This window comes from Neophocaena asiaeorientalis, unplaced genomic scaffold, assembly GCF_003031525.2.
Source record: "Neophocaena asiaeorientalis asiaeorientalis breed wild unplaced genomic scaffold, Neophocaena_asiaeorientalis_V1.1 scaffold150, whole genome shotgun sequence".
Lineage (NCBI taxonomy): Eukaryota > Metazoa > Chordata > Mammalia > Artiodactyla > Phocoenidae > Neophocaena > Neophocaena asiaeorientalis.
The window spans coordinates 7755551-7827639 of NW_020176571.1; the positions used below are offsets into that span (position 1 = coordinate 7755551).

General features: G+C 34.2%; 3 protein-coding genes across 4 annotated transcripts in view; 1 reads left to right on the top strand and 2 right to left on the bottom strand.

The window, feature by feature from the left end:
• KLRD1 (killer cell lectin like receptor D1) overlaps positions 1-3851 on the top strand; it is a 17209-nt gene extending 13358 nt beyond the window's left edge. The window contains exon 7 of the mRNA XM_024733252.1: positions 3520-3851. Within this exon, the coding sequence (XP_024589020.1) occupies positions 3520-3575 (56 nt within the window). The 3' untranslated portion in view covers positions 3576-3851. The remainder of the gene's footprint in view (positions 1-3519) is intronic.
• Positions 3852-21484: 17633 nt separating this feature from the next.
• LOC112391906 (NKG2-A/NKG2-B type II integral membrane protein) lies at positions 21485-37494 on the bottom strand. 2 transcript variants are annotated; one of them, XM_024733463.1, is made up of 7 exons: positions 37290-37494; positions 36802-36900; positions 36265-36318; positions 35587-35738; positions 33582-33682; positions 33144-33260; positions 21485-22129 (listed from the first exon to the last, which is right to left on the bottom strand). In XM_024733463.1, exons 1-7 carry the CDS (start codon positions 37474-37476, stop codon positions 22054-22056), a joined length of 786 nt encoding a protein of 261 aa, XP_024589231.1. In that variant the 5' UTR covers positions 37477-37494; the 3' UTR covers positions 21485-22053. The 2 variants fall into 2 exon arrangements, with proteins under 2 accessions (XP_024589231.1, XP_024589230.1); XM_024733462.1 differs by having other exon boundaries at positions 21485-22140.
• Positions 37495-67087: 29593 nt separating this feature from the next.
• The window catches only part of LOC112391815 (C-type lectin domain family 12 member B-like), a 22577-nt gene continuing 17575 nt past the window's right edge, over positions 67088-72089 (bottom strand). Inside the window, exons 5-10 of the mRNA XM_024733300.1 lie at positions 71852-71895; positions 71716-71755; positions 71420-71571; positions 69793-69899; positions 67285-67441; positions 67088-67189 (exon numbers count right to left, since the gene is read on the bottom strand). Coding sequence (XP_024589068.1) covers positions 67300-67441; positions 69793-69899; positions 71420-71571; positions 71716-71755; positions 71852-71895 — 485 coding nt within the window. The 3' untranslated portion in view covers positions 67088-67189; positions 67285-67299. The remainder of the gene's footprint in view (positions 67190-67284; positions 67442-69792; positions 69900-71419; positions 71572-71715; positions 71756-71851; positions 71896-72089) is intronic.

The window sequence follows — 72089 nt, forward strand, 5'->3', positions numbered from 1 at the left end:
TCTTACAGCATTTTCTAAACACATTTTCCAGGCAATATCCTCTCCAGGAACCACCATCACCATGTAGGTTTCAATATTTGTAAACCAACCCCAGTGGTTGGTTTAAATCTGAAAATAGAGGTTTTCCTGTACTCCACCACTCAGGAGCATGAGGGAATATAACAGTAATAAACCTTCTCTTTCTTCATTGTAGGAGGCTCTAGAGTGCAGGCTCAGTAGTTGTGGCTCGTGGGCTCTAGAGCGCAGGCTCAGTAGTTGTGGTGCACGAGCTTAGTTGCTCCACAGCATGTGGGATCTTCCCAAACCAGGGCTCGAACCTGTGTCCTCTGCATTGGCAGGCAGATTCTTAACCACTGCACCACCAGGGAAGCCCTCATTTTAATATTGAGGAGATTTCTGTGCCACTTGAAATTATAAAGTACATTATTTTATGAATATTCTGATCTTAATTTTCTATGTTAAATACATAGTATTTTTTTTCACCATACTTCTTTTCTTAGCAATTATCTCAACACAGATTTAAATGAAGATTGACACCAAATAATACACAACTTTATTTCAGTGCTTCATGTGATCTACTAACTTGGGAAGTTCTACGTCACTTTTCTGAAAAGAAAAATGATGTCAATGATTTATTCGTCTCACTCTTTCTGAACGAAAATGTGGATTTTTTAAAAAAAAATTTAGAGCTGAAAATGTATACAACAGTTTGCTAATATATTTTATCTGTGATACTGTGATATTATAAGAAATGTATGTTTGGTCTCCCTCCCTGGTACCTGATTCAGAGTTTCTAAAACCCTCATAATTTCCTGAGTGAAGTGTGAAGGGAGCATCTTTTGTGGTTCATGGTAAGCCCCTTTCAACCATTTCTAAATTTATGCTAATGAAGTGACTCTTGGATAACCAGGGCTGGTTGTCTGAGGAACCAACCATATGGATTAGAAAGTTGGAACTTTCAGCCCCACCCTCAAACCTACAGGAAGGGGAAGAAGGGCTGGACATGAATTCAATCACCAATAACCAGTGATTTAATCAACCATGCCTACATGACGAAGCCTCCACAAAAACCCTCAACAAAGAGATTCATAGAGGTTCTGGGTTGGTAAACACATCCGTATGCTGGAAGGGTGGTGCACCTGTCTAGAGCGGGCGTGGAAGCTCCCTGGCCTTTACACATACTTTGTCCTATGCATTTCTTCCATTTGGCTGTTAGTGAGTGAAATCAAGTCTCCCTAAAACCAAGTTCCCTTACTGAGTTTATGATTAATCTTTGATTAATCATATGATTAATATGTATATCTATATATTTATATGTCTCTCTCTATATATATATCATTTGAGAGAAAAGGGAATAAAAGTATGAGTGACTGAGTGGGGAAAGGGGACAGAGAGGAAAGGAAGGGAGAAAGAATTGAAGAAAAAAGAGATGCTAGGGGGGAAATAAAATGAGCTCGAGTAGTCTTAAAGAAACTATTCTAATTATTATTTATTTTTAGTAATTTCATTATTATTATCACTGTTATTATTAGATATGACATTTTATGATAACATCGTTAAGTGGTATAGAGGTTTAAAGAAAATAAATGAAATACAAAATTTCACCAGGGTAAAGCATAATCAACCTTTTCATAGATGTGTTTTGTGACTATGAATAACTTGGGTATATTATCCTTTAGTATGAGAGTAAAAACATTTCACATAGATTCCTATCAAATTTTCTAAAATGTTTTAATCAGGAAAAATATTTTTCAATTTTTTCTCGAATTAGAGTTTATTTAGTACACAATACGTTAGTTTTGAAGATAAATTTAACTTTTTTATACTTTGTGTAGAAATCTAATAAACAATTGCAGCAGTAACAAAGAATCATAAGATGTATCAAGAAATTCATAATACAGTGGGGAGACCTTAATGAAAAAAGATAAGAGAAGATAACTAATGGAATGGTGACAAATGAAGAATAATGAGAATAATTGAAAGAAGAGGTGAATTGTTATTGAAGGATCTGGAAGTTTTATTAAAGGTGGTGGAATCTGATTTACAGATTGAACAAACTAAAATTATAATCAGCAAATACAGGAGGAAAATGTACTAGAGAAGGAAGAATTTGAGCAAAACATTGAGATTGGAGAAGTGCTTATGGTATGCTGAAAAAGAACAAGTGTGTCAGTGGAATTGTGGGGAAAATGGAAATAGGTCGAAGTGAAAGATGAGACTGAAAAGAAAGCAGGAACAAGTGAAACTGTGGAAAAATGTGAATGCCAGGCTGTAAAGATAAATTTCAGTTGACAGACTCCAGGTCCATCCACCTGACTACAAATAGCTCAATTTCATTTCTTTTTATGGCTGAGTAATATTCCATTGTAGATATGTGCCACATCTTCTTTATCCATTCATCTGTTGATGGACACTTAGGTTGATTCCATGTCCTGGCTATTGTAAATACAGCTGCAATTAACATTTTGGTACATGACTCTTTTTGAATTATGGTTTTCTCAGGGTATATGCCCAGTAGTGGGATTGCTGGGTCATATGGTAGTTCTATTTGTAGTTTTTTAAGGAACCTCCATACTGTTCTCCATAGTGGCTGTATCAATTTACATTCCCACCAACAGTGCAAGAGTGTTCCCTTTTCTCCACACCCTCTCCAGCATTTACTGTTTCTAGATTTTTTGATGATGGCCATTCTGACCAGTGTAAGATGATATCTCATTGTAGCTTTGATTTGCATTTCTCTAATGATTAATGATGTTGAGCATTCTTTCATGTGTTTGTTGGCAATCTGTATATACTGTATGCTAACACATATATATGGAATCTAAGAAAAAAAAATGTCATGGGGTAGGACAGGAATAAAGACACAGACCTACTAGAGCATGGACTTGAGGATATGGGGAGGGGGAAGGGTAAGCTGTGACGAAGTAGGAAAGTGGCATGGACATATATATACTACTGAACGTAGGGTGGATAGCTAGTGGGAAGCAGCTGCATGGCACAGGGAGATCAGCTAGGTGGTTTGTGACCACCTAGAGGGGTGCGATAGGGAGGGTGGGAGGGAGGGAGATGCAAGAGGGAAGAGATATGGGAACATATGTATATGTATAACTGATTCACTTTGTTGTAAAGCAGAAACTAACACACCCATTGTAAAGCAATTATACTCCAATAAAGATGTTTTAAAAAAATTTTCAGTTGAGAGAGTTCAGTAAAGCCATCAGATCATCTTTTGCATTTTTTCTTATTAGTAAATGACATTTATAGATTTGCAATTGTGAATAGACAATATTAAGAAGACTAAAAGTGATATACCATACCAACGCATTAAGTAACATTTAGAAAATAATATTTTTTCATTCTTGATATATTTTCATATTTGTAATTATATTCTAATCACTAGTTATTCAAGTTCATTCCCAACACTATTTTATTCAACACCAATTTTACTTATGGATTTCATAATTTACATGAATTTAAAATGTATTTTTCTGTTTATTTTCTTGTATCTCTTCCCTACAGTAATGAGTGATGAAGGTGTAACTTACTCCGATTTGCAACTTCAGCCATCATCTTAGCCACAGAGAAGGCAAAGACTTGAAATTCCTAAGAGAAAAGGTCTCTTGTGTTTCAGACATCAATGCATTTTGTGTTTTCTACACTTTATCTTAAATTGCACTTAAAAATATGCAAAATTATGCATTATCATGCTCATATGCACACACACGTAATTTAAATATTTTTCTTTTATTTTAAAAGATTTTTTTTTGATGTGGACCATTTTTTTAAAAGTCTTTACTGAATTTGTTACAATACTGCTTCTGTTTTATGTTTTGGTTTTTTGGCCACAAGGCATGCGGGATCTTAGCTCCCCGCCCAGGGATCTAACCCGCACCCCCTGCATTGGAAAGCGAAGTCTTAACCACTGTACCATCAGGGAAGTCCCTAAATGTTTTTCTTTTACTAAACAAGGAAAATAAGCACGTTTGAAGGAAAATTGACTTTTTCCCTATGAGAGCCCATAATTTTAACTATGTTGTAAACATTACATCAATATTTTTAGAATGAGTAAAATATTTGGGGATTGAAATATGTTATTTATCATTTTCTGTCATTTGAGATATCAATGCTATATAATAGGATATTTGTGAAATAGAGAAGTGATAAAATGTAGAGGTAATTTCACTATTCTAACACAGTTGCTGTGACTTAGGGATTAATTTTCTTGTTTTCCTGATTTATATATTTGCTAACTTAGTGTGTTCAAAGTGTATCTTTTTCAAGTGTCATGCTTCTCACACACACTGCAGTGCTATTACTTTACTGGTATGTATGCCTATATGGACTTTGACTATCTTCCTATCATTTGAAATTTGCTTTAATTTGTATTTTCCCTGTTGCTAATTTGCATTCCTTGGATGTTTTAAATTAATAAGTGGAATGATTAGAAGTGTGCTGTGTATTAATGTGCTAGTTCTGTTTTGTCTTACATGAAATGGATATTCATGACTTTGGCTACGATGTATTATTTTTAACTAGGGCCTCAATTGGTTGCCTTCCAATTTTTTAGATTGTTAATTATTACAATGTTATTTATGATATACACATATACCATGTGGCTAATGATGAATTCATTAATTCAATTTTGCTTAATATATTGTTAACAATTTTTAAAAAGCCCTTTTACACCTTATACACTCTGCCTGTTATGGATTCAGAAATTTCCTTTTTTTATTTCTCATGAACTATTCATCTTACTAGTGTATGTACTTCTTACCAATGTAGTTACCATTAGATTTGTATGGGAAGTCTAATGGTCTGGGAACACTTTATTGATGATATTATTAATTGTGTGTATATGCATAAGTATGTGTTAAATGACATACTTCACCATTGTTCTTGTTTTTCCATATGTCAAAACAGAATGAGTTAGAGTCATTATCCTGTCTTTTAACTTTACCTAACAATATTTCTTAGTTTTTCCCTGCTTATAAAGTGCTTTTACATATGGAAATCAATTACAAATGAACTCCACAAGGTAAGTTTCTTTTTTACACCCAATATACAAACATAAGCAGAGACATGGTGGTTAAATGGCATGTTACAGACACTGGAGTCTGTAATTGTTGGAAGTCAGTCTTTACCTGCGAAGTTCAAGGCCTTTTCTTCCTCTGATGACTCTCAACTAACTCTTCAACAAGGAGCTGGATGTTTTTCTTTTTCTAGTTTTAACTAAATTTCTTAAAATACAACCTTTGCTATGTACCTCACTCAGGAAACTACAGCTAAGGATTGATGTATGTGATGGTAAATGTTTCACTTCACATTGTGAACACAAGAACCTATCAGTATTTCTTGAAATGTTAGTTGAAGATAATTTTGACCCTCGGGTTTCACTGTTTATAAAGCAAAGGTCAAATTCTTTTCCAGATATTGGTGATGGGTTCATGGCCATAAAGAAAAAATATGAGGGAAGAGTATAGTCGTTTCTTACAGGTATTATTATTCTCAAAGTGCTACATAATTAATACGCAAAATTATAATTTACCAAAAAGAAAGAAAAAGGAGGTAACATGGGACATTAATTATATCACCAAAAATAACATAAGTAAAATTTGTACATATGCCTTTTAAATTATTTTTACATATATATAATTATATGAGTGCATACATAAAAACATTAAAATAATACCATATATTACTTAAATAAACTTATTTTTTCTTTTAACAAAATACAAGTTTATAACTTTTGTTTTCACATGATATAAAATGCTTACTTTCACTATTCTTTAAATATTGGACTGTCTGTAGTTGCAGCTTACCCTCTTGTCTTTCATATTTACATATACTCCCTACTGATTCACCTAGTCTTCTGGCTGTAAATATCATCTAACTGCTAATGACTCAAAATTTATATCAATCTTGGATTTCTATGCTCGCTGTCATGATTACATAAATGTTTTGCACAAATTTGACATTTGAAGTGAAAGATATGGGATTCAGCCAGATGAATACAGGTTGGCCACAGGTCCACTGTTTTTCATTGATTCCACCTTGACAAGTAGGTTTGATAATATTAAAGACTCGGAAGAATGCAAAGTCAAGAAATTCAAGTTTAAGGAGTTTAAGAAGACATACATGTATTATCAAAGTTTGGAGCAAAGGCCTAGAGGATCTGAAGGGTAAAATCTGCTGTGTCACCTCTACTGAGAAGTCCATGGAGCAAGTTATTCATCTCAGATTCCATGTTTTCTATTCAGATTATGTTCTTATTTTCATTATGTACTTAGAAGTTTCAAATCTCTACTGAAATGTCCCATATGTTTATGTCAGTTTCCATCTTTCCTACTAGGTGCTTTAACCTGTCAATCACTGTTATTTCAAATTCCCTGCCTAGAAATTACAATGGATCCATCTCCAGATCTGGTTTTTAATGTTTTATCTTTAAAAAATGTTCTACTCAGTGCAGAATTCATTGCTCAGACAGGTGGATTTTCTGTCTCTTTCATTGTGGCATCTGTCCCGTATTGGTAGATTTTGTGTGTGAGGCAATTTCCTTTCTCTCCCCCAGAGGAGGTCCTCTGCTCTGTACAATTTCAGGATCCTGGGCAGAAGATGGTTTTCTGTCCCTTCTCTAGAAGCAGGTGGTTCCTGCCTATTGTCAGTGCAGGGTACAGGGTGGGCTAGATTTCTACTTTTTCCTCCAGTAGCAGGTGAACTCTTCCTAGAATGGGTGAGGTGGCGGGTGGTGGAACATTTATTAATCCTTCCCCAGGGGCAGCTTGTTTTTATTGGGGTCCTGGAGTCTGGACACCCACGGCACCAGGTGGGTTTTATGTTTGTCCCTCAAGGACAGACATTAACCACCTTGTACATAGGCAGGGCTGAGAGCAGAGATGGTCCTCTCCAGATTTACCCACTACACCCACAAATTTTGGCAGATCCTGTAGACCTGCATCAGAGAGAGGGGGTTCTCTCAGCTTCCCAGTGGAAGCCAACAGAGAATAATTGGCAGTTGGGTGTGAATTCCCATTAGTCTATGGCTACAAGAGATTCTAAAGTCTCATGATAGCCTGCTCTTAGCCTTGAAGATTTGTTGAAATTCTTCACTGTTTTATGACAGCCACTATTCCTCCTATGCTTTGCCAAAGGTGAAATAGAGTTTGTGTCCTGTCTTTCCAAGGAAGCGGGGCTTCACCTCTTTAGAATTCAAATCACCTGATCACTTTTTAAATTCAGCTGCTTCATTCCCTCAAAATGAGTCATGATTTTGTACATTACCTTCCTTTCCTGTATGTTTAGGATGTGAGCTATATTGTTGTATAGTTTACTACACCTAAAACAGAAGAACTCTAAATAAACATTTAGAAGCTGATGTCACAAGGTTTATTCATCTCTTTCTACAGATCATCTTAATCCATCTTCTTCATGGAAATTTGTTGCAGTGATTCTGTGGATCGTTTGCCTGGGGCTTCTTTCATCTGTTGTATACTTAGCCATTGAGTGTAAGTCACAATGTGAAATAGAAGTTTGCTTTTCCATTACTCACACAGTGAAATCTTTTGAAGAAGTTTGCTTTTCCATTACTCACACAGTGAAATCTTTTGAAGAAGTTTGCTTTTCCATTACTCACACAGTGAAATCTTTTGAAGAAGTTTGCTTTTCCATTACTCACACAGTGAAATCTTTTGAAGAAACAACACAGTGAAATCTTTTGAAGATAGTACAGTGTTTTGATCATTTCTTTTCCTTTACAAAGTATAATATTGTCTGTACCGAACTTAAGATAATTTCTTAGAGACACATCAAAATATTGTCCATTTTTAAGCATATCGTGAACATTACTTAATGCCTTACTATTTGTTCTCATGTTTCCTTTACCAGAAATGCCTTTTAAAAATTTTTTACTCTATGAAAAACTTGCTTACACTGTTATCAGACCAATTTTTCTTTCTTCTGTGATCGATTGCTGTGTGAAGTTGCTGTACATATATTGTAATTTGATTTTTATGATTTTGACTCTGCTAATCTGACTCTGCAAATTTGAGTTATTTGAAGCAAGTGATGTTTCATTAATCATTTTTGTATTTCCAAATTCAGTACAATGTCTTACACATAAGAATGTGTCCAGTTATTTTTCTTTTCGAGTTTAAAACTGACCTTTCTGAATTCTCTCCAATGAATAAGAAATCATTTCAATTAGAAGGATGTCCAGGAAATATCTCCTCTAACAAGGAAGTAAATAAAACAGGTAATTTTGGAAGAGTCCCTGAGTCATAATTTTATTGCAGGAGAGAAGTGATAATTAACTATTTTGCTTGATACATGTAAATGTATATGAGTCAAATCTACTTGTATGTCAAAGAGTATTTCTCTTGTAGTCCTCTGTATACACTCAAAATGATGACACTATCAAATGATGACCTAAAGTTAAATAAAATACTTTGACAAGGTATCTGTTTTGGGATATCTATATATAATTTCAATTATGTATCTCTTATTTTCTAATTTTTGAAACTTACAGCTTTTAAAAAATAACTATATACATGTTTTATTTTCATTGTGAAGAAAAAGAACATTATGTTGACAATTTTAACAGTTATATATACTGGATATATTTCCTGATACATTTCTAATTTTGTCATTAAAAAATTGTTTCCCAATATGCATCTTATGAGTCTTGAAGACCAAAATGTTTTCAAAGAAGTGAGTTATTAATTTAAGATAAATTTACTTAATTTAAATTAAGTAAATTAAATTTACTTAATTTAAGATAAATTTACTAAATTTAAGTGCACACAGTCTATAATGTAAAAATCAGAAGACTTTTTATTTGTAGACAGTAGATTTGCTCTGTCCATTTACTGGATGTGATTTGCACTGATGGAAGTCATTCAGTTATATTCTAATTTTTTAATAGTTTGGAAATATCCTACTTGTTCAAACAACTGGCATCAGTATGGAGAAAACTGCTACTTTTATTAAAGAAACACACTTCCTTGGAAAGAATGTCACCATTATTGCACTGATTTAGATTCAAGATTTCTTAAGTTGAATATTGAAGAAGAGATGGTAAAGACAAGATTTTTGTTTCATAAATTTCAGTATCAGAAAATTTTAGAATGACAGCAGTCACTCGAGTTTTATATTCTTCTGAACTACCTTCCATATCATAGTCGCAGAAATCTTTGCAATTTGTAATTTTGAATGTGTACTTCAATAACACCTGAGTGGTTTTCCCCAGCACTTGGGGTAAAGTACAAATAACATGTAGATAAGGTCACTTGTGATCTGATTTCTACCTATTTCTCTGGCTTCCTCTGCTGTTAAGGACTCTCCATAACACAGCTCTAAGGGAAGTGTGCCATGGTCTCCAGCTGTATTAAAGTTATTTAAATTCATCTTGGTCCCCCTATGCTCTTTTATGCCCCTTTTCCATTTACCTGTGACAAATTTTATCTCCTTCACCTCCCATCCCAATCTGCTGTCTCTCGGTTAATACATCCTCATTTTTAAGATTTTAGCTTATTAGACGATCCCCTTGGAAAATATTTTTGGTTCACTAAAACCTGTTAAAATCCCCTGTTAATTCTTCTCCCTTGATCTTGTATTTCTGTTCTTGTAGCATATGTCACTTCTCATTATATAAGTTCATTGAATATTGTTCAATTTTTCAGTGCCTAATTTAAGCAACTACAGTTTTAAGACTTTTTGCTCACTTTTACAACCCATAACTTAAGAAAATGCCTAGAATATAATGTGTACTAAAAAAATTGCTCAGTGAATAAATGAGTCATTAGCTCTGGACATGCAGCCTATGGCCGAAGAATTTATGGTTAATCCTTCCAGATTCTCTTGATATAAAGAACAGAGAATCCAAAAGGAAGTTTACATGAAATATGAGCATTTGAACTATTATATTCCTCCTTTTCAAGGAAAGCTCTACTTTCTGATTTATTTTCCTCTTCTTCTCTGCAGAATTTTATAATAAAATTGTCAAAAATGCAATGTGGTATGCAAAAAGAAAAGTTTTCAATCAGTTTATACTACAACAACCAACAACTGAAATGTGTTTGGCTAGATGGCACACAACTTACCCTGAACAAGAAAGTCTCTTGCTGTTTTAAAATTTCAGTAAAGAATAATATTATTTTCTTCTAAATCTAAATAGTTAGTGTGGATATGGACAGATGTTAGATTTCATAACAGGTGTAGCCATAATAAATCAACAAGGAAACGACAGGAAAGATGGAAAGAAGGGAGTAAAATACTAAATTTTATACTAAGCTAAATATTTTACTTTCAAAACTCATTTAGGTTGCTGATTGAGTTATTACCATTCTGCATTTTACTAAAAGGTAATTGAATAAGTAAACTTGCATGAGATTACAAAGTGAGTACGTATCAGATTTGTCATTTTAACTTCAATATAGTTTGACTCCAAGACATGTGCACATAATGAAATTTTCTGAAAGTGTGCTCTCTGCTTCTCTAGGACTCTCTCAGTGTAGTTTGTATTAGTTTGTTGTCGTAACAAATCACCAGAAACTGGGTGGCTTAAAACAACAGAAGTTAATCCTCTCATGGTTCAGGAGAGCAGAAGTTTGAAATGGATCTTGGTAGAGTTGGTTCCTCTGGAAGATCCTTTGTCTTGAAGGAGCTAGCTGAACTTTTCCAGGGAGAAAACTGTTATTGATGGTTAAAAACAATTTTTTGTACTGTATATACTGTAGAACTTGTGTATCAAAATGCTAATGTATAAAGGAAATCTAGTAAACCTCTGTGAAAAGACAAGGTATTCTGGCAATCCTTGGCTTCATTCAGACAGTCAGCCTTGCGTGTCTGCGCCTACCGAATCCTCGGGTCCAACCAACCATGCAGATACAGAGGGATGACTGTACTATTCCACTTTATATGAGGGATTTGAGCATCTGTGGATTTTGATATCCTCAGGGGTCCTGGAACCAATCCCACTCCCCCACACATACCCTGGAGACAAAGGGATGATTGTCTATACCTCCAACTTCCATTGCTCCTTCTCTGCATCTCTGTGTGTCTATTGCTCTCTTATGAGGATATTCTCATGGATTTAGAGCACAATCCAATATGGTTTCATTGTCATCCTAAACGTAATTACATCTACAAAGAACCTATTTCCAAATAAGGTCACAATTTGAGGTTCTGGGGGGACATGAATTTTAGGGGGACCCTATTCAACCTACTATGTACGTACAAAAAAGAAGATTTCTAGGCCTCAATTCAGATGATTTTATTAGGCCATCTGGAAGTGGGAGGTATAACATTGCATTCTAGTGTACACACACAATGTGTGTGAAAGCCAGTTTAGCAAGACCATGGGAAATACTGCATTACTGATACCCTGCTTCCCCAGTTTTAAATTCCACAGTTAAATCCAGTAAGTAATTGATAGTACAGGCTCTGAAGCTAAAGCACTTGGATTTATGTCTTGGTTCTGCCACTTGGATCATCTTAGTCTTGTTATTCAAACATTCTGTGTTTAAGTTTCTATTCCATCATCTATAAAATGTGATGAATAATAGAACCCACTTCATGGGGTGATTGTGAAAATACACTAATTGATCAATTTAAACATGTGAAAAGTTTCTGGCACATAAGTACTCAACAAAGTTATTATCTGACCTTCTTCCTCTTCTTTCCCTTCCTTCCTCAGATCTTAATAGTAAATTAGTGTCAAATAAAATTTTAAATAGATGAAGATAATTTAAAAATATGATTTCTACCATGAAATGTTATGAATAAAATATGCAAGATTTCTCCCAACATATCCACACTTAACAGACATGACTTTCTAACATAATTTGTGTTCAAATTAAGACTTTGGATTTGCTTCAAATTCTGCGTGATTAAATATTCATTTCTAATTGTTGCACTTAATATATTAAATGTATCCCTTTTTCAGGAATTATAGCACATATTTCATTAAACCTTTACAAATTGCTCTGATTCTCATTTACATATTCAAATATTTGATCTTTTCAAACTATTTCCTAGACTTATTAGTATAGAGGAGTCTGATCTTTACTCTGGAGCAAGGTAAACTTTTCCCGGAAAGAATGAATTATGATTAACAACAATTTTTTGTACTGTATATACAGTAGAATGTGTTTATCAAAACACTAATGTATAAAAGAAATATAGCAAACTCCACTGAAAATGGAAGATACTCTGAAATTGCCTGAGGTCACAGAGATGAAAGCCAGAATTAAAGGCATTGTTAGCATCCCAATTCTAGATTTAATATTAAATTTTGGATGACAATGTATTCATTATTTGTATTGTTAGAGAACTGGGAAATGACATATCTGCTTTTTTGTAAGTATGTCAAAATATTATGAATTTTAAAAGTATAATTGATATATAAAGCAAGTTCAGCATTTAATGGAAAGTATTTTCTCTTCTAGGCTTCAAGTTTCAGGACACGAGAATACTAATAATAAATGTGTACACATAAAATATGGCCAGATAGTTGCTGAAGATTGCCATAGTAATGGCTATTGTATCTGTAAGAAGAAAATATATTCAGATTAGATAAAATACATTAGAAAGAATAAAAGAAAATGGACACCTGAGATTTCCCAGTGTGATGACTTCAACTGTGTGAAATATTTACTTAGCTAAAAGTAGATGTCATTAAACATTGAAGTTATATATTATTCTTTAACTTTAATTCATTAATTTGTAACAGAATAAATACAATAAACAATATTTTAATAACATTGGGTAATTCAAAGGAAATAAAGAATGTGAAGGAACATTATTGAGATAGAAGTATTTAGGAAACCCCTCCATTACTGGGACAGAGGTATTAAATCAGTCAAGTTTTAAGATGTTCAGGCCTTCTAGTACTTTCAAAATAGATTTTGTCACTTTAGTTTCATACTTTTGTTTAGTTTTATAAAAGACACCAGTCTTTCTTTGCCTCATTATGGTCATCTGTGAGAAGAATGAATGGTCAGGGTAAGACAAAATTGTCTGATAATGGTCAGGGTAAGACAAAATTGTCTGATAAAGTGAATCTTAAAGAAAAATTTACATTTTTGATAAGCTAGAAAATAATGCTTTAAAAGTAGTTATAGAGAGCCAGGAGATGTTAAAACTTTGTTAGCCACAAAAAGTACACAGAGTGAAAATGGATAGTCTCCACTGGAGTGGAATAAATAGAGTTTGCTTCATTCAAAAACAAGAATTTTTTTCCTGCCATTGGTCAGGCACTGAGCTTCAAGTGCTGGAGATCCACTGTTGTACAAATTAGAGAATTATGTCTACTTTCGTGGAGCTTTCAAACTAAAGGAGAGGACAGACAGTAAAGTAATCACATTGATAAATACAAAATATAAATAAAATCAGTTCTTGTAAAAGGGGGAAAAGATAGTTATCAGAGTAGAGTAAAGAATTTGATCTAGACTGAGAATTTAGTGAAGACCTTCCTGATATGGAGAGAGCTCAGGAATGAATAATTTTATTAACAAAAGAGGAAAGGGATCCAGGAGATAAGAGTACTGCAGAGAGAAAAACAAACAACCAAACAGCAGGTGGAATGAAGAGCAGGGTGGCTGGGTGCCAGAGTTGGAAAGGGAAAATGGTCTGATATAATCCTAGAGGAGGAAAAAAAACAGAAAACACAGAGCTTTGAAAACTGTGAGAAGGACTTGACGTCTTCAGGGTATTTTCAATCATTAAACTCATCCAAGTTTTCTATCTATTATAAGATATAATAGAACAGAGAATCCAAATCGATACACAATCACAAACAGGGTTGCTAAAACTACTAGATAACATGGGGCCACAGACAAAAATGAGACACCTAAGGAGCACAACTCCTCTAAAAGAAATACAGCAAAATAAAATTTCTAGTTCATACAAAAAACAATGGCACAGATTTAACAAAAACTTAACCATAAGAAATCTTCAGTGAAATGAAGGAGAATATTGGTAATATACAGCAGGGACTCAAAAGGCACATTTCTGTTTCCAGATATAATGTAGTAGATTTAAAAAGTCAAAACAGGAAAAGAAGGATTCTTTAAAAAGTTTTTAAATGCATTTTTTGTTGTTGTTTTGTTTTGTTTTTGCGGTATGCGGGCCTCTCACTGTTGTGGCCTCTCCCATTGCGGAGCACAGGCTCCGGACGCGCAGGCTCAGCGGCCATGGCTCACGGGCCCAGCCGCTCCGCAGCATGTGGGATCTTCCCGGACCGGGGCACGAACCCGTGTCCCCTGCATCGGCAGGCAGACTCTCAACCACTGCGCCACCAGGGAAGCCCTAAAATAAGTTAATTCTTAATGTGTAATGACATATAACATTAAAATAAAGACACTATCATGAAAAAGACAGGGATCTAGGGCATTAGACATGTTTAATTCACAGAGCCGCGTTTACTAAGTTAATAATTTCACAAATTGCAAGAAGAAGAAAAGAAACAAAGAAAGAAACGGAGAAAGAGAGACCGAAAGAAAGGGGGAGAGGGAGGGAGGGAGGAAGACAAAGAATATTAACAAAACCTGGTGTGGGTATTTTAAAAAGTAAAAGAAAATGAAATGCATCTTGTATCAATAATGTAAATCATGTAGTAAAGTTCTTTATAGTGAAGGACTTACAAAGAATAAAATAGTAGGTTCTAAAATTTTAGGAAAAAGACAAGTAAAGAATCTCGCCTCTGAACAACACGAGTGAAAAATAATTTTTTTTCTTTTTGAAATAATCACTACTGAATATGTAAAAGCCTTTTATAAATGAAATGTGAATATGAATTACCTTTTACACCTAAAATTAAACTAAAACATTTTTTTAGTTTATACATACAATATGTAATTTAATTTAAACTTCATTATTAAGTATGTGGAAAATGTGGGTATTATTTTATTTATTATTTATGTATTATTTAGGTAAATATTTATTATTATTTTATGGGTGAAGAAATTAAATCTTAGAGGCGGCCAAAATCATACTGCTTATTCAGTATAAACCTATCACCTATGAGTAATTTATAATACTTTTGGTTAAAAAAGCACTTTCAAATTTATGTCACTTGAGTTGAATATCATAGAAATCCACCAAGGTAAATATGGCATGTCTTATATCTCTATTTAATAGAAAAGGAAACGTAAGTCCATAGAGGCTGTTATTGTCCCAGATCTCAAAGCTAGAGACTGGTAAAATTTTGATTAAAACCCAGTTCTAACTCCAAATACTAAGGCTGTTATCTCAAATTGTGAGATACATTCCTTTAGGTAGTTATTGAAATGAAGGAGGAAAAAACCTTTCAAGATTTTGAAGCCAGGATTTAAAATATAACATGACCATAATATAAAATGAACATAAGTGAATCATAGTGAATTACTTTTCTATGACTTATATGCTTGTATCAAATTCTGGGTATCTTAAAATTGTACAGAAAGACCAAACTACATTTATGTGGAAAGTACGTACCCATGCTGTGATGGGCGCATGGATCTCGGACCAACCCCATCATAGAATTATGACTGCCCATCTATCCCACAGATGAATCCAAATTCTTCATTTTTTACAAAGGATTACTGAATAAAATAAAAATGTGAATTTTTTTTCCTGTTTCCTCTCCTTGGGGTGAGTTGATATATTTAGATTAGAAAAGTGAGAATACAGAAAAATTTCACCCATGCAGACATGAAAAAGGAAAGAATGGAAATGAGAATTCATATAGAGCCAGGTAAAATTACTTTTAAATTTTCTCTTGCTATAAAATAAAAAACAAAATGTTAAAAAATGTAATAGCTGTTTTTAGTTCACCTACACTAAGATACTTAAAGATGTTTTTCATCACTGATAGTGAATGATAACACACACAGTTTTTTATTTACAGTCGTCTTATTTTATTTGGTGGTAACTTTATTGGTGGTAATTGCTTTCTTTGCAAGGTAAGTCTGGGTAGGATATATGAATTTTTGTTGAATGAGTTTTTCTAGTATACTTTAATTAAAGTTCTGTCCATATCGTTGTCATCATTTACAAGTTATCGTTATCATTAGCAAAACTAATCTCACATTTGTTAATATAGTAACATCTTAACATTGCCTAGCAGAGCTCTCAGGAAAAAATAAAAGGTGTTTAATAAATGTGCATAGCGCTTAGATTTTTAAAAATATAAACTGGTTTACATTTGATCATGATAGTTGGAAACAATGAAAATAATTTGTTTCATTTCGAAAGTAAGGTTGTGTGTCACATCTTATAGTAATATCATAACTTCTGATTCTTCAATAAGTATATCCTACTTACCTATCATTAAATAAAGTGGAGCAGAATATACCTCAGAAGTAACAAGTATTCATTGCCTTCAGTAAGTCAATTCAAATACTTAAGAAACAATTAGAATTACCTTATAGCGCATATATTTTTAGAAATTTTCTTGAGGTTAGAACCTCAAGAGTTTCTTATTTATTGAACAATAGTTGTTAGAAACACACACACAAACACACACAGACACACACCTGATTAGAGAAGGAAGGTCCTGATTCTTGTGGATAAGAGCCTCCTGAAAAAATTAGACATGTCCTGAGTTCGTGATTTAGATTTGATACTAGCAATATCCAGTCAATTCTGATCCCTGAAAAGGATATGACAAGTGTTATTCTAATCTCATCTTTCTGTTGAAAAAGCATAGCACAAACCACAGTGCTTTGGCCTCTCACTACACAGAAAATTTCCCTTTTTGGTGGAATAAATGTTAGGCCCTAACATCACTTTATGACTTAAAAATGGTGAATTCAGTGATAAGAAGTCACCAGAGTTTTAAGAAACAAATGGTGGGATCACATAATCTCTTTCTGAATTTTTTTCAGAAGTGAAAAATTTGTCATATTTTATTTGTAATAAAATATGGTTATAAGTACTTTGTGGAAAAAATAGAGAAAAAATTAAACTTCTTAATCATTTTGTGCATAGGCTTTTATAAGTTTGAGTGGAATTAAGTATGCTGTATCATATAAGCTGAAACAACAGAGAGATAGCTTTCATATATATACTACATAGGTACATGTATATGCATACATACCTACATGTATATGCATACATATGTATATATGCATATGTGTGTATTTATACGACCTTTTAATAATGAAAATATAAGTGTATACAAGATAAAAATTCCATGATGAATCATCATATGCCTAATTTAAATAATTATCAACTTATGGCCAATATTATTTCATTTATGATGTATGTGAGTGTCTCAGATCTACCTCTGCTCCGAAATAGGGCTCTTTTCTCCTTCTTCCTTGTGTACACCACTCATTATATTAGCCTCTCTTTATTGCCCAGAATAGCACCAAATCCCTTACCAGAATAGTAACATAATCAACTAATGTCTTAATGCTCTCATTTTTAGCTATTTATAATTTTTGTTATATTAAGAAATGATGACAGCCAAAAGGAGTTTAAATAGACTGAATGACTAAAAGTAGCATGGTATCCTGGATGGCATAATGGAAGAGAAAATGGATATTAGGTAAAAACTAAAGAAATACGAGTAAAGTATGTTCATTAATAATAATATATCAATATCAGTTCATTCATTGTGAAAAATGCACCATGCTAATGTAAGCTGTTAATAATAAGAGAAACTGGACACTGGGTGTATGGGAACACTCTGTACTACTTTTGCACTTCTTCTGTAAATTTAAAACTATTCTAAGATAAAAAGTTTATTTAAAAATAAGTATTGGTGCTTCTTTATAATGTTATATTCTACAGAATAGTAATAATCATTATCTTTATTATTATTATAAATTAGATGGGGCAATTTGAAAAAGAAAACCAAAAAATGACTCTAAAGGGAAACAGCTTAAGAAGGAGTCATTCAAATGAACTTTCACTGAACATGCACTTCTGAAAACAGAACCTCAACCAGTAAATCCACAACCTATTCAGTCAATAAGAGAATTATCAAGCAATAATTTTTAGTCAATAGAACAATTACATAGACACTGTAACTACTTACTATGTACAATATGTGTGAGATAATTTAACATAGGTAAAAGTCAATTCTGCAAAGTTTGATAAAGCTATAATAATTTTTATGAAATCAATACATTATTCAAAATCTTCCTATAGGGATAACACAAAAGCCAAATTTTTTTTTTTTGGTGGTACGCGGGCCCCTCACTGCCGTGGCCTCACCCATTGCGGAGCACAGGCTCTGGTCGCGCACACTCACGGACCCAGCCGCTCCGCGGCACGTGGGATCCTCCCGGACCGGGGCACGAACCCGCGTCCCCTGCATCGGCAGGCGGACTCTCAACCACCGCGCCACCAGGGAAACCCAAGCCAAATATTTTTACAGGAGAGAAATAATAAACTTTCAAGGAAGAAATAATTAAAACATATAAACTTTCCTAAACTATAGGGGAGAAAGGAATTGTTGCTATTTTTTTTCACTACGACTAGAGTTGTGTTGATGTCCAAATTAGATGAGAATGTGTTAACAGGAAAAGGAAAAGTCAATCTTACTGTGAAAATTGTCACAAAATCCTAAAACAGTACCAAACCAAATCAAACAGTACATAAAACTGTCTAGTCTATAGATGACCAAATTGAGTTTATTTCAGTGTTGTAATAGTAATTTTATTTTGGAAGAAAAATTGTTAAATGAAATTTGCTCCAAACAGTAGATTAAAGAAATAGAAGATGAATATATCCAGATGGAATGCATATTTATTATAATTCAATAGCTTTTCATGATAAAAACAATCTTTAGCATACATATCAGAGTCTGTATAAACACCATTCTTAACCTTGAGGTATTCGTAGCTTTTTAGAAAATCATTAAGACAACATGATAATAATACCACTTCTTTTCAATATCATTGAGGAGATTCTCCAGCACATTTAAGACCACCATAGGAAATAAAAAGAAAAGGACTTAAAAAAATTTTTTTGCTGATGATATATTTATCCACATAGAACATAAAAAAATAATTTAATGACCAGTTAATAGAAATAATATTAGTATAACTGAATGTAACATTAATTTGCAAATACTATTAAAGTTCAATAATAAACAGAAATAATTAATTAACTTAACAACCACAACAGAAACACTGTAAGGTACTTATAAGTAAATCTAACAGGAATAGACAAGATCTATATTGAACTTATTGTATAATTTTATAGAAATATTTTCAAAAACAACTAAATTTTGATAGGACCACTGAATCTAATAAAGATGTCAATTAATCCTAAAATATTTTAGAGATTCAATTCAATTCCAATTAATATCCCAGGTTATCCTATGTTCATTAATGCAAAATCCAAGAGTAGACGTATCACTATTGAAGAAGAAAAAATGGTGAGGGACTTGTCCTACTAATTTTTAAGACCTTTGCTAAAGCTATGTTCATTACAACAAAGTGACATGAGAACATAGACAAATCCGATAAATTGAAAGAGAAAAGATACAGACAGTGAAAAGCCATGTGAATAGATGAAAAAACAGATGAGGTAGCATTGCAGATAAAGTAGGAAATGAGATACTATTAAATAATTACTGCTGTGAAATTTTTTATGCCAATATAAAAACACACACTTGAATCTCTACTGTATATACATCATATGCAGAAGAATTAGGAGCTTAAATCACAACCCTCGTGTGCATTAAAAAAATAAGTAAATATATGAGAGTTGATATCAATTTATAAGATTGATTCAGTATATATTTTATTTATTTTCATTTACTCAAAACATTGAGATACAGTATAAAGTAAGCTAACAAAACATCATAAAATTCTAAGGAAAAGTAAGATATCAAAGTCAAAATTCTTAAAAATATACTAAGGAAATAAGGAAAGCAAATTTGTTGATATGTTTCAACTTGGACAATAAACAATTTTATTCAACATAGGTTTTTTAGTGACAACTATTTGCTAGGTGCTTTTCTAAGCCTTGAAAATGTTAAACAATCTAGGCAAAACTTCTTGCCATCATGGAGTTTACATTTTAGTGTAGGTGATAGAAAAATGGACAAGAAAGTGTGAAACAAGTTCAAGAATAAACAAGATAAGTGAATATGAAACAAGTTGAAGGAAAAAACAATAATGTTATCTTCTGACAGTCTTTGACCAATATTCTTTTCAGCTAATCCACATTTTCCATTGACTATTTTAGAGAAAAATTAGATCTCTATGTATGAAATGTAGGCTGACATTTACAACCACATTTAAAAAAAATATTTGGTTTATAAAAGGAAATGAATGTGGGCTTTTTATGGGGAAATCTAAATCACACTTAGTTGAAGAGGTATTTTTTATGTTAGTGGCTTTTTTTTTTTTTGCGGTATGCGGGCCTCTCACTGTTGTGGCCTCTCCCGTTGCGAAGCACAGGCTCCAGACGCGCAGGCTCGGCGGCCATGGCTCACGGGCCCAGCCGCTCCGTGGCATGTGGGATCTTCCCGGACCGGGGCACGAACCCATGTCCCCTGCATCGGCAGGCGGACTCTCAACCACTGCGCCACCAGGGAAGCCCTAGTGGCTTTATATTTAACTGATATTATGTGTCTCTTAAATAAAAGACCGAGAAAAAGAGATAGCAATAGGGAAGAAACAGAACATCTGAATATTCTATTTCATTTAGTTCAAATAAGAACTTAGAGTCCTGTGGGAAAGTCACAAAACATACCTACAAGTACAGTTTCTGGAAATAGATAAAGCTGAGCACAGAGAGCTATGGTGTCATATGTAAAGCCCTGCTACATAAATTGATGGAGTGAGGAAAGGATTCTTTTTCTTTGAAGTGTGGGGGGAGCAAAGTGTTTTTAATTAATTAATTGAGGTGTGATTGGCATATAACATTATATTAGTTTTAAATATATGACATAATGATTCGATATTTGTATATATTGAAAAATGATCACCACAACATCTAGCTAACATCCTTCTTTAAGGATTCTTAAAGAGGTATATTCTGCATTAGGATGGTGAGTTAAAAAACTTAAAAGGCAGGGGAGAAGTTAAAAAACTTACTTGTATAAAGAGACAATATGTACAAAGAAATTCCAAAATCTTTCTCAATGCTAAGCATATATTCACCTTGCATCTGTCATCATGGAACATTTATTGAGGATGTGCTGAATAGTAGTGATGTTTCAGTGACGTGTGAAATTGCAGAAAGACATGACATTGCTTTCAGAAAACATACCTTCTAATAAATGGAATAAAACCAACAAAATGAATTTATGCAGAAAGAGTAATTTGAGTACAAAAGTACATGTATAGGTTGCATAAGGACATATTTATCTGACCTTTTAAAACTACTGGATCTAGAAATTTACAATGCTTTGCAAACAGCCTGGGTTCAAGTCATCTAACTGCCACCACTTCCACAAACTATGCAGAAACTAAATTTGTTAAGTGAGAAAAACCACCACGGCCTAATCCACAGGCCTTCTTGGCCAGTAAGTAACAGTCTGGTTAACATGACTGAGCCTGTACTAAGCTCTTCCTGTGTACCATAAGGGGAGAAGGTAGTGAGGCACAATGCAATTTTGTGGTGAGAAACAGTCCTCTGGGCAGGATACTGACTTCAAGCTGCGACTCTAAAAGTAGATGTGGTCAGGGATGTTTACTGGACAGTTGCCTAGAAACACAAGCATATGATGTATGGCCAAGGGAAACTTTTGTAGTCTTGACTTTTCTGTAAATGTGTTTGGATTAATAAGAGACATGACAAAAAGATTCCAAAATTCACATGAGCAATGAAGTGAATAAATGGGACAGGGAGAAACAGAGCTGAGTCTGGATATGCATGGGCATATTGAAGCAGAATTGAAATGCTGAGTGATAAAAAAGTGAAAAATCTGCAAACACACTTGAAAAAATATTTATTCAGAACCTAAATATTTATTCAGAACACTTAGTGGGTATTACGTACTGTGCGAGGAATAATGCCAACTAGTACATTGTAGTAGAATGAACACAAGGCAGATAATTCATAAATCTTGAACTTCAGCAGGGAGGGAAAGAGAATAGATCACCATCTTGGCAACTAACTGATACTGCTTGACACAGTTTCCTGGGATTGTAATGGATAAATAATTTCTTGGCCCCATCTCGGCTGAAACCTTCTGTAATTCTAAAAATAAACAATTCTGCTGAGATGTCATTTCTTTCACAAAGAAATATTTTCATTATATTCACTTAGTCCATGCTAGAAAACTTCATTTTTTGTTTAATATCCATCTATATGATATAATGAAACTGAAAATTTTTCTCCTCCTGTGGTATTAACTTAGAATTTGAGAATAAACCGCCTGTAAATAGTAACTCTTTTCAAAATTGCTCTCAAGTAAATCACATGCATGACTTACAAATTAGAGGACTTCAAATCTCTATTAGCATCCTAGTTATTTTTCTTTGTTTGATTGCTTGTTTATTTGCCATTTGACCTTACATTTCCTGCCACAGCAGTAATCTCCACATTCATGGAAAAAAAGAAAGATGCTATTTACAACTTCTGCATCTTGCATCCAAGTGGATTTTGTGTTTACTTCAGTACTTTAAATATCAAAGAATAGAATTTTGTAAATATCATGAAATTTGGACAGTACTTATCCCAGGTGCCCAAAGACATAGAGTTAGGAATAAGACAGCACTTTTCCCAAAGAAAAAGGCTCATTAGTTGAAGATCTAGGTAGAACCAAGGTCTCCCAAGTCACAACCTTTTTTTTTTAATGCACCTACTAGCAGTTGGTCAAATTCTAATTTATTTATTGCTTCTTCATTTGTTCCCAGTAGATTCATTTGTGTACACAAGAATAAAAATGCATTCAGTGTAAGCTCTACAGTTCTCACATTATCCTCTTGGAGAGTTTGAAAATAACTACTAAAAGCTTACAATGTTCCTTCTGTGGTGTTAGCCCATCTCCTGGAGCCTTTTTATACTGCATTAATTTTTTTCTCCATCTTTTTACACAGAATTAACAACGTCAAAGCACAACAGAATATATAAATAAACATAAGAAACTGCTGTATTTTCATGAAGGCTGTTTCCTGTTTATTGTTTGAGCTAGTATCTGTTAAGGATTTCTGTGTGTCAAACATATGGTTTGGCAATGGATATACATAGTTTATCATCGAATTGTCCACAATCTATTAAAGGTATAAACATACACATGTGGTTTTAAATTAATATGTAATTTGCAATGGTAGACACAATTACTGGGTAGTAGACAAGATAGGATTATACATAACAATTTTGCAATGGATTACCAGTATCAACTATGAGGAAATGGTGTTAGGGAAGATGTCCTGGATTAGGTGATTTAGAGGGAGGGTTTTTTAAAAAAATATGTTAGATATCAAGTTGAACGGGGTTAACACATACCAAGAATTGAAAATGGAAATGACAAAGACTCAGAAGAAAGAGACAGTAAAATGAATAAAAAGAGCTATACACACTCCAGTACTGTTGGTTTATTAGGTGGGGTTATGAATATCTGGAGATGGATGGAACCTGGAACAGTCTGGAAGGACAAGAAGTGGGTGTGTGTGAGTGAGAAGAAAGATTCATAATCTAACCTTGAATAGTACCATATAGTCAGTAAAAGCCCTTTGAGGAGTTTTAAGAAAGGATTGACAAGGTCAGATTTCCATACTGTGGGTAGACAATTTGACCTCTTCAGAGGACAATAGATTTGATACAGATGGGGATAAAGAACAAATAAGAAAAATAGTTAGGGACAGTAGAAGTAAATAGTGTTTTTATCCAAAACTGTGATGTTAGGAATTGTGAAGACGATAATAATTGGGAGGTTACTGACATAGTTGATGACATTAGATCTGACAGTAGGTGAAGACAAGAGTGGGGAGAGGGGTCTCCCCTGGTGGCGCAGTGGTTGAGAGTCCGCCTGCCGATGCAGGGGACACGGGTTCGTGCCCAGGCCCGGGAAGATCCCACATGCTGCGGAGCGGCTGGGCCCGTGGGCCATGGCCGCTGAGCCTGTGCGTCCGGAGCCTGTGCTCCACAACTGGAGAGGCCATGGCAGTGAGAGGCCCACGTCCCGAAAAAAAAAAAAAAAAAGAGTGGGGAGAGGGAAAGGATAAGAAAGATGCATACATTTTTATTTTTTACTGAATGAAATAATGATGGTACCATTAATATAGAGGATACTAGAATAAGCAGTTTAAGGAAGGGGATGATGACCTAATATATAGACATAATAAGGTGTAAAGCCAGTTGGGATTTTTAACCCATTTCTATTTTAAAATACAAGTGGACCTCATGGGCCTTAGTCGTATGATTCAAAACACAAAATTTTACTTTCTAAATATCTTTAATGTTAGGCAGTTTGTTTAAAAAATACTCGGTGGTTTACAGAATTTTCTCTTAATAAGAAATGTCAAGAAGACAAGTTAAAAAAGAAATTTTCAAAAGTGATGTGTTCTCAAGGTTAATATGAATAATCATTATTACACTAAAACAGGGTTTGAGTGGTGGTTCCCGATGTGATTACAAACCAGAAAGCCGAATACTTCCTTGTAATTAGATGTTGTTTTAGATGATTAAAGACATATATGCTTGTATCTTTAAGAGCAATGACTCACATTTTCAGTCTCAGTGGAGTGATGCAGTCAAAAGAATGAAAACCATCTAAAAAGTACTTGCAAAAATGTGTACCTCATTTCTGTTTTTTTAATACTCAGAAGTGGTCAAGCACTAGGTCCATATCAACTTTTCTTCTCTCTTGACCTATTCTTCATCTTCTTTCTCTCTCTTTAGACTCATTGTTCTTTTTATTGTTCCTCACCAACACCATTTATTTCTTTGGCCTTTCTGCTCCGACAGATAAGAATTTTATTTGCCCAGATAAGTTCATTATTTCGTTTAAATTCTGTCAAATATTATCTTCTAGAGTTTTTTTTCCTGAACACACTATTAATATGTTTTATTTCTTAATGTAACTTATTTTTACTTGTATCATTTATTCTAACCTGTTTATTTTGCTTTTTATATTTCTTCCTCACCAGAATATAAACTATGAAAGGACAGGAAGTTTGTCTTCTTCACTGATGTATCTTTAGCACATAAAATAATGTATGGTACATAATAAGTGCTCATCAAACATTAGTTACGAGTTTAATATATTTTCCATTATTTATTTGACATAATTGTTATGTTATGTAGATAAATATTTCTAGTCTTTTATTTATTGGTTAGGGGGTGTACTGGGTTGCCTACAAAGTCTTCTGTTGCTCTAAGTTTATACAAATATTCTGAAACATTTCTAAATTGCCTTATTGATAATAATTTTTGCTTAAAGAATAATATGACAAACACTAATGTACCCACTATCAAGCTTAGGAAATAAATTATGAACAGATGTAAAATTTTTACCTGCTCATTCATAATTTAATTCCCTCTTTTCCCTTTAGAGGATCCCTATTACCTATTTATTTATATCTAATACATACGGCTATGTCTTGCATGTATTTTTAAAAAGGACAAAAACAATGTATAATGTGTATTTTTAGAATTATTTATATTGGCTCAAATTTATATTTTTGACGTCCCTTAATATTGATATACTCAATATTGTGCTATTTTATTCACTTTCTTCATAGTCTATTCTATGAATATAGGACAATATTTTCACCTATTTTCTTTTCTAAGGATATTCAGATTCTTCCTTTTTTTCCTTTTTATTATCTCTCAAACTTCTGTCTTGAATGTTCTTCAATATCTTTCCTTAACCATATTTACAGGAGTGTTTCTTCTAGACTATGTACTTATCAGTTTTGGGGTACTAGTATAAGTATATTCAAAACTTCACAAATACTGACAAATTGCTTTTCAAAACTTGTTATTACTTTCACCCCAAGCAGAAGTACATGAAAACTTCCATTTTTTTACACCATATCCATGATTTGGAATCTACAATCTTTTCATATTTCTAATATCGTGATTACAAAATTTTGTTAGGATGTCTTGGTTTGCCTTTCCATGATAATTACTTATATTTAACTTTTATAATAGTATCGTTAAGGAATATTCAGGTCTAATTCTCTGTGAATTGTCTTTTCACATATTTTATGTTGAATTGGTTGCCTTTTTATGGACTTACATAAGTTCTTTGTATATTCTAGATAGAAATCTATTGTTAAGTGCACCCAGTGTAAATTAGTAAATGTTTAATAACCCACTCTATGGTGGTGGGGAAGATCTCGTTGGTAGAGTTTGCCAATTTTATTTGTGTAAGTACTCTGACCATAATCAAATTTAAAGCTACTAACCTGATACCACTGAATGCAGGATTGAGAAGGGAAGAGACTTATAGTAGCACAACATTGTACAGTATTTCAACAACCAGATGTCATAGATGCAAATAACTTCATAAGTATAGTAAATTTAGCAAAATAACTAAAAATGAGTTTTGAGTATTTATTACTTTTATTGTTAGTATGATTTACAATATTTATATTTATATAATTGAATTTTAGTAATGATTGTGTTCAATAGCTTGTTTTCAAAATTCCTGAAATTTTAACAATAATCTCTTTTGATTAGCTATGAGCCCGATCCAGCAAACCACTCACTGATTGTATAATTTGTGCTAGTCTGGGTGTATCTTTCCAATCTTAATAATATATTTTACTGTCCAGATAATAAATTTACTTATTTAATTATTACTTTATAGCATCATTTGCATTTATGATTTGGATTTTTGGAAATTTGATTGAGAAGTGTATGCTTCACCAAAGGTTTTGAAGTTTGCAACTATATTTTCTGTTAAACTTGTGAGGACTTCTTTCATAATTAGATCTCTGATATTCAATACTTCTCCACAGGGAAATGATTTTTTCCATTGCCTTTATTGAATAATCTATTCTTTTCTCAGGATCTGTAATATTACCTCTGCAACCACATATTTATTGTTCAATATATTCATAGACTTTTTTTTTTTTTCCAGAATTTGGTTTGGTTCCTCAGACTGATGACAAAATATATTCTTCATGCTCTTCACCCACATTGTCTTGACTATTCTTGGTGTTTTCCACTTTATATGATTTGAAATTGAGTGATACAGAACTCAGTCCCATCTGTGGACCCTGCAGTTGCCTGTGAACCAGCTCCATCCAGTTCCTCCCTCTTTCAGGGAACCTCTGGAAAACAATGTCTTAGACAATCACTCACAGACAAAAGAAACCTTGTGGAGGTCCAGGCTTCCAGAGAAGAAGTTCCACCACACCACCGGAGCAAAGAATATGAGATTGGATGCATTAGAGAAGATAAGAGGAGCAACCTGACTTTACCTACATTACCCTTCCTCCATGGAAACACAGTTTTAGGGCCAAGAGAGACCTTCTTGGCCCATGATTTTTTCCACTAGGAAAAGTAAAAGAGAGTGTGAGTGAGCACCCAGCCTTCTCAGCTATATGGGATGCTGCCAAAGAGGCTGATTTCTCTCATGCCTCACCCAGGGTACTGAATCATGTGTATAACTGGGGGCTGAGAAGAGTCTAAGATAGCAGCAAATAGGACTCTAAAAGGGCATTAAAAGGATGCAGATCCTACTGTGTCACTGACTCCATCAGGAAACCTGCCTATGAGCCACTTGGATCCTCCCAACTGGCCCACAGCCACCCTCAGTAATAAGCTCACCTCACCTCAAAACACCCACACCCTGTAGCTGCCTCCCTGTGGGCACTCCCTACTGTAGCATAGAGAGTGAGCTTTGGCAGATGGCTAGTGAGCATGTGCAGAAACCTAGTCTGAATCCGAAGGCCAACAAGAGACCACAAACACGAACTTTAACATCATTTTGTGAAAACAAAAGAAAGGCTTTCAGCACCCAGCCTGGTTCACTGCAAAATTAAGATAAGGTATACAAACTTAAAACTTTTGCCACAAGAGGGAGCACAAAGTGTGGAGCAGGTGCATCCATAAAAGGTCCTAGAAAGCCTCAGAATCACTAGCAGTTTTGATTGAAGGTAATTCTCTCCTGAGGTCAGCGAGTAAATGGGAGAAGGTGGCTACTACTTCAAATACAAAGACAGCAATACAAAACTTCAAGAAGCATGAAAAATGCCACTACCAAAGGATCACAGTAATTTTCCAGCAACCAACCCCAAAGACATAGAAATCTATGAATTAACCAATACAGAATTCAAAATAGCTGTTTCAGGGAAGCTCAACGAGCTACAAGAAAAAAAGAAAAATAATTCAACACTGTAAGGAAAACAATATATGAAAAATGATAAGGTTAGCAAAGTGATACAAATCGTAAAAAGAACTAAACAGAATTGAAGAATACAATAGAGGAAACGAAAATATAATGGAAGCATCAACACCAAATGGATCAAGCAGAAGAAAGAATCTGTAAACTAGAAGACAAGACCTTTGACATTATCCAGTCAGAGGAGAACAAAGAAAGACCAACTAAAAAAGTGAATAAAGCCTATATGATATATGGCATATCATCAAAAGAACCAACTTGCAGACTACTGGAGTTCCAGGAGGAGAGAGGGACAAGGGGGTGGAAAGTTATTTTGAAAAAATAATGGTTCAGAACTTCCCAAGTCTGCTGAGAGATTTTGATATCCACATTTATGAAGCTCCTGAGTCACCAATCAAAATCAACTTAAAGAGATTCTCTCCAAGACACATTATAATAAAACTGTAAAAAAAAATCAAGGACAAAGAGATAGTCTTAAAACCAGCCAGAGAAAAAGGAGATAGTAACTTACAGGGGAACTCCTAGAGGGCTATGAGATTTCCAAGCAAAACCTTACAAACCAAGAAAGAGTGGGATAGTGCCGGGGAAAAAAACTGCCAAGCAAGAATATTCAACCTGGCAAATTTGTCCTTCAGAATTGAGAGATAAAGATCTTCTCAAAAAAACAAACAAAAGCTGAGGGAATTCATCATCACTAGACCTGTCTTATGAGAAATGCTGAAAGGGGTTCTTTAACCTGAAATGAAAGGATGCTAATTAGTAACATGAGAACATAGAAAATATACAGGACATTGGTCAAGGTCAAATCCAGAATACTCTAATACTGAAATAGTATAAAGGTTAAAGGAAAAGAATATTAGAAATAACTATAGCAAAAATAATTTGTTTTTAAACACACAATATAAAAAAGGTAAACTGTGATATGAAAAACATAAAAAGACTGAGTAAAAAGGTAAGGTTTGGTTTGCAACTGAAGTTGTTATCAGCATAAAATAGATTGTTATATCTATAGCATGTATTATTTAAGTCTGATGGTAATCACAAAGTGAAAACCTATGATAGATTCACAAAAAATAAAGAGAAGAGAATCAACACATACCACTATGGGAAATTATCAATTCACAAACAAATGCAGCAAGAGAAAGAGAAAAGAACAAGGAAACTACAAAACATCCAGAAAACAATAAAATGGCTTAAGTGCCTGCCTGTTAATAATTACCTTAAATGTAAATGGATTGAATTCTCCAACCAAAAGGCATACGGTGACTGGATGGATAAGAAAACTGAGACCCAACTACATATATACGTATAGGGACTCACTTCAGCTTTGAGGATTCACTTAGGCTAAAAGTGGAGGGATGAAAAACGATATTCCACAGAACTGGAAACCAAAATAAAGAAGGGGTAGTGATACTTATAACAAACAAAATAGAATTTAAACAAAAATGGTAACAAGAGCTAAAGAAAGTCATTGCATATAATGATAAAAGAGTTATTCATCAAGAAGATATAACAATGCAAATATACATTGTTCATACAATGTTCATTGCAGCACTATTTACAATAGCCAGGACATGGAAGCAACCTACGTGTCCATTGACAGATGAATGGATAAAGAAGATGTTGCATACATATACAATGGAATATTACTCAGCCCTAAAAAGAAACGAAATTGAGTTATTTGTATGTGGTGGATGGACCTAGAGTCTGTCATACAGAATGAACTGTCAGAAAGAGAAAAACAAATACCATATGCTAACACATATGTATGGAATTAAAAAAAAAATGGTACTGATGAACCTAGCAGCAGGCCAGGAATAAAGACACAGACATAGAGAATGGACTTGAGGACACAGGGTTGGGAGGGGAAGCTGGGGCAAACTGAAAGAAGTATTGACATATATACACTACCAAATGTAAAATAGCTAGTGGGAAATAGCTGCATAACACAGGAACATCAGCTCCGTGTTTTGCGACCACCTAGAGGGGTGGGATAGGGAGGGTGGGAGGGAGGCTCTAGAGGGAGGGGATATGGAGATATATGTATGCATATGGCTGATTTGTTTTGTTGTACAACAAAACTAACACAGCATTGTGAAGCAATTATACTCCAATAAAGATGTATATATAAGAAAAGAAACGCTTATTCTAGGTGAAAACCTGGATATGCAGAAGGGAAAGAAGAGTTGTAAGAATTATGTGGATATATTTAATGGATATCGAGTCAACAAAATATTAACAATAAAGTTTCAAATTTTAAAATATATATTTGTATTCGAATTCAAGGGAGCAAATATGGCATAAGCAGTAAATAAAGGTAGAAGGTAGTTATGTCTTTTCACTTTTCGAGAAAGGGTAAAGGTACTAATTTGTTAGACTTTAATGAGTTAAGAATTTATGCTGTAAAATGTGGGGCACTAATAACATAATATTTAAAACATTAAACTGACAACAGAGGAGAGTTAAAATAGCTATTGTGAAGATAAAAAGAAAACAACAAAAGAAGTGGAGTTCAAAGAAATGGTAGCATTCATCTCTGATTAAGGATAACTATATTATACTTAATTAATTATATATACATATTATACATACTTATATATAAATAATATATGTAAATATATCTTATAATAATTTTACAATTATGTTAAATATAGAGTAACTTCCAATTTAAATTCTAAGAATATTTATATTTAAAATAACTGTTCACTATCTTAATGAGAAACTCCTTTAACAAAAGCCTAAAGAAAGAGGAAAGTAAAAAGATGAAAAATATACCATGCAACACAAGCCAGTAGAAAATTGCTATAGTTAGTACACTGTTATAATAGAAGGCAAGAGCCGTATTGGAAATGATGAAGCATGTTTCATAATGATAGATAGAGTATCTAAACTATTAGCAATGTTTTTTAAAAAATCTTTATGTACTTAACAATACAAGTTCAACATAAGTTTGAAAAAAGTGAACTATTACAAACAGAGATTTAAACAGTTCTCTCTCACTGCTTATAAACAAGCAGGTATCAGTAAGGCTAAAGAAAGATTTAAACTAGATAACTAATCAATTAGTTCTACATATATGTAGAACACATACTCTATATACTAGTATGGACTATTCATATTTTTTTTACATAGAAATTTTCAAAAAATACACTATAAATCATATTTCCAAGCATATTCATATAAAAATATAGAAGTGGTGTCACTGCAGTAGCTGCTAGCCAAGTTTGGCAAGTGGGCACTTGAAATGTGGGTATTCAAATTTAATTTTAATTAGTTAAAAAAATAATATTTTAGTATTGGTTCCTCTTTCACACCAGCCACTTTTAACAAAGATGTGGAATATTTCTAGCTTCATAGAAAGTTCTCTAACCAAATAGAATGCTCTTTACTATATGCAGAAGTCAATAACCAAAAATTTGAAAATCCTTATATGGTGTTAAATTCAGTAATAAATGTCTAAGTAACAGATGGCCCATAGAAATGACCACAAGGAACGTTCAAAATTTTTATAAGAATTACAAGGAAAATATAAAACCAAATGTCTGTCTTCTGAAGTATTAATTGCCTTAAATGCTTACCTTACAAACTAAATAAAACAAAACAAAGCAGAAATCCAAGCATGCATCACAAGAAACTAAAAATGGAAAAGCTAAATTCAGGTGAAATTAAAACCAAATGAAGTAGAAGGAAGAAAACAATAAATAGTACAAAATCAAGACAAAGAACAAAATTACAATAGAGAGGAACAAGGCCAAATGTATTCTCATTGAAAACATTTAATAAAATTGATAAAAGACTGCTGAAAGAAAGGCGAGGAGAGGGAATCCCTGATGGTTCAGTGGTTAAGACACTGTGCTCTCACTGCCGAGGCCCCGGGTTCATTCCTTGGTCAGGGAACTAAGAGCCCACAAGCCATGCGGCGTGGCCAAAAAAAAAAAAAATTTGAGAAGAAAGAAGTCTTTTATGTCTATAATAAATATGGGGATACCATGTGGTTTTTACAGATAAAAAAGCAATATTATGAAAACATTTTAGTATCTATAAAAAATAGAAAAATCCTAAACTGAAAATTACCAAAATGCATCACAAAAAATAGAAACCTGAGTAAACCTAACACATATTGTAAAGAAATTGAGTTCTTTATATAAACCTTCCCACAAAAAAGCTCTAGAAGCTCAGATGGCATTGGTAGTGAATAATAACACTTGAAAACGTAGCAGTACTCTTTCACAAAGGTCCAGGTAAAAGAAAAGGAAATACTTCCTAATAATAGCCTTGGTAACAACTTGTCAAGTACATAACGTAAATGAAAACTCAATCAAATTTCTTTGGGAACACAGATAAAGGAAAACTTTAGCTTGACCTAGATATAATATATGCATTGATTTTTTAAAAAAGGACAACACATGATCATTGTGATTTTACTTCGAAATGCAAGACTGGTTTAACATATGAAAGAAATAAAGGTAATTTACTTCATAATCATTATACAAAGAAAACGTTTATCATTCCAACTGATGGAAAAATAATACAAATGTAACGTCAATTGATTATAAAATTTGTTTGAAAAATGAGAATATTATGGAATTGTTTTCATATGAGAAACTTATGATGAAAAAAACCTTAAGATGATGGTAACCAACAATCCACTCTCTGCCTCTAGAATAGGTTTCCCTCTTCTTGATATTTCATATAAATGGACTCACACAACATGCGATCTTTTACAAAGGTTGAAGGCCATGAAAATAATGCAGAGTAAAAAAAGCCAGACACAAAAGTAACGGTATCTATACTTTTTGGTGTGCATATTATATTTCAATATAATTCATTTTAAAATTTATACAATCATAATATTATTTCCATTTCATAAAAGTTAAAGTTACTCAACAGCATCCAAACTCACGTTTTCTCAAGCTGATTCTTGCAATTATATGTATGTGGAAGCTCACAACTGTCTGATTTAATGCCCTCTGAATATAACAGAGCACAGTTACGTTTATCAGGTGATGAGTCTGTTATACTGTAATGGAAAAAAATGCACAATTCTGTTATAGCATATGAGGACAACTCATGAAACAATAGCATCTTCCATGTCACTGTAATAAAAGATATTTTGAAAATGGGTAATGATATTTTAATATAATTTTAGTAAGAGCTTGTTATTAGGGAAATGGACTACTGAGTAGCCCATTCTTTAATAATTATATCAACATTTTATTAACTTTCAACATCTTCCTTCATATTTCTATAATTCAACTGAAACAAATGTTTTAATATTATTCTTAAAATTTTTATTTTTAATCTTTTCCTCCTCTATACAGTATTATTTTTAAAAACTTACTGTAGTTTGTAACTTGAACCATTTAGCCACTTCCATGGATGATCACGGCCTTCACGAAAGACTGCAATCCATGACATAATTGATAGGGACATCAGGAATTTCTAGCCAAAAATAAAGAATTTTCACTTAAATAGTTGTTATGAAAGATTTTTATTAATTTTTCAAAGGCAAGTAGTGTGTTCTTTCATAGGATCCTTAGTTTTCTGAACAAAATGAGAGTGTTAAGAGTCTCATCTAACACTAAAAATATATTAAAGTTGAAAGTTTTAATATTGCCAAATACATTAACCAAGGTCTGTACTTTTGATGTAAAATTAACTCAAACAGTTATGCTTAGCAGTTTCACTGTTTTTCTTAGGTTAATAAGGAAAATTCTGATTCACGTAATTCAATTGTTACCCATGTTGTCAAAACTAACATAGCAAGGCTTTAAATAAGATTTTAGATTCTGTGACATCCATTTCTCAGGATACTGTGACTATATCAATGGATTTCTCCTCTATGTTTCTCAGAGTTTCGGTTTTAGAAGGAAATTAAGGGAATGAAATTGAGAAAATAAGTGACACGAAAGCCCAAGATTTGGTTTCCTGGGGCTCACACTGTTCTTTGACTAGATCAACCCTCAATCATTCTGTTTCTGTGTTGCTGGAATCCAAGGGACCAGACAAGGAGTCAGAGACTCATTTCTCTCAGCTGTGCCCTGCCAAGTACAACTGTAAACGATGGAACTAATGAAAGACACAAGTCAAGGAGAACTCTGAAAGGTGGAAAGAGAAAGGTGAAATGGTTTGCGACCCTGGGGTTAAGGAACAACTATTAGGGGCATCCTATATCCGCCACCCAACCGAAGAAAGTGACCTAGACCTGCTGCTTCCCAACACCCAGCCTAGCCATTCCTCCTTGGTGTTGAGGGGAATCCTGTGGGCAACACAAGGTGAGTCTTACAAGGTGATCCAGCAGGACACCTGCTAACAAGAAGCAGCCAGAGTAAGTGCTTCTCCTCCCCCTCACCGAGAGATACCAGAGTTGGGGGGTAGGGGTGGAGGTGGGACCAGCAAAGGGGATCCCATGACTAAAAGTACTGAACCCAGGAAGCCTCTTTATATCTGAGGGCATAAGACTCCATCTGTACCCAGAGACACTGGATAGATTGGATTTTAAATGTTATATTTACATAATGAGCAGTGGAAATTTACAAACTACACATAAATGCAATAATATGGATGAATTGCAAAAATAGCATATGGGGGTGAGAGGAGACAGGAAGAAAAATGCATACTCTATGATTCCATGTATATGAAGTTCAAAAACAAGCAAAGAGGGGCTTCCCTGGTGGCGCAGTGGTTGAGAGTCCGCCTGCCGATGCAGGGGACACGGGTTCGTGCCCCGGTCCGGGAAGATCCCACATGCCGCGGAGCGGCTGGGCCCGTAAGCCATGGCCGCTGAGCCTGAGCGTCCGGAGCCTGTGCTCCGCAACGGGAGAGGCCACAACAGTGAGAGGCCCGCGTACCACAAAAAAAACCCCAAAAAACCAAGCAAAGAGATTCTATAATATCAAAAGTCAGGACAGTGGGTATACAAGGAGGGTGGAGACGTGATGAGAGAATACAGAGGAGTGGGGCTGCTGTGAAGTGGAAGCTTCTATTCCATGATCTGATATGCAATTACATGGTTCTATATATTTTGTGATCAATATGCAAAATCATGATATGTTTATTTTCCTTTATATACTGTAAAATTAAATAGCACAGCTTATTTTAGAAAATAATAGCATTTGTAGAAACATGTTTTTTTATGAAAAGCAAGAACTGGAAATTATCAAACGTGTATTAATGGTATAAAAATATAAATAGAATATCATAAAGTTGTATTCTGTTGTTTAATGGAACATTAATAGGCCTTAAACAAACTGCAAATATGTACAAAACCACAAGTGAATCCTAGCAAATATAATATTGACTGAATCAAGCGTTTAACAAAGTGTTTGCAACATTTAGTATCTTACCCTTTCTTCTTCATTATCTATATAAAGCAGAGTAGAATTCTTAGTAGCACAGGCCGTCACACTCTCACTCCATGTTTTTTTTTCAGAATGAATATAATAGCAATTGTTGGAATATGTAAACCACTCTTTTGGACAATGACCAGAATGACATTCTGAAGAAAGATTGTGAATTATTATCCAGAAACAATTTGAATTTAAAAAAATGAAAACTAACTTACATATATGCATAGGTATAAATATATATGTGTGTATATATATAAAACACATCTATGCACCCTCAAGACTGGTGCATATAAAACAAACCACACTCATACAATCACAGAAGTGTCAATCTCTCACCCCGCAATTTATGTCTCCATATAAAGCAAACACACAGAAATAGCCACTCTTTACATGTCCTGAAAATCAAAAAATGAAACCTCTGTTTTAGAATAGCAAAATTATTTGTCTCTTATCATATTACAGAGGGAGGAAATTTGAGCCAGTGGCAACAGTGGGTATGGTGATCGTATTGTTGCATAGGGAGAAACACTCTCCTATAATCATTATTTATGAATATTTGTTGCCCGATTTTGTAATTTATGTTCAACCCCAAAATCTCTTCTCATTTTCACTAGCCTAAGATAGAGACAAAATACAAACTGTATTTATATCAGAACTTTGAAAATCATTATGTACCTTTCTGGAGCCTTTTTATCGGAGAGGAGTTATTCTGCTCCTGTATTGCAGTAGCTACAAAATTAATCATTATAAAAGTTAACATTGATCTAAATAAATCATAATGACTGTAGTTTCTGAGTTGAAATTTGGTTTATTGCCTAGGATTAGAATAATCTGGAATAAAATTGATTTTACCAAGAAAAATTAAGTAATGAAGATTTGGTTGAAAAAATATTTCAAAAGCCTAAAGGAACAGATCACCATCTCTTATAGTATTTGTTTTAACCAATCTCAAGAATTAATTTGTATTTCTCAATAAGATCTTTCAATCTCCTAGAGCATGCTTTTGAGTTATGAAATCAGAATATACATATACATACTCTCTGTAATTATTGTGTTGTATACTTTTGACAAATTCAGAATCACCATTCCACATTTAGTCTAAATGCATACATTTTAATGAGATGCCCATTCCATAATATTATGAAGTGTTTAGAGGCACTGACCATCATTAAAGTGTAAAGTTCCCTTACAATTTTTCAAAAATCTACTTACAGGGAGTAAAAACTACCATTGTTACCACACTGGACATCAGAACAAGGCAGATGATTCCTAGAACCCCAGCAATGAGTTTCTCTGGAGGTGATGGTAAATCTGCAGGGAAAGAAAAGGAAACACTGAGAAGAGTGATGGTGACAGTTGTTTAGAAAGTTTACAAACAAGAGAACCCACATAAACAGGGAGTTATATATATAAACTTGGACCCCAAGCCCATTTCTACCACTATAATCTTTCTCTCAGAATATACCATTGCATTTTCAGCATATATAACGTTTCATGAGTTGTTGATCAAAGACTACAAATTACAGCAATGCCAGAATAAAAGTAGTCCTCCAATTTCACATTAGAAAACCATATCCAACTTTAAGTTCTGTTCCTCAAAATGAAAAATATGTGAACGTATCCCCTACTCTTTCTCCAACCTCTGTACTCCAACTGCATATCCTAGAACAGTTCCATCATGTGACTATTAAATGTTTTACCTTTGCAGTGGTAGTTCTTGTCATTCCCTCGAAGATTCTGAGAAGCATTTTGAAGATTTAATTCTGCATAGGTTATTTCCTGCTCAGTTATTGAAATGGAACTTTTAGTGCCCTTAGGTTTTATTTGCTGCCTCTTTGAGTTCTTGGCTACCTTCAGTTCTGCATAGGTTACTCCTTGGTTATTCATCTCTGCAGCTGAATTATGTCAGACAGTGCTCTAAGTGTACTTAGGAATGAATGGTATATGTAAGATGAGGTCCCTAGTACAGTAAAATGGGCGGGGTAGAGTCTAGTACTCACTTCGCAGTAGAACAATCTTAAGGTCTGGTTCTAAATTCCTTAGAGCTTTAAACAAGTGTCTCATGGTAGAATACTTTTTTTTAAGTAATTCTACATTTGACAATATATTTTTGGTTGAAACAATGAAAAGCAATAAATTAGGGAGGAATAAAGAAGTTCATGACGAATAATATCCTAGTCAGATTCCACAGAAATATTTTAACACCATTATAATGCTTGTATTAAAATTAAAATGTTTTATTAGAAAAGAGAGATTCACCTATATTTATGATAATTTTGAAATCCAGTAATGGTTAAAGATAGAGTATTTTAAAGATGGGGAAAGAGTAATGTTGGCATGTACAACAATCTCCTACACTAAATTACATTATTTGGTGACTTACATTTACTTATTAAAAGTGTTACCAAATGGTCGTTATTTTGAATGGTTGAGGAGTTCTGAGAAGACATTAAAAATTGAGGAAATACTTCATGTATTGGAAAATGTTACATGATACACTAAACGTATATATAACCTAGACAATATTGAAAATAAAACAACAGAAAAAGACTAAATAATACTTAAGTTTGTAAAAGTAATCGATAATTGACTTAATGGCTAAGATATGAACCCACAAAATAATAAACAAATATAATAAACAAACAAATAAACAAATAAATAAACAAATTTATGGAAGAACACTGTTAATTCAAACTTCCAGAAAGATCCTATAGGTGTCGAAGTTAGTAAAGGTCATTTTAGTTGTATAAGTGATGGTAATTACTTATAAAAATTACATATAAAAAATCCAGATAACATAACTTAATAATTCAGTCAACGGATGCTGTAGTCAGAAAGACCTGGAAATAAATTATGGCTTTGAAACTTACAAGAGTGTGACTGTTAAAAAATTACTTAGTATCTAGTAACCTATCTTACTAATCTAAAATGGAAATAAGAATAGGTAATATACAATGCATGTAACACTGAGCACTCAACCTGACACATAAGTTCTCAACAAGTATCACTTTTAATTATTATTTTAGTCACAATTTCTATGTTACTATTTCTAATTCATATCAGCTAGACCCTGTTAAGTAATTTATTAAGCAGGAGTGTCTTTAATTAGCATGGTACATTTTTTTGCAGTGTTTGTTCAGTTTTTTAAAAAATTCTTTCATTACTTACAATTAAGTTTAAATTAGCATTTAGGAAGCTACCTCATCCTGATTTTTGTTATAAAATCAGGCTGCTTTTATTGAGTCTAAGTACACGTATGAGGAATTATGTTTGGCTTTTGTTATGCAATGAATTCCTTTCCAAGAATCTATTTATAACAGTTGAGCAAAATATATATTAACATACTATTATACAAAAAACCCACCTTCTACTGATTATAAAATCCCAAACTAATTGCTCCCTGCCATGATGTCTGTGGGTTTCACTTAATATTATATTGATTTACAAACCCAAATATGCAAGTGCATATGCAACTGACTAACTTCCTACAGACAATAAATTGAATACTTTGAGAAATCTTCCAACATATTTCATGTTTTATGGTTGCTTTTTACCCTGAATTATTTTTAAAAAACACCAATATCCTACTTTGATTTTGTTGTATATTAATTGTACCTCACTTGCATTACATTTAACATTTGTTATTTCCCACTAAGTGAGGTGGTCTAGTAGAGAGACAGGAGAGGAGGGACACATACCTTCTGTTGGCCAGAAAGTTGTGCATCCTTTAGTGGGGAGGTCAGGTTACTCTCATAAAAGAGGCCTGCTATGGCTGGGTGATAAAAGAGGAAATCTAAAAACATACATCTAGGACAAGAATAAACAATGTCTGTGACCTCCACAGACTGCCCTGTGAAGGCTCAGAGTGAAACAAGAGTGGAAAAAGTTGATTTCTCATCAAAGTGTCACTTTAGGTTTGAACAGGAAATTCTCACACGTAGGCATTTTGAAGACAGTTTACCTCATCACAAACCTCCAGAAACTAGGAGACTTTGGGCTCCAGTTGAAAGGACAAATGGACCTCTAAGTGTGTCATTTAGATTTTCCATTTTCAAATGTCTCTGAGAAATTGTTTTCATATTCTACAAGATCTGAGGACATGGCGGCTTAGCCACCCTGCAGTTATCTTATTTCCATCTCAATCATAAACACTGCAAACTTCAAATACCTCAAGTTTTACTTTTAAACTAGTCGCTAAATCTTGGCAGTACATACACTATTTCCTCATATCCATTATTATTTCATTTCTATTGTCATGGAAGAAATTCTAAAAGCCATAATCCCATTTTCAACAAGTATTTAAGGATATTTGTCACTAATTATCCTGAGGAATTTCTACATTCTCAACCATACTCTACCTGGCACAAAGTCCATCATTTTCAAAATACCATTTCTATTTCTCTGCCCTAGTTCTTACATTCTATTTTATTCTTATTAAATAAATAATTTAATCTGCAGATTTCCTCTGATAAAAATAAATGCCCCTTGAAAGGATAAAACACAAACTATATTAAACTGTATCACCATGACACAGGTGGAAAGATTAAATAACTACTCATTATATCATTCATGAATTCATCCTCCAATCATGACTAGTTGTCTATATTACACTAGGAATATATATATATATATATATTTTTTTTTTGGCGGTACGCGGGCCTCTCACTGCTATGGCCTCTCCCATTGTGGAGCACTGGCTCTGGACGTGCAGGCTCAGCGGCCATGGCTCACGAACCTAGCTGCTCCGCAGCATGTGGGATCTTCCCAGACCGGGGCACGAACCCATGTCCCCTGCATCGGCAGGCAGACTCTCAACCACTGTGACACCAGGGAAGCCCTACACTAGGAATATTTGATGTAACGACATAAACCCAAGTCAAACTATGTAGTTCAAGAAAAGGTAATTTTTAAAAATATCACCTAACCAAACAATGGGAAGGGGAGGAAAAGAAGGCTTAAACCACAAGATAAATGGCACATGCAAATGAAAATGACAAGAAAGTATGGGTAGCAATACTCATATCAGACAAAATAGACTTTAAAACAAAGTTCATAACAAAAGACAAAGGACACTATATAATGATAAAAGGATCAATACAAGAAGAGGATATTACACTTGCTAACATGTATGCACCCAATATACTTAGGAGAATCTAAATACATAAAACAAACACTACAGACATAAAGAGAGAAATTGATGGGAATAAAATAATAGTAGGAGTCTTTACTACCCCACTGACATCACTGGACAGATCTTCTAGACATAAAAAGCAATAAGGCAAAGGAGATCATAAATGACACAACAGAACAGTTGAACTTGATATCTACAGGACGTTACATACAAAAAAACCATAATACACACTCTTTTTTAAGTGCATGTGGAACATTCTCAAGGATAGGCCACATAATAGGACACAAAACAAGCCTCAAGAAATGTAAGGGATAGAAATTATTTCAAACATCTCTTCTGACCACAACCATATGTAACTAGAAATCAACCACAGGAAAAAAATGAGAGAAAAAAATGATTACATGGAGACTAAACAACATGATACTAAAAATCAATGGGTCAGAATGAAATGAAAGAGAAAATCAGAAAATACCTGGAGACAAATGACAATGAAAAGACAACCTTACAAAATCTATGGGACACAGCAAAAGCAGTTCTAAAAGGGAAGTTCACAGCAATACAGGCCTTTCTCAAGAAGAAAATCTCAAGTAAACAACCTAACCTACCACCTAAAAGAATTAGAAAAAGAGGAACAAACAAAACCCAAAGTCAGCAGAAGGAAGGAAATAACACACATCAGAGAGGAAATAAATAAAATAGAGATAAAGAACAATAGAAAGATCAATAAAGCCAAGAATTGTTTCTCTGAAAAGATAAACAAAATTGACATACCACTAGCCAGGCTCACCAAGAAGAAAAGACAGAGGAGCCAAATAAAAAAAAAAAAAAAGAAAAGAAAAAGGAGGAAAAACTGATACCAGAGAAATACAAAAAATCATAAGAAAATACTATGAACACTTATGTCAACAAATTGGACAACCTAGAAGAAATGGACAAGTTTTTAAAAATGGACAACCTGCCAAAACTGAGTCAAGAAGAAAGAGAAAATTTGAACAGAATGATCACTAGAAGTGAAATACAATCTGTAATTTTTTTTAAAAACTCCCTGTAAACAAAAGTCCAGGTCTGGGTGGCTTCACTGGGGAATTTTACCAAATATACAAAGAACTTATACCAATCCTTCTCAAAGTATTCCAAAAGACTGAAGAGGAGGGAACTCTCCCAAAGTCATTCTAGGAAGCCACCAACATCCTGATATCAAAATCAGACAAAGACATTACAAAAAAAAGAAAAGTACAGGCCAATATCTTTGATGAATATGGATGCAAAAGTCCTCACAAAATATTAGTAAACTGAAGCAACAATACATAAAAAGGATCATATGCCGTGATCAAGTTAGATTCATTCCAGGGTTGCAAGAATGGTTCAACAAATACAAATCAATCAATGTGATATGCCACATAAACAAAAGAAAAAACAAACACTGATCATCTTGATAGATGCAGAAAAAGCATTTAATAAAATTCATGATAAAAACTTTCACCAAAGTGGGTATGGAGGGACTATACCTCAACATAATAAAAGCCATGTATGACAAACCCATAGTTAATATAATACTCAACAATGAAAAACTGAAAGCCTTCCAGCTAAAATCTGAAAGAAGACAAGGATGCCCATTCTCACCAGTTCTGTTCAACACAGTATCAGAAGTCCTAGCCATAGCAATCAGACAAGAAAAATAAATAAAAGCTATCCAAATTGGAAGGGAAGAGGCAAAATTGTCACTATATGCAGATGACATGATACTATGTATGTAGAAAACCCTAATGACTCCAACACAAAAACCACTAGAATAAACAAATTCAGCAAAGTAGCAAGATACAAAATTAATACACAGAAGTCTGTTGCATTTCTTTGCACTAACAATAAAATATCAGAAAGAGAATGTAAAAAAAAAAATCCTGTTTAAAATCGCATCCAAAAAAAAAACCTAGAAATAAACCTAGCCAAGGAGGTGAAAGACATATACACTGAGAAGAATAAAACATTGGTAAAGGAAACTGAAGATTATTCAAAGAAATAGAAAGATATTTCATGCTCTTGAATTGGAGGAATTAATACTGTTAAAAGGGTCATACTACCCAAAGCAATCTACAGACTTAATGCAATCCCTATCAAATTACCCATGACATTTTCCACAAAACTATAACAAATAATCCTAAAATTCATATGGAACCAGAAGAGACCCAGAACTGCCAAAATAATCTTGAGGAAAAAGAACAAATCTGGAGGCAGAACCTTCTCAGACTTCATACAATACTACAAAGCTACAGTAACCAAAACAGTGTGATATTGGCACAAAAATAGTCATATGGATGAATGGAACAGAATAGAGAGCCCAGAAATAAACCCACACACCTATGGTCAATTAATCTTTGACAAAGGGGGCAAGAATATACAATGGAGCAAAGACAGTCTCTTCAGCGAGTGGTATTGGGAAAGCTGGACAGCCACATGTAAATCAATGAAGTTAAAACACTCCCTCACACTATACACAAAAATAAACTCAAAATGGTTTAAAAACTTAAATATAAGACATGACACCATAAAACTCCTAGGAGAGAACAAAGGCAAAACATTCTTTGATATAAATCATAGCAATATTTACTTAGGTCAGTCTCCCAAGGCAAAAGAAATAAAAGCAAAAATAAACAAATGGGACCTAATGAAACTTAAAAACTTTTGCACAGCAAAGGAAACCATAAACAAGACGAAAAGACAACCCTCAGAGTGGGAGAACATATTTGCAAACGAAGCAACTGAGAAAGGAGTAATCTCCAAAACATACAAACAGCTCATGCAGCTCAATATCAAAAAAAACCAAACAACCCAATCAAAAAATGGGTGGAAGACCTGAACAGACATTTCTCCAAAGAAGACAAACAGATGGCCAACAAACACATGAAAAGATGCTCAACATCACTAATTATTAGAGAAATGCAAATCAAAACTACAATGAGGTATCACCTCACACCTGTCAGAATGGCCATCATCAAAAAGTCTATAAATAACAAATGCTGGAGAGGGTGTGGAGAAAAGGGAACTCTCCTACACTACTGGTGGGAATGTAAATTGATGTAGCCACTATGGAGAATAGTATGGAGGTTCTTAAAAAAACTAAAAATAGAGTTACCATATGATTTAGCAATCCCACCCCTGGGCATATATCCAGAGAAAAACATTATTCGAAAAGACATATGAACCCAGTGTTCATAGCAGCACTATTTACAATAGCCAAGGCATGGAAGCAATCTAAGTGTTCATCAACAGATGAATGCATAAAGAAGATGTGGCACATATATACAATGGAATACTACTCAGCCATAAAAAGAAACGAAATTGAGTTATTTGTAGTGAGGTGGATGGACCTAGAGTCTGTCATACAGAGTGAAGTAAGTCAGAAAGAGAAAAACAAATACCGTATGCTAACACATATATATGGAATCTAAAAATTAAAAAAAAGGTCATGAAAAACCTAGGGGTAGGACGGGAATAAAGATGCAGACCTACTACAGAATGGACTTGAGGACACGGGGAGGGAGTAGGGTAAGCTGGGACGAAGTGAGAGAGTAGCACTGACATATATACACTACCAAATGTAAAATAGATAGCTAGTGGGAAGCAGCCACATAGCACAGGGAGATCAGCTCGGTGCTCTGTGACCACCTAGAGGGGTGGGATAGGGAGGGTGGGAGGGAGGGAGACACAAGAGGGAAGAGATATGGGGATATATGTATATGTATAGCTGATTCACTTTGTTATAAAGCAGAAGCTAACACACCATTGTAAAGCAATTATACTCCAATAAAGATGTTAAAACAAACAAACAGTTTGCTAACTTTATTTAATAAATTAATATTAATATGAGCTCTCATAGGGAGAACACTCACTCCCAAAGAATTTGTGGGTGGCGAATTTTCCTCACTTCGAATACATTTAAAAGTTGAAAATTTAACTGAAGTATTGTGAGTGCAGTAAAAAAAAAAAAAACTTTAACAATAATTTATAAAATTTTATAAAGGCAACAGAATATTTTGTACTTCTTTAATTAATTAGGATTCAATCACAACATGTATTAGGAAAACAGCTGCTATATATTAAACACACAGATGTAAGTTTTCCCAGATGAACAGTTACAAGCATAAACATAATTTCCTTCAATATATGGACAACCATGGTTCTCCATTTGCAAGAATCTGTAAAAAAAAATTGTAAAGCAAGGTGTGATATTCACAAATGCCAATTTTATCTCAAGCTTAAAATTAGAAAGAACAAAATGAGAAACAATAAAAGAACAAACTAATCAAAACAAGAATTAAATCCTGAAGATTGACAGTCTTTAATTACAAAATATTAAGCTTAACACAAAATACTGAACAGTATCTAATCCTATCCTGTTTATTTAAGTAGAATTATAAGCCAATATGATAGAAGTTTATGGATTTATCAGCTTGCCTAAAACTATGCATAAATTTCTCCTAAGAGTCCAGTAAAGTTAAAGAAGTAAAGGCCCTAAAGGTGATATTATTTAGAAAGAACTGGAAAATTTCCCCCAATTAAATCCCACAGACTGATCCTCAAAAACCGTAATGATTTCCTTTTTCTTGGTTGCTCTTTCTGTGCCCTACACACATAACGCACACACACATACATGCACATACACACGAATTGTCATATACTCTCAGAAAAGTTCAGTTATCAAAACACTATACTTTCAGGCTTTCAATTACTGTGGTGCCATCTTCCCTTAACCAGGATTTATTGGTTTCACTGATTTTGAGACCTATCCGTCCTTTCATTTCAAGCATGGATAAAATTTCCGATCGGGAAAAGAAATCATAAACCAGAAATGTGTGCATATTATAATCCACTCCTTTCTGACTCAAATGTTATTGGTCAAAGTTCTCCCAAGGGCTTGCACACATCCACTTAGTATTAATAAGATTTTTTCTCAAGGTATCTCATTTGTTAATGTGGTTTTCTTCTAGCATTAAATGTTCAAAAAGTGGAGTTTCTCCCTAAGAAAATTGAGTCAAAGTAAGAAAATATCATACACTTTTGAGAACCTTCAGTTTTCCCAAATTATGGTGTCAATCACTAATGCTTTGAAACCAGATATAGTTACAGTATAACAAAAAAAACAGAAGTGTCTGCCCTACCAGCTCTTCCTTGATACCGATCTTTAGAAGGTGGGAATTCAGCTCTGCACAGGCAGCATGGCTCTCCGCCCGGGTTTTGGATTTATTGGAAAGATGATAAGAGCTATTTCCAAATCCAATCCAGTGGGTTGAACAAAGATCACAGGAACATTCTAGAAAATGTAAACATATCTAATGTGTACTCTGTACTATGAATAACTACTACTAACACAATTACTATATCTTTGTGTTTGTTTTACAGATGGATATTAGATAGAAAGCAAAACAAGTATTTTTTGTAACATTTCTGGGCAAGTTTTACACAAACCATAGTTAACAATAATTAATATTTAGCTCATGTTTTGAATTTTTCTACTAAAAATTTGTTATAAAATTTTACCCACAAGGAAAATGCATTCCAAATAATATTATACAATTGTTTGATGTGATTAAAATTATATATGCAGGGCTTCCCTGGTGGCAGAGTGGTTGAGGGTCCGCCTGCCGATGCAGGGAACACGGGTTCGTGCCCCGGTCTGGGAAGATCCCACATGCCGTGGAGCGGCTGGGCCCGTGAGCCATGGCCGCTGAGCCTGCGCGTCCGGAGCCTGTGCTCCGCAACGGGAGAGGCCACAACAGTGAGAGGCCCGTGTACCGCCAAAAAATAAATAAATAAATAAAAATTATATATGCATATTGAGAAGGCTAAAAAATATATAATCATATGAACACAAAAAACAATTAATGAACTATTGCACTTTTGTCAGAAATTTTTATTAGTAATTATTTTAAATATATGGAATAAAATTCAGTAACTAATTTCATAAAAACTTATACTTCAACTGTTTAATAAACATATGCAATTTGCATATTTTAATAATCTTTTTTATAATCATCAAAAACATACAGTTAGGGAAGGGGATCAAGGCAGTGGAGTAGGAGAATGTGGAACTCATCTCTCCCCACAAACACATCAAAAATACATCTACATGTGGAACAGTTCTCATGGAAAGCTAACTGGAAGCTAGCAGAACTACACAACCAAAGTTGCAAGAAACCTATAACTGGGTAGGATGGGAAAAAAAGACATTGCCTCGGGACCTGCACCCCTGGGAGGGATCTGAAAAAAAAAAAAAAGGACTCTCAACCTGAGGAGCGAGCAGGGTGAGCCACAATCTAGGCATCCTAGTCCTGGGTTCTGCACAAAGGAGACAAGCTCTCTTGCCTGCTGGGAAAACTGCTGGGACAGACGGAAGGGTTGGAGAAGCCTACGTGCTACTCATGAGTGTGCACGTGTTGGTTTGCCAACAGTCAGGTGGAGAGAGCCTTGCACTGGTGGCTGCCTCATCACCACACTTCTCAATCCGAAGGGGCAAACACCCCAGCCCTGCTCACTCCACACCACAGCTGGGGAGCAGATCCAGCACCTGGCGGGGCAGTGATGGCCCCTGGACAGAAAGGAAGTCCCTCCTCACACCCTGCGCGAGCATTTGATCCTCCAATGCCAATGACAGTCTCTATCAAGGTGATCGTGGCTAGCACACCCTGAGGCAAGAAGTGGCTGGCAGCTCTCACACCAAAGACACTGAATACACACAGTCTCCACGGGAATGCTCCCACATAAAAACACGCCTTCAAGATCAAAATAGACAACTGTTTCCCCTAAATTCATAGAGTCATAGAAATTTAAGTGAAATCTAAGGGCAGAGGAACTACTCCCAACCAAAAGAACAAGAGAAATCCCCTGAAAGAACAAAATAAAGCAGAGCTCACCAGCCTACCAGACCCCAAGTTCAAGAAGGTGGTAATAAAAACGCTAACTGAATTAAGAAAGATTGTCAATAGAAGTGCAGATCACTGTAACAAGGAACTAGAAACTACAAAGAAGAGCCAATCAAAAATAGATAACCCAATTACTGGATAAAAAGCAATCTCGGGGCTTCCCTGGTGGCACAGTGGTTGAGAGTCTGCCTGCCGATGCACGGGACATGGGTTCATGCCCCGGTCCGGGAAGATCCCACATGCTGCGGAGCAGCTGGGCCCGTGAGCTATGGCCACTGAGCCTTAGCGTCCGGAGCCTGTGCTCCACAACGGGAGAGGCCACAACAGTGAGAGGCCTGTGTACCACAAAAAAAAAGAAAAAATAAGCAATCTCAAAGCAATGAATAGCCAACTAAATGACACAGAAGAATGAATAAGTGATCTAGAAGATAGAAAAATGGAAATCACACAATCAGAACAGCAGACAGAAAGACAAGTAAAGAAAAACAAAAGCAACGTATGAGATCTATGGGATAATATAAAGCATGCCAACGTACACATAATAGGGGTTCCAGAAGGCGAAGAGAGAAAAAAGGAGATGAAAAGTGTATTTGAAGAAATTATGGCTGAAAACTTCCCAAACCTAAAGAAGGAAACAGATATACAGGTACAGGAAGCAAAGAGACTCCCAACTCTCAGCCATAAAAAGAAGGAAATCTTGCCATTTGCAACAAAATGGATGGACCTTGAGGGCATTATACTAAGTGAAATAAGTCAGACAAATACAGTATGATTTTACTTATATGGAATCTAAAAAAAAAGTCATAGAAACAGACAGATTTGTGGTTGCTAGAGGTGAGGTGTGGTGGTGAGGGAAGTAGGTGAAAATGGTCAAAATGTACAAACTTCCAGTTGTAAAATAAATAAATTCTGGGGAGGTAAAGTGTGGTGACTATAGGTAATAATACCATGTTGTATATTTGAAAGTTGATAAGAGAGTAGATCTTAAGAGTCCTCATCAGGACTTCCCTGGTGGCGCAGTGGTTAAGAATCCGCCTGCCAAAGCAGGGGACACGGGTTTGAGCCCTGGCCCGGGAAGATCCCACATGCCTCGGGAAGATCCCATATGCCTCGGAGCAACTAAGCCTGTGCACCGCAACTACTGAACCTGCGCTCTAGAGCCCGTGCGCCACAACTACTGAAGCCCGAATGTCCACGCTCTGCAACAAGAAAAGCCACCACATTGAGAAGCCCACGCACCACAGCAAACAGTAGCCCCCGCTCGCTGCACCTAGAGAAAGCCTGCACGCAGCAACGAAAATCCAACACAGCCAAAAATAAATAAATAAAATTTAAAAATAAAGTAGTCCTCTTATTAAAAATAACAGTCCTCATCAAAAGAAAAAAAATTATAACAATATATGGTGATGGATTTTAACTAGACTTATTTTGATGATCATTTCAGAATATATACAAATGTCAAATCATTATATTGTACCTCTTAAACTAATATAATGTTGCATGTCAATTATAGCTCAAAAAATTCTCTTTGAGGTAAACAGTAAAGAGTATAACAGAGAAGGCATATGTTTGCTTTTGCTCATCACAATTTCACCAACAGTGTATGAGTCTTCCTTTAATCTGCTCATTTTTCTAACTTTTTAAAATTTTCATATTTTAAAAAATCTATACTAATCTTTAAAATTTGAAATAATGTACCATTATTTAATTACAATTTTTTCTAATTGCCCGTGAAAGTGAGCATCTTTTCATATATTAATTATACTTTAAATTTCTTCTTTAAGATTTTCTCACATTCATATCTTTGCTTCCACCCTCAGCCTACAAATTGTTATTTTTTTCTCTTTTTCTTTCTTTCTCCCATTAATTATTCAACTGCATGGGTTCCTTTTGCAATCATTCAAAAGCAATTTAGTATGCAGAACAGAAACATACTTCTGAGCAATTTGCTGTGATATCTGCTGCTCATTATGAAATAATAACCAGAATCATATTATTTTTTTACTTCAGTTTTTATTTTCCCACTGTTTATGCACCCTCAATGACCTGATTTTTTTCTCTCCCAAATAAAACTTTATTACTTTATTCCTTGGCTCAGGCTCTGTTTCTTAAAACATCCAGGAAAAGATTAAGTTTGTGTTTGGTCCTTTTGTACTTTCCATATCAGTTTTTGTGTCTTTAATTCCACTTTTCAAGGCTTTACATATTTGAAAGACATCTAATTTTCATTCTGTATCTGATACTTCAATTACCTGGATGTATTAGCATCTAATTTCTTTGTTATCTCACCTAAGTACTGTTATGACTTTTTCCCTATGCAATTTGGTATTTTAAATTAATTTTTATATATGACAATCATCTGGACCTGAGCTAGTGTCCTTTCCTTAGATGGATGATCTGCATGTACTTTCTCTGTGATGATTTGGGGTCCTAACAACCCAGGATCACACAGGGAATGTAACCTTAAATTCTAAGTGAGTCTGCCTAGGAAATTACAGAAAGGTCTGTATAATCAACTAGAACTTGAGCTAATATAGAAAAAACTGTTTTAATATCCTCAAGCTTTACATGAGAAACTAATTTTTAACTCCTTTGCTCAAGCTAAGTGAAAGCCTCATTCTCTATCTCTGTTGTAGTGGTTCAATCCAGACTGTACAGTTATTAAAATTGGAAATAACCCCAGAGAGTGGTAACTTCAGAGTCAGAATACTTCTCTCGTTTCAAGCTTTCTCTCCATTTTTGGCCCTTGATGATTTCTGCTGTTTTATCAGAAACCTAGATGTAAAACTAAAATTTAAATTAAAAAAAACTGTATCCATCTAGACATCTGGATCTAATGAGGAGAAAAAGGGAAGCTGAGCTTCACTAATACATAAACTTAGATGCCTGAGCTGTTAAGCACCATCCCTTGGGTAGAAATTAGAGCAGTAACTCTGGTTCCCTGCCACCTGTCGACTGTAACCCTGAACCTCTTCCTTCCTACGAGAGAAGTAGAGCTTGAGTTGCATCTCTTGACTTTTAAAGCTAGAAATTCAACTAAAGTAGTAGTAAAGGAATAAGAAGTAAAAATAAAAAAGAAAGAGGACTATGGAAAGACTACAAAAACATTAGTAGAAAACAAAGCTATGTGAGAATTTACCTCTGAGGAATAGGACTAAAGAGAGGAAGAAGAGTTAGCTTCATTGCTTTTAATTATGTCTTCCTGTGCTATTTTTAAATCCACTTGGTTGAGTTATAATATACACACAATAAATTATACTGTTTTGAAGTACACACTTTGATGAGTTTTGATGAATGAATATACCTTTGTAACTTCCTCCCCATTTAAAGTTTAGAATATTTCCATCACCTCAAAAGTTAACTCATGTCAATTCCCAACTAATGCCCCACCTGCTTTACCCAAGCAACCACAGATCTGATTTACATCACTGTAAATTATTTTTTACTTTTGTATGCAATTCGTATAAACACAATCCTTCAATATCAACTCGTTTGCATCTTATGTCACTCAACATAATGTTTTTGAGTTTTATTCAGGTTGTGTGTATAGGGATTTCATTCTTTTTCATTGCTGACTTGTCCATCATATGACTAACCCACAATTTGTAATCCATTCATCTGGTGATTTACTTTTGGATTGCTTATAATTTTTAGTTTTTATAAATAGTCTATAAACATTTTTGCACATGTCTTATGTGGACATATCTCTTCATGTCTCTTTTTTAAATGTTTAAGAGTGAAATTGTTGGGGATTTGCACCAGTACAGTGTCCATGTCCTTGTTACTGTCAGTCCTTTCAAATTTTAACCATTTTGGATAGTTGTGTAGTGGTAACTCACTGGGGTCATAATTTGCATTTCCTTAATTATTTACTATTTGATTGCTTTTTATTTTCAGATTAGGTGAATTGAAGGAAAACAAAAACAGAAGCAATATGAACAGCTAATATTTGGCATTAATATTTTTTTTCTGGGAGACATCAAAAAGTTTCGAAAAGCAATCACTAATTTAAATAAAAAATTAACAGCTGCTGGGTCTAGTCTCCTGTTTATTGCATCTATTGAGATTTTCCCTTTTTTATTCAAAGAATTTATTTTTAATAAGACTGTCAATTAGTTCTTTCCATATTTTTACTCCATTATTTTAATTTCCTTCCATTTTCTTTTTTTTTTTTTATTTGCTTATAGGGAATATTCATCAGGAATACTCATGAGGAATGCCTTTAGTCTCAATGACAAAGGAACCCTACACTTTTGGGTTTTGTGTGTGGAAGAGATGTTTTTCTTGGCAAATGCATCCGTGCTGAGAATCTTACACTGTTCAAGAAAAAAGCAAATATTTCTCTGAAAAGACGACAGAGGGGAACCATCCCGACTTCCTGAAAAAACAGACTCAATTAGGAAAGTTCTCTCTTTCCCTCTCCCCCTCTTCCCCCCACACTGTGCCCCACCCCTGCTGTTTTTTAAGTGCTTAATTTCCTGATAAGGACTTGAATAAACCCGCGATAAGTGAAAAAAAGAGAATTGAAAACAAAAACAGCTTTCTATATTATGGCTATTGTATCTGGATGTATAAAAAAATTAATGTAAAATTTATACACTTGTAATGTCATAAATGTTAGAGGAATAATATCCATCAGAGAAAGCTAGAAAGAAAAAAGTGTTAATGAGACACAACTCCCTTGCTTTTCATTTGTTTTCTTTTTGCCTTTTTGACCCCCTTCACACATTTCTCTCGCCCCCCACCTTAATATAATTTAAATCCCATTTTTCTCCTAATAATTATCAAATTGCAAACAATAATTATCTTTTATACATAATACTTTGGGTCTTTTCACATTCTCTTATGTCTTCTTTCTTATTTTGCCCAATATTAATATTTCCTTGATAAAACATTGACCATACCATAAAACGGCATTTTTCTATCATGATTCACGAAGTTTTGTGGCTGTCAGGAAGACAAACCCTTTAGTTCCAATGATCAATATTAGAAGTGGATTGAACAGAGAGAATACTCACCACCATTTTTAGAAGATAGTGTGGGAACAGGTGATCTTTTTCAGTTTTGTTCTTCTCTGCTAGAAAATACTGTGGTAAAAATTATGGTAGTAATTAGTTCTGTATAGGATAAAATAATTAAGACAACGTAAAAATCAGTCTTGAAAGCAAATCATTGAAATGTATTATGTTACTGATTTTAATAAAAACAGATTATTTTCTTAATTACTTACAGTTTGCAAGCAAGGCACCCACTGTTGTCATCCAGACCACACACAAGATCCCTAGACTCCCAGTCACCATGCTGTAGATCGGTGGTGTAACACTAAAGAAAACAGAAACAATGATGACGTTTCATCATTTCCCAGAAGTCATCAAATGTAAAATTTAAGACCATTGTGTTTCACCCTCAGAGGGCAACCATTCATTTTCTAATTCTTGAATGAGTTCATCCTGAATAAAACTATTTCTCAGCCACATTGAGAACCCAGTTCTTTGATACCCAAATTTCCTCCCTATTAGCTTCTTGTTGACTTCAGTTCTTTCTTATCAGAAATGGACATACATTTCGTATGTACCTTTCTTGAGTCTTCCTCTACTCAAGCCTTATATGCTGCTTTTCTCTATGATAGACTTTTCACCCCCATCATCTCTATTTGCAACCTTACCTACTGAGTCTTTCCCACCCATTTCCATCCTCTTCTGGAAGATCCAGCCTTTTAAATCTAATTTCATTATGGACGTTGTCCTCTGAAGTGATCAAGAGACAATTCAATGCCATATATGATCTGACTTTTACTGGATTAAACATTATTTTTCTTAATGGTGAGTAAGATGATTAACTACTTAGTCACTTAAGCCAGAAACCTCGTTATCTTATTCTACTCATTTCTCACCTTACCTCCAACTTTCAGTTAATCATGAAGTCATATAAGCTCTACTGCCAAAATACTTTTTTTCTCTATAATCCGTCTTTCCCCTAACAAATTCTGTTAGTTCTTTGAAGCTAAGTGGTTATTGACTCTTCATCTTTGTAGGTACCCTAAGTCCAGAGCAGGCTCACAGAACAAATTCAGAAATAGTTGTGGGACTGAGTTATATTAAACTGAATTGAAGACTAATATCAAGAATTATTTTTAAATAATTTTTAAATAACACAAAAAAAGTAATAGAATTTTCACAGTAGTTCTTACAAGTAATGCAATTCTGTAGGAATTTGAATCAATGCTATTTTAGAGGAAATGAACATAGTGAAGGACTATTTAAGAGACAAACAATTCCATGGTAATATCCTAAAATAATTAAGGAGAGTGTTGAAGATAGATCATTAGTGTAATGAGGCAATTTTATAATGGTTTTGAGAGAAGTAATCTTCTAAACCCAAGAATCAAGATCTAGCAAATAACAAAATATATATAATATTGTACCTTTTCTTTTTTTCCTAAACAACCGTTTTCTGTGCTGAAGGTGAGAGGGCCTTGGAAACTTCAGTTCCATGTAGTTTACTTGCTGCTCACTTGATTTGACACTTCTCTGGTTTGTCTTGGGTATTTTTTGCTTCTGTTGAGATTTGGAAAATTTTGGTTCTGTGTAGGTTACCTTTTGCTTGTTTACAATATCCTTGTTTTGCTCACTCTTAAACATTATTTTTTGGAAAGACTTAGATTGTTTCAGCTCAATCTTGATATCTTTCTGTGTCTCTCTTTAATATCTATGCAATAGAGAAATGTGAGGAAAAGAGTTACATGGTGATTGTATCAGCTCAGACAGCAAAAATTGCCTTCATTCTTATGTACAAGTAAACATTTAGGTATAACATTAAAAGGGTAAAAAAGGGAGGAAATGAGAGACTAAATCTCTCTCCCAACTTTGCAGTCCTTATTCAGAAGAATAATTTTATTCCCCTTTAATGAGATTATACATTTCATTTCCTCTTTGAATCAGGTTTTGAAAGGAGCAGATTAAGGAGTAGATATGTTTTTTCCTCTCAACATTCTCTGTATAATGAATCATGTTGACAATGTGTAGACTATGGTTAAAACACAACTACATTAACAAAGTGTTGATTATTTAAATTTAATATTAAAGTTTTTATTTCAAATCAGGTTGGCATAAAGTTTATTGTATCACTGAAATAACCCATTACTCAGTAGATTCTTTACTAATAGAGGAAAACCCCATCTCTTTCAAGAACTGGGTAGATTCTACATTTGTACAATAACCATGTATCTCTCAATCTGCCAGCCTAACGTCTTTTTTCTACTTAACTAGATTATATTTACCTACAGGCACATACTCACACACAGAGGCAGACACACAGACCATCTAAATTAAAGAGACAAGGCCAATGAATCACCAAAAATAAACAAAAGAAATTAAAAGGCAATGTATAAAAATTTTTTAATTTATTCAATCTCATTAATAAAGAAAGAAAGCAAATGAAAAGAATAGAACAACTTTCACCTGTGAGAACACTAAATAACTGATACTTTTCTGAATTGGCAAGTGACTGTGCATATAAAATTGTCAATAGTTATTAAAACATAAAATATATAGGCTTTTTACCAGCATTCTATTTTAAGTAATTTATCTTACAAAATATTTTTTAAATATTCAAAGTTGTGTAGCACCTGTTTTTGGTTTTATTTACTAAAAGCTAAATTGGAAAAACAAAAGAACAAAAAGTTGTCAAGAGAACGGTTCACAATTAAGGGAGTTGTTAAAGTTATGAGACATTTATACCCTAGTATACCATTGTTTAATATAACAAATATTATTTTAAATTTTTATTTATTTATTTATTTATGGCTGTGTTGGGTCTTTGTTTCTGTGCATGGGCTTTCTCTAGTTGTGGCAACGAGGGGCCACTCTTCATCGCGGTGCGCGGGCCTCTCACTATCGCAGCCTCTGTTGTTGTGGAGCACAGGCTCCAGACGCACAGGCTCAGTAATTATAGCTCACGGGCCCAGATGCTCTGCGGCATGTGGGATCTTCCCAGACCAGGGCTCGAACACGTGTTCCCTGCATTGGCAGGCAGATTCTCAACCACTGTGCCACCAGGGAAGCCCAACAAATATTACTGATGTGTAAAGCAAAATAATAGATTTGTAACGTGCTATGTCTTTGGTGGTTACTTGTAGGTAGAGTTTTGGCAGGTTTGCACTGCTCTCAATTTTATTGAAAATTAAAGAACATATGTTAAAATCTATTTAAAGGTGAAAATTTGAGTATTTAAAAATATTGAATAACAAATAATTTTATACATAGGGCCTTTTCTATATTTATCCTTCTATAAATTTACTGAGTAAACGCAAAACAACTGGGATAAAGTTATTTTCAAATTAAGAATTTTTTACACTTCCTCAAATTGTTTTCTGAAAGTTTTGACCAATTCATTTAGCACCAGCAAAAATGATATTTAAGAGGAACTGGCATTGAAAGAATGTTGCTGTTTAAATATTTAGAACAATTAAACTATTTTTTGTACCAGAAAAGGAAGAAAAATGACTATTGTTTTTGAAAATAAATAATTGAATAAGCTGATCTAGAAAATGTTAAAAGCGATAGAATCAGGTGGAATATTGGTTCAAATCGAAGCACATAGACTTAGATCTCTAATTTCACAACATATAATTGAACAAATTTCAGATAAACTAAAATGTTAAATGTAAACCATGAGATGATAAAACTGATAAACGATTGAAAGAAAGTATAAGTAAATAGTTATAACTTTCTAGTCACACACAGACAAGAAAGAGAGTTAGGTTAAATTATAGAAACATCATTTTTCTTGCTAATGTAAAGATTTTTATCAATAATAATCACATTAAAAGACTTTTATTTCATCACTAACCAAAGAAATACAAACTACTATATTAATGATATACATTTTCACCTACAGAATCAGTAAATATTTATAAGCCAAATGCAACCACACAGAGTTGGACAAAGTGCAGGAAAACAGGCATTCATTTACACGGACTTTTGGTTAATCTAAATCTTTCCCTTCTGGAAAATAATTTGTCAGTATGTAAATATCAAAACCAAATAATAAAAACATCTACTGATCCAACATTTCAAAATAATGTGAAAATGATGGGTTATTTCAAAAAAGAGGCTAAATAGTTGGAAAATAAAACAACAGAAAAATTCCAAGACAAAGAAACAAAAAAGTTCAAGGGATAGCTGGGTTCATACTCCACAACATTGTTTACAAAATGAGCATGTAACATAATTTTACAAAAATTATTTTTTCCTAAACTATCATTTAATACATTCTGAGTTGATTGTTGAAATTAGTGTTAAAAAGTTACATACATTTTTAACTTCTTGAGAGAAGGAAATAAACAAAAGTAATACTCAGTGATTTGAAGAATAAATTTAAAAATAAATTTTGTAGGGGCTTCCGGGAAGATGGCGGAAGAGTAAGACGCGGAGGTCACCTTCCTGCCCACAGATACACCAGAAATACATCTACACGTGGAACAACTCCTACAGAACACCTACTGAACGCTGGCAGAAGACCTCAGACCTCCCAAAAGGCAAGAAACTCCCCACGTACCTGGGTAGGGCAAAAGAAAAAAGAAAAAACAGAGAAAAAAGGATAGGGACGGTACCTGCACCAGCGGGAGGGAGCTGTGAAGGACGAAATGTTTCCACACACTAGGAAGCCCCTTTGCGGGCGGAGGCTGCAGGTGTAGGAGGGAGAAAGCTTCGGAGCAGCGGCAGAAAATCTTAATAATTACCTTTTATTTTAATAACTTTATTATATTTTATCTTTATTTTATTTTACTTTATCTTCTTTCTTTCTTTTTTTCCTTCCTTCCCTCCTTCCTTCCTCCCTCCCTTCCTCCCTTTCTTTCATTCTTTCTTTCTACTTCTACTAATACTTTCTTTCTACTTTTTTTCCCTTTTATTCTGAGCCGTGTGGATGAAAGGCTCTTGGTGCTGCAGCCAGGAGTCAGTGCTGTGCCTCTGAGGTGGGAGAGTGAAAAAGAGATATGGAAACATATGTACATGTATAACTGATTCACTTTGTTATAAAGCAGAAGCTGACACACCACTGTAAAGCAATTATACTCCAATAAAGATGTAAAAAAATAAATAAATAAAAAATAAATTTAAAAAAATGTGTAGGAAAACCATAGATATGAAACAATGTAAAATTGTTGCAGGCTGAAATTAAAGTTATATAGTAGGTAATCTGGCGTAAGAACCTCCAGGGAAGATTCTAGTTTGAAAAATAATCTAATAATGACATAATCTTTTGTTATTCAAAGCATGCATGGAAAACTACAAAGGAAGTTTCATGCAACTGCTAATCTGTAGTTTACCTCCTCCACAAAGTACCTATCAGGAAGTGAAAAATAGTGCTTTAGTATGACATGACCTTTGGTATTTTGAAAACTATTTCATAAATTACAGACTTTTTGATTTAAAATGTATAAGAAAAATATTTAATGACTCTTTAATAAGAGTATTCCTATAACAAGTCTGAGGCCCTATAGGAGAAGAAAAATGAACCAAATTACATATTGTATTAGAGGTTACATTGAACAAAAATACCATAGGATACAGAGAAAAGTATGTAGATTTGTCAGAATAGAAATTATATTTTTGGCTTTACTGGTTAAATTATAATAGATAATTCTTAGGAGTTGGTAACTACTTAGTAGTAGCTGATATCACCACCCATAGCAGGGAGTTTACATTTTGTTTTTATAGCATGTAATATAGTTTAGTACAGTCTGTTGTGTTACAGTAAATAACTATATAGTTTGGAAGACTTCAATGGTCACCAGCTTGTAGGTAAAAAAGAAATTATCTTACTATAAATTTCCAAATATTTCTCTGTTGTTACTTTTTACCTGATGACTGAGAACCTTACTACGGACACCACCTCCCTCAAGCCTCTCCCACTTACGTATGAGTCTAACGTTCATTTGCCCTCTTCTCATCGTTGCGTATGTCCTCCCAGGTACCCTTGTTATTGACCAATGATGATGAATCACATTCTTCTGATCCATCAGTGTCCACGGGCACCATCCTCTTACCTCCAGGCCACTCAATTGCTCTGCCTCGCCATCTCCACGTGACTTCTCCACTCTGGCTCAGCCAACCCTCCCATGGGAACACCTTGGTTCTTGTCGTACCTTTAAATGTTTCATCTCAAAAATGTCTTATTAAAACTTCCCACCCTCCACAAACACACTAACTTTTCTAGATGCTCATTTATCTCTTTCCAACATGAAAATGCTTTGATCTCACTAGCATCTCTAGTCTTGTCTCCAGCTCGACTTTGTTCTAATCTATCAGTCTGCTTCTTACATCACCTTCCTCCATGTCCACCTTGATTCCATAATATGTTTCTCTCCTGCCAATCACTAACTTCCTTGAACTTTTTTTGGTCCCACTTGTTCAATAAAATCATTATCTTATATGGTATAAATTATCTGTTTCTCTTTGTCAATGTCTGAGAAGCCAAGTGCTTTTAGAACAGATCGGATTTTCTGCAATATAAATTCATTGTCACCAACATGAAATTGCTTTAACACTGCTGGAGGGCCTGTTACTTTTTTCAGGTCAACATTCTTTTACATTCTCTGAAACCAATTTTATCACACTTTCTCCATTCTTCACAAATCTCTGTCTCTTCCACACCCACTCTTGTTCTCAGAAGATGACCTATATCACAGAAAAATAAAAGCCACCAGATCATCAGACTGAACATCTCTCAGGTTGCTCCCTATATATGCGTGCATCTCATCTTCTCTCCTGTTCAACAGAGCTGTTCTTCCTCTTCGGTAAAGCCAATTTCAACTGTATTCGAATCTATCCACTCCTATCACCGGAGAATCATACACTATTTATCACTCCTCTTTCCTTTTGAATATTCAATGTCTTCTTAGTAGTTTCCTTCTCACCAGCTTAAAATTACATGCAACTTTTAACCTTATTAGACCTCAAATCCCAATATAACTACTATCTTCACTCTCTATCACTCTTAAAAAAGAAAAATTCTCAGAGTGCCATTGCATTTCATCTCTATTTCTTATCTTTTATTCTCACTACTCAAGCCGTTGCATCCTGGCTCCTGCCCCAGTGATTCCTTGGCATCAGCACACCTTTAGATCATAAGTGATCTCTGCTTCACTAAACGGATCCTTTTATTTCGCTTTTAGATGAGCTTTTAATAGCATTCACCACCATTCACCACTCCCTTCTTTTTAAACATTTCTTCTTAATTCTGTATTTTCTTGGTCTCTTTATCCACAATCATTGTTTCAATGATTTCTTATAACAAGTGTTTATACATGTGTATGTGCTGAAAAGATTTTTCCTTTAGGTTTCAGCTCACTTATCTCCTTGTCAATTAACATCTCCTCTTAGTGCCCCAAATATTAACAACTAAAACTCAACACCTCAAAAATGAAAACAAAGTAAACAAGATCATCACAAATGCATTCCTATATTAGTAAAGGTCACCATTTTTTAACTTGTTGAAGGAGTAAGAAATCTGGAGTTCTACTTATTATCTCATTCTCTGTATATCTATGTCAATTACAAGACTTGGCCTATTTTAAATAATACATTATTCTCAGACTGTCTGCCTCTGCTCTGCCTCACCTTTGCAGCTCCATGTGATACTACACTTCTTTCTATCTTTATGCTCCTGCCACATCATTCTTTAACTGAATGGGCCATTCTTCCTAACATCACCAGGTCTTTACACATCCTAATGTCCTTGCCTGAAACACTCTCTCCCTCTTTTCTTTACCTAAGTAACTGTAGGAATTCAATTTGTAAAATACCTATTCCAATCTGCACTCCCTTAGAGATCTTCAGGGAACTCCTACACTAGCTCAGTTACCTCTATGATATTTCTCATAGCACCATGTGGATAATTTACCTTTTTCTAGGCAATAATCAACACTGTAATTTAAAAATAATTTCTGTAGTTATTTGACTGATATATGTTTTCTCCAACAATTCTAATTTCCACAAGGATATGTCTATTATTGTTTATCATTTTAGGACTTGACATATAGTAGGCACCCAAACATGTTACTTAAATGGGTGAATCAGACAATAAATTATAGAACACTCAATAAATTGTGTTTAAACAACTGGATATACTTTTGGGAAAATTAACCTTAACTCCCTATGTCAGGCAAATGAAATACTAAACGTAAATAATACGTATAAGGGAATGAAACACAGAAATTGTATTTTTAATCTTTGAGTAAGGCCAAGAAACATAGAAAATAAAGACAAATTTTTAAAACTAATATATTTGGTCAGAAAAAAGAAAAAACAGAATATTTTAATTTATATAACACCCTTTATTTATTAAAATATGAAAACTACATAACCTATGTATATTGTATAACACATATATATAACGTGATGAAGTCTGATGAAAATATAATCAGTTTCGTCTTAGAATGGTTAATTAGGAGTTTCTCCCACCATAGACAACACCAGGTCAGTTTTTAAACAATGAGCTTGCTATTTTTTATATCCAGTTTTCTCAGTAACAGAGCCAAAAAGACATGAAATACTAATCTAAAATAATGAGAACTAGCCATGCGAAAGGGAAGCAAGAGCTGGGACTAGGGCTAGGGTGGGGAAGGGAAGAGGTGGGTAAGGGGGCGAGGGTGTAGTTGCAGACGAAGGAGGGGCCATAAGAGCTGGAGCCCAGGATTAGGAGATTGGGAGCAGTGATGCCACCCAGCCACGTTTTCTCCTGCGGCAGAATCTACCCTTCCCTCTTCTACCCCTCTTCCTCGGCTGGTCAGTGGGGGCTGAGGCGGGTAGAATCCAGCCGTCAGAGATCTTAAGAGAAAAACCCAAGATAGAAAAGCATCGGTAAAATTTAAATAAGAAGGGGAGTTAGTCAAGGCAAATGTTCTAAGAGGATAAACCAATATTGAAATTTAATTTGGGTTCAGAGAGAAGAAGAATTTTGGTGACCTATTAAGAGCAAGTTTATTTGAATGCCAGAAAAGAAAGTTTGAGCCGAGCACTGAACTGGAGAAGAGAAGGCACAGACAGGTGCCGATTTAGATTCGGTACAATCAGGTGCTAAGTTTTTAGGAGATTTTACCTCTAAAACATTTTTTCCATTTTTTACCTCTTCTCCATCTATGTTATTTTTCTTATCTGAGATATTATTTACAGGGTCTTCCCATCTCTTTTATTTCAGTTGTTGGCTTAAAATGCCATAAGTACAAATTCAATCATGCCGCTTTCCAAGTTATTCAGTTGGTGATTCCCTGCTTCAACACCTTTTTGAAGCACTTGTATAAAGTTGGATGGGTAATAAATCCTTGATCCTAAATCAGGGCTTGAAAGTTTGAGAGGCAGACTTTGTGATGTATACTTTGGACACATATCAGAAGCCACCGTTATTTAAATTTCCATCCTATCCTAATATGTGTGAGGTTCGATAGCAACACTGGTCTCTCCTTTTACCTAAGTTCTGACAGTGAGTTCCTGAATCTTTAAGATGCTGCCCATGGCTTGTGATTTATACAGTGTACATTTTACATTATGTGTTTTATATATTAGTGTACATATTATAATTTATACCAGATTTTTCTTCCCGACCTACAGAAAATCCATCATGACATTTTCAGGCTATTTGGTACAAGAAGTAAAAATACTCAAACTTAATTGAATGTATACTGTTTGATACTCATTAATTTCATTCCTTAAACTAATAATTATTAAGAGTGTATAATATAGCTGTGTCTCTGCTACACACTGAAGAGAGACGGTCACTGGAGTCCAGTTTTTTAGTCTATTTGAGAAAAATAGAGCAATGGTTATAAGTAATTGTGTAAGGGACAGTGAAATGGGTGTGCAGCTTGAAAGAGAACCACAAAATCAAATCCTGACATGGGTTGAAGTAGGGTGGAGGTTTAAAAATTTGTATTTTAAGAAATAGTAACTGATTTGAGTCCTAAAGAGTTACTAAGAGTTAATGATGTAAGTTAGGGGGAAAGCAGACAAAACAAAGAAAGCAACATAAAATCATGAACAGAGCAAACAGTCCTTGTGGCACCACAAAGCATTAAGAGGGTGGTGAGAGGAAATAAAACTGAAAAGATGGCAGGAGTGAGGAACAATTTTGCATCTCTTTCAGCAGCCTTATTGTTATTTCATAGTCAGTGGAAGTTTATCATGTTATGTAAGTAATATGACATTGACCGATTTGAGTTTTAAATATATAACTGGCTGCTGTGCAGAAATGGAATTGGCTTTTAAGAACAAAGACAGTCCTACGGAGACAGTTATAAGGCAGCAGCCCAGTTCAGGAGAAAAATGATAAAGGTTTTAATGAGAGATGTCATGATCGGATAACATGTAGGATGTCGTAAATAATAATGATAATAATTAATAATAAAAATAATAATAGGTTTAGGAGAGATGCTATCAGGGCTTGATGAATGAGTGAAATTCAGGAGACTAAAAAGGAAAGAGGAGAGAGAAATTTAAGGATGATACTGGCATTTTCTTGGGAACTGAGTTGGCACTAGAGGTAGAGATGATATAACCTTTGGACATCTTTAGCATGAGGTGTCCATCCTCAGAGTCTGGGAATTCATTCCACCCAAACCTGGAATTTAAAATACGAAGGAAAAGGCTTCAAATGACTAAAGTGGGCCTTCTCTGCCATATATCAAACAAATAAGTGGTGGAGTCTCTATAAAAACTTTGATTTAGTTCTTTAAGTCTCTAGATAAAGATGTGAAAACGTTTTGAGTCCCTCCAGCCTTCTTTTCTCTTCAGAAGATCTGCTTTTAAATATAGAAGACAAATCTGTCTTGCTTCTTGTTTTCTGTCTGTCTCAAAACAGAAGTAAAGGTTCTAAGTTAGAACCATCAGTATAAGTTAAATTAATTAAATATATCAAAATTCACATTATTTTCATATACAATTGACCCTCCACATCTGCAGGCTCCACATCCCTATATCACACCAACCATTGATAGAAAATAGTTGAAAAAAAAATTCCAGAAAGTTTCAAAAAAGCAAAACTTGAATGCACTGCACACTGGCAAATATTTACATAGTGGAGTTTGTTTTTCCTGAATTAAAAATAATTTTTCTTTTTGATTTTTCTCGGGGTAGAGTTGATTTACAATGTTGTGTTAGTTTCTGCTGTTCAGCAAAGTGAATCAGTTATACATATACATATACCCACTCTTTTTTAGATTCTTTTCTCATACAGGCCATTATAGAGTATCGAGTAGAGTTCCCTGTGCTATACAGTAGGTCCTTGTTAGTTATCTGTTTTATATATAGTGTGTATGTGTCAATCCCAATCTTCCAATTTATCCTCCCCACCCCCAGGTAACCATAAGTTTATTTTCTACATCTGTAACTCTATTTTTGTTTTGTAGATAAGTTCATTTGTAGCCTTTTTTTTAGATTCCACATATAGCGTTTACATTGAATTGAAACTATTTTCATAGCATTTCCATTGTATAAGGTATTATAAGTAGTCTAGAGATGACTTAAAGTATACAGGAGGATGAGCAAAGGTTATATACAAGTCCCTTTTCTACAAGGGACTTGTGCATCTGCAGATTTTGTTATACGACAGTGGGGGGGGGGTCCTAGAACTAATCCCCCATGGATACTGAGGGGCAACTGTATGCCCAGTTTAAACCTTGTTAAAATCCCTGAAATATTTCCTGAGAAAAAATAGCAAACAGAAAAATCCAACAAAAACTACTTGAAATCTGAGCATTTAGATTCATATAATATGTATTTTTAGGTCTATAAATTCTTCATCCTTTAACAAAATGTATTTTTCTTTTTCAAATGAGCATCAAGTAAATTAATTTCCCAGTAGGAAGACTATATCCAATTGAAATATCAGTACAACTCAAATTGAACATATTTCATGAATTAAATTGCCCACTTTACTAGGTTCTAACAATAATTCAAAGGTATGCAAAAATTTACTCTTCATTTATGAGAAAATAGGACAGTTTGCAATTTTATTCTGAACTTAAAATGGTAATGTACCATCCTTTTATATTTTTGTACTTTTTATTGTTAGTCTTTTAAAATTCTAGATTTTTCCCACACTTCCCAAGTATACACACAACTAATAATTGAAATGCCAATCTCTACAATCTTGGGTAAGACTTTTTGTAGAATTTAGCTAGATTTTAAACTACATACTTTAAAAAAACTTTGCCAGCCAAAACTTTCAGGAATTTAGTCTTATATTTCCTCTTTCATTCTCAGTGAATCTGTAGTTGATTTTGTACATCAGTCAAGACAGTATGGTACTGTCACAAAAATAGAAATATAGATCAATGGAATAAGACAGAAAGCCCAGAGATAAAGCCAAGCACCTACGGTCATCTAATCTATGACAAAGGAGGTCAGAATATTCAATGGAGAAAAGACCCTCTCTTCAATAAGTGGTGCTGGGAAAACTGGACAGCTACATGTAAAAGAATGAAATTAGAATACTCCCTAACCCCATACAAAAAAACAAACTCAAAATGGATTAAAGACCTAAATGTAAGGCCAGACACTATGAAACTCTTAGACAAAACATAGGCACAATACTCTTTGATAAATCGCAGCAAGATCTTTTTTGATCCCGCTCCTAGAGTAATGAAAATAAAAACAAAAATAAATAAATGGGACCTAGTTAAACTTCAAAGCTTTTGCACAGCAAAGGAAACCATCAACAAAAAGAAAAGAAAACCCACAGAATGGGAGAAAATATTTGCAAACGAAGTGACTGGCAAGGGATTAATCTCCAAAATATGCAAACAGCTCAGCAACTCAATGTAAAAAGAAACAAACAACCCGATCAAAAATGGGCAGAACACCTAAATAGACATTTCTCCGAAGAAGACATACATATGGCCAAGAGGCACATGAAAATATGCTCAACATCACTAATTACTAGAGAAATGTAAAACAAAACTACAGTGACCTATCACTTCACACCAGTCAGAATGGCCATCATCAAAAAACCTACAAAAAATAAATGCTGGAGAGGGTGTGGAGAAAAAGGAACCCTCCTACACTGTTGGTGGGAATGTACAGCCACTACAATGTACAAATTGATACAGCCAGTATGGCGAACAGTATGGAGGTTCCTTAAAAATACTAAAAATAGGGCTACCATATGACCCAGCAATCCCACTCCTGGGCATATACCTGGAGAAAACCATAATTCAAAAAGATATATGCACCCCAGTGTTCATTTTAGCACTATTTACAATAGTCAGGACACGGAAGCAACCTAAATGTCCATCAACAGATGAATGGATAAAGAAGATGTGGTACATATATATATATGTGGTACATATATACAATGGAATATTAGCCATAAAAAAGAACAAAATAATGCCATTTGCAGCAACATGGATGGACCTAGCAATTGTCATACTGAGTGAAGAAAAACAGTATCATATGATATCACTTATATGCGGAATCTAAAAAAGAAAGCGTACAAATGAACTTATTTACAAAACAGAAGTAGAGTCATGGATGTAGAAAACAAACTTATGGTTACCAGGGGACAAGGCGGGGGTTGGAGGAGGAATAAATTGGGAGATTGGGATTGACATATACACACTACTATATATAAAATAGATAACTAATAAGAACCTGCTGTAGAGCAAAGTGAAAACTACTCAGTACTCTGTAATGGCCTATATGGGTAAAGAATCAAAAAAAAAAAAAAAAAGAGGGGATATATGTATATGTATAACTGATTCACTTTACTGTACACCTGAAACTAACACAACATTGTAAATCAACTATACGCTAATAAAAAAATTTTTAAATGACCCTCACTTACTTTAGGTTAAAGGAATTTTGACAAATCTATTTTCTAAAAATAGAAAGCAAAACAAAGAGCTAAATATTAAACACAGAATTAAATACAAATATTCAGTAGAATAAGTAGCTTTTTAAATATATTAATCTCTGATAAATCTTATTCCTATGTACAGAAATTTCAAGTTTGTAAAGTATAATTCTTTGGTTCTATAATGGAACATTAATTAAGACAAATTACTTTTAAAACACATCACTTTCAACCAGAAAGAAAAGGGAGAAAAGAAATTAAAGATGTGAGTGAAATTGATATATTGAAAATCTGCTAGGAAGACTTCTGCAAGCAACTTGAGAAATAGATGACTACGTCAATTTGTTTTAATTAATTTTTTTTAATTTCTGCTTTTTGTTATTATTGATATTTCTTTGCATTTTTTACATTCTTTGTATATTATGTGGTAAACCATTTATCATTTATATTTCCCACTGTATTTGTTCTAAACGCTTATTTCCACAGGTCACAATTGTAAATGAGTAAGTAGATTTTGAAATATAAAAAAAAGACTCCCAAAGATTAAGTATTTATGACAAATGATATGTTTTTTAATTCATTTATATAATTCTCAGAAAATCAAACAGGTTCTGAGTTTCTAAGTTTTCTGTGCTTCTCTGTTTTTTCTCCTTTAACTCTAGACTCTGGCTTCTTCTATCATGAAGTCATTTATCAGTTTCTGTCACAAAAAAAAAGGGTTATGAATAACATGAAGTGCCAGTAGAAGAAAGGCAGGCAGGTCTTGAATATGGAATGTGATTGAGATGTGCAAACCTCATCAGTTTTTTTTTAACTTTCTTCTGAGTGTTTAGCACAGACAGGCTTCTCACACACACATGAAGAGGACATAGTGCAGGTATCCATGCCAACAGTGTTCACATTTGCATACACACAATTCCCCTGGAAATCCGTACTTGGCTTTGGTAGACTCCTGAGAAATTTAGAAAACACAAGTCACTGGCCACTCACTGTGTTCAAATTAAGTAGCATTACTTAAGAACACGTTATGTGAAACCGATTATACCTGGCGCTGTAGGGAACTCAAGGGAGTAAAGGCACTCTCCCTCTTTGCAAAGAACTCATACATGTATATATACAAAAAGAGATAGACATTAAGTCATAAATAAGCTTCACAAAATGTGATAGTTATTTATGAGTATTTATAAGTGGGAAAAGGTACACCTGTATAGAGAAGAAGAGAATGGTCCAGCTGGAAACTTATGGCAATAGCAGGAAAGACAGGACATATGATCTGGGGTACATAATTACGTTTAAGTACAGATTAGCATGATAGAAACCACATGCATGTACAGCTACCACTGGAGGAGGGATATTTACTTATAAATACATTAGATATGAAAGCTAGCCAAAATTAGTAATGAAATTTAGAATACATATGTATATGTATATATGTGTGTGTGAGTGAGTGTGTGTGTGTTTATCCTTAAATAACCTGGATTTGAACTACGCAGTTCTACCTATATGCGGATTTTTTCAATGGTAAATACTACAGTACTACACAGGTTGCTTTAACTGTGGTTGGTTTAACATGTAGTTTTGGAACTGCCTATAGAAGGGTAGACTATAAGTTCTAAGCAGATTTTCCACTACATGGAGGAGTTAGTGCCCCTAACACCCTTGCATTATTCATGGGTTAACTGTATGTGTAATATTTCAGGACACTTGCCTCTGCTCTGATAATGTTCATTTTACTTTAATTCACATTTTACTTTCATTTACCACTGATATAAATGCCAGAGGGTAGATGTTATCAAATATGCTGATTGAATTTAGTCCTTTACTAAAAGTCTAGATTATAAAGAGCATTTTAGATCCATGTTAACAAGACTATTTTTCATCAACTCTAGAGCAAAGCTGGTTGTTCAGTACTATCTAAAAAAAAAAAGGCAAAACTTATTTCGTGATTTATTAAATGCATAGTACATTTCTTTTAAAAATGCCAAAGGAGCTAGAAAAAAAATTCTGAACTGTGTTGGGCATATTAAATCGCCAAAATATTTCATATGTTATTTCATTCATTAATTCAACATACCTATTGAATGTTCTATGTTCCAAACATTGTACAAGGTTTGAAGCAGAGGAAAACTTTCAAGTTACAAAATTCCAGTAATTAAAATGATCAACAATAAAGTTAGAATAGACTAACAATTTGATGCAATAGTGCAGGCAAGCCTGGGAAAATATTCAAGAATATTTACACATAAAATATTTATACAAACTATGAAATACTTAAGGCACATGTAAAAAGGCTAAAATTATTTAAATATTAAATTTTAGCATATGATAAATGACATTAAAATCAGTGATGAAAGTAAAATGAATCATTTAAACAATACTGACAATTGATTACTTAATTGAAATACACACAGACAGACATACAATTATATCTACATTTAAACATACATGTACATGTTTCAGCTTTATACCTTACGTCTTAAAATAAATTTCAAATGAACAAAGACAATCTCATTATACTTCAATGTTAACCATTTGTTCATATAATAAAAGCAAATAAACTTAAAAGGACAAATTATTAAAGGAAAACACTGGTAAGATGTGTGTGCAAGGAAGTCACAAACATAATATATAAGGAATCATACCAAGAAATAAAAGGTAAATATTATAAAATTGTCAAAAGTATTATTATAAGTTATAAGAAAAACAGCCTCACTAAACATAATAATAATATAACCTAAAGGAACAAAATAAAAATAATCAGCTATCAAAATTATCAAACTTTGAAATATTATCTAAGATTGGCACACAGTGATGAAACAGCTTGAAAATATTTTTTCTGCCATAGCTGTCTAATGCAATGTTTCTGAATAACAATAGAAAAATATGTACTTAAAACCAAAAAAAAATCCCAAATTATTTGGCTGAGGAAAGACAATTTTATCTATACTTCTTCCCAATAAAAATACCAGAGAGGTCCCCATATTCATACTAATGATATTCTTCCCCACATTGTATTTCTTATCTGAAATTGTAATCATTCAGCTCATCTAATAATAAGGGTATATTTACACTAATTATGAAATATCTAAGTGACTTTATGATTTACAAAATTGCTGACAGTATAGTATGAAATAAAAACAAGAAATAAAGAGGTCTAAATTCAATCCCTCTTCGAGAAGAGAAATGATCTTCTCTATTTCCTCAAGCTCTTTAGGCCAAAGGATCTTCTCTATCTCCTCAAGCTCTTTAGGCCAAAGACATTGAAAAAGAAGTAAGGAATTGGATTTTATACCAGAAACTTACAGGCCAGGGGAAGGAAGGGAGCCATCCTCCCACTTCCATTGATTGTCCTCTTCATTATAAGACAGGCCAAGCCAAGTGTGATTTGCTGCAAGTAACTTCATGATGTACTACATGGAACCAAAATACACAAAGGTGTTAATACTAAGAGTGCGTTAGAGATAAAAATATAGAACTTGTGTCTAAAGAATCATAAAAATAATGCAGTCTATATATGCCCACTGATAAATAAAACATTAAAAAATATTTCAGTTCTTCAGCATCTGTGCATTTCTTAAACCAGGAATTAAACACCAAGAGGAAGAAGAAAAAAAAAAGACAGAGCTAATAGAAAATTTTATTTTATTTTTTAGCTTAGTTCCAGTAATGATAAAGGTTTTTATTTCCCCAGTGTATTTTAGAAATATTTAAGTTGTAAAAAGAAAGGGCACAGCATTAACTGTATTGTAATTTCATCCGATATTTTACACTTACATATATTTTTTAAATCTACCACACAAATGCATGCACTTGGTTTTAGAAGTCAAATGATGCTAAATATTGATATATACAAAATAGTAGTCATTTCCTCCCTCAATGAATGCCATTCTCCAGAGGAAATTAACTGTTCCTAACTCTTTATTAGTTCTATGACTTCCTATTTTATGAAGGCAGAAATTTTAGTCTCATGCCCTATCTTCTCACTTCCTGTATCCTTTTGATATAGTTATTTCACAGTTTTTACTAGGTAAAATTTACCATACTTTTACTAGGTAAATATTATTTTTTCTGAACCGAATAGTAAGCGATGATTATAATAGAAAATTTTATATTTAAGAAGATACCACACCAAGATATGAATTACTTTCTTATTTTATCATTTATTTAATGTTGTGCCTATTCTTAGAGCTTGAGATATATCATTGAACAAAAATGAGAAAGATCCCTGCTTCTGGGGGATGTGGGCCAGATAGAAGTAAAAAACATAGGTGTAAATGATATGATACATAAGAAGGTGACAAGTGCTATAAAAAGTTAAAGCAGGGTAAGAATGCCTAAAAGCACAGAGGAGGGTCTGGTGGTGGGGTGGGCACTGGTACACAGGTTGCAATTTTTTTTTTTTTTTTTTTAGTACACGGGCCTCTCACTGTTGTGGCCTCTCCCGTTGCAGAGCACAGGCTCCAGACGCGCAGGCTCAGCGGCCATGGCTCACGGGTCTAGCCGCTCCGCGGCATGTGGGATCTTCCCGGACCGGGGCACGAACCCGTGTCCCCTGCATCGGCAGGTGGACTCTCAACCACTGCGCCACCAGGGAAGCCCGACACAGGTTGCAATTTTAAGTAAGGTTGCCGGGGCAGGTCTCATTAAGAAGGTGACAACTGAATAAGTAGTTGAAGGACATGAAGTAGTTCGCCGTGGTTGCATCTGAGAGAAGAATTCTGCATGCAAACACAGTGTTTCTGCAGTGAATGCATGCATGGTGTGTTAGGAAAGAAAGGTGGGTTGATGTGGAGCAGGCCAGGGAAAGATGAGTGGAAAACGAAGCAGGAGAGTGCCCCTTACCCTGGTTTCAGAGCTGCAGGTGAGCCCTTCCTTCTCCTGGTGGCTACTATACATTTATCCAGAAGTAAAGAATGAACTACAATCTCACCATCAATCTACTCCTTTCTGTCTTTAAAAATGTAGCATTCAAAGAGATGCAAAGATCCGAACACTCTAACCAAGAAACAATTTGCACGGTTTGGTGGTAGCAGTGGTCTCTGTATTGTACCCAGTGACTCAGAGAAGGTCCACACCTGTCTCCTAGGAAAGAAAATATTTACAACTCAGAGCCCACAGAACCTCACAAACAAGGCCTCATGTCTTCACACGTCCTCCCACTTCAAAGAATGAGGCTGTTATTAAAAATTACTATGTACTCGGAATTTTCTCACTTCCAAAAATTACCTTGTTCCACATTTAGTTCTTGTAGAGCCTCAGTGATATACTCATTGTTTTTTTTTTTTTTTTTTTTTTTTTTTTTTTTTTTTTACCAAACCCGTGTCCCCTGCATCGACAGGCGGACTCTCAACCACTGCGCCACCAGAGAAGCCCACTCATTCTGTTTTTGAAGCTGCTGTAAGATTTCTATATAAGACAACAAGACTTAACGTTAGATAGGAATACACATTTCATCTGATTTTTTACTGTGCAAGAGTCATAATAATCATAGTGATCAAGTGGCAAAACGTACAAATAATTTTAGTCCAATTCCCTTCCCTACTTAATTAGCTTCATCTCTGACTGAAGTAATCAGCTGCTTAGAAACCATCCTTTCAAAA

Excerpts from the sequence above, each read along its gene's own strand:
- LOC112391906 (XM_024733462.1), bottom strand. The coding sequence starts at position 37,476 with ATGAATAACCAAGGAGTAACCTATGCAGAACTGAAGGTAGCCAAGAAC. Across the intron at positions 33,261-33,581 it reads GGTTCAAGTTACAAACTACA|TATAACAGACTCATCACCTG; the intron begins GTAAGTTTTTAA and ends TTTCCATTACAG. Across the intron at positions 22,141-33,143 it reads AAGAATCAGCTTGAGAAAAC|AATTACAGAAGGTTTCAGCC; the intron begins GTGAGTTTGGAT and ends GTTTATTTTTAG.